The 72,089-nt window shown below is 38.2% G+C and overlaps 2 protein-coding genes across 2 annotated transcripts; one reads left to right on the top strand and one right to left on the bottom strand.

The window, feature by feature from the left end:
• Positions 1-44,324: 44,324 nt before the first annotated feature.
• Positions 44,325-61,765, top strand: LOC117335048 (putative amine oxidase [copper-containing]). Its single transcript, XM_033894964.1, has 2 exons — positions 44,325-45,903; positions 61,063-61,765. Exons 1-2 carry the CDS (start codon positions 44,374-44,376, stop codon positions 61,363-61,365), a joined length of 1,833 nt encoding a protein of 610 aa, XP_033750855.1. The 5' UTR covers positions 44,325-44,373; the 3' UTR covers positions 61,366-61,765.
• Positions 61,766-61,827: 62 nt separating this feature from the next.
• On the bottom strand, positions 61,828-70,132 carry LOC117335049. Its single transcript, XM_033894965.1, has 3 exons — positions 69,777-70,132; positions 66,677-66,978; positions 61,828-66,154 (listed from the first exon to the last, which is right to left on the bottom strand). Exon 3 carries the CDS (start codon positions 64,910-64,912, stop codon positions 63,686-63,688), a length of 1,227 nt encoding a protein of 408 aa, XP_033750856.1. The 5' UTR covers positions 64,913-66,154; positions 66,677-66,978; positions 69,777-70,132; the 3' UTR covers positions 61,828-63,685.
• Between the last annotated feature and the right edge of the window lie 1,957 nt (positions 70,133-72,089).

Raw genomic sequence — 72,089 nt, 5'->3', positions numbered from 1 at the left:
CAGACTTGGTTATAAAACAATACAACAGAGGAGGTACAGTGACTTGGTTATAAAACAATACAACAGAGAAGGTACATAGACTTGGTTATAAAACCATACAAGAGAGGAGGTACATAGACTTAGTTATAAAACAATACAACAGAGGAGGTACACAGACTTGGTTATAAAACAATACAACAGAGAAGGTACACAGACTTGGTTATAAAACAATACAACAGAGGAAGGTACATAGACTTGGTTATAAAACAATACAACAGAGGAGGTACATAGACTTGGTTATAAAACAATACAACAGAGGAGGTACACAGACTTGGTTATAAAACAATACAACAGAGAAGGTACAGTGACTTGGTTATAAAACAATACAACAGAGAAGGTACACAGACTTGGTTATAAAACAATACAACAGAGGAGGTACATAGACTTGGTTATAAAACAATACAACAGAGGAGGTACACAGACTTGGTTATAAAACAATACAACAGAGGAGGTACACAGACTTGGTTATAAAACAATACAACAGAGAAGGTACATAGACTTGGTTATAAAACAATACAACAGAGAAGGTACATAGACTTGGTTATAAAACAATACAACAGAGGAGGTACACAGACTTGGTTATAAAACAATACAACAGAGGAGGTACAGTGACTTGGTTATAAAACAATACAACAGAGGAGGTACATAGACTTGGTTATAAAACAATACAACAGAGGAGGTACAGTGACTTGGTTATAAAACAATACAACAGAGGAGGTACACAGACTTGGTTATAAAACAATACAACAGAGAAGGTACAGTGACTTGGTTATAAAACAATACAACAGAGAAGGTACACAGACTTGGTTATAAAACAATACAACAGAAGAGGTACATAGACTTGGTTATAAAACAATACAACAGAGGAGGTACACAGACTTGGTTATAAAACAATACAACAGAGGAGGTACACAGACTTGGTTATAAAACAATACAACAGAGAAGGTACACAGACTTGGTTATAAAACAATACAACAGGTACACAGACTTGGTTATAAAACAATACAACAGAGAGGTACACAGACTTGGTTATAAAACAATACAACAGAGAAGGTACACAGACTTGGTTATAAAACAATACAACAGAAGAGGTACACAGACTTGGTTATAAAACAATACAACAGAGAAGGTACACAGACTTGGTTATAAAACAATACAACAGAAGAGGTACACAGACTTGGTTATAAAACAATACAACAGAAGAGGTACACAGACTTGGTTATAAAACAATACAACAGAGAAGGTACACAGACTTGGTTATAAAACAATACAACAGAGGAGGTACAGGACTTGGTTTATAAAACAATACAACAGAGGAGGTACACAGACTTGGTTATAAAACAATACAACAGAGAAGGTACACAGACTTGGTTATAAAACAATACAACAGAGAAGGTACATAGACTTGGTTATAAAACCATACAAGAGAGGAGGTACATAGACTTGGTTATAAAACAATACAACAGAGGAGGTACACAGACTTGGTTATAAAACCATACAAGAGAGGAGGTACATAGACTTGGTTATAAACAATACAACAGAGGAAGGTACACAGACTTGGTTATAAAACAATACAAGAGAGGGGTACATAGACTTGGTTATAAAACAATACAACAGAGGAGGTACATAGACTTGGTTATAAAACAATACAACAGAGGAGGTACACAGACTTGGTTATAAAACAATACAACAGAGAAGGTACACAGACTTGGTTATAAAACAATACAACAGAGGAGGTACACAGACTTGGTTATAAAACCATACAAGAGAGGAGGTACACTAGACTTGGTTATAAAACAATACAACAGAGGAAGGTACCAGGACTTGGTTATAAAACAATACAACAGAGAAGGTACACAGACTTGGTTATAAAACAATACAACAGAGGAGGTACCGTGACTTGGTTATAAACAATACAACAGAGGAGGTACATAGACTTGGTTATAAAAACCATACAGAGAGGAGGTTACATAGACTTGGTTATAAAACATACAACAGAGGAGGTACACAGACTTTGGTTATAAACAATACAACAGAGAGGAGGTACATAGACTTGGTTATAAAACAATACAACAGAGGAGGTACAGTAGACTTGGTTATAAACAATACAATAGAGAAGGTACATAGACTTGGTTATAAAACAATACAACAGAGGAGGTACATGACTTAGGTTATAACACAATACAACAGAGGAGGTACACAGACTTGGTTATAAAACCATACAAGAGAGGAGGTACATAGACTTGGTTATAAAACAATACAACAGAGGAGGTACACAGACTTGGTTATAAAACAATACAACAGAGGAGGTACACAGACTTGGTTATAAAACAATACAACAGAGAAGGTACAGTGACTTGGTTATAAAACAATACAACAGAGAAGGTACACAGACTTGGTTATAAAACCATACAACAGAGGAGGTACATAGACTTGGTTATAAAACAATACAACAGAGGAGGTACACAGACTTGGTTATAAAACAATACAACAGAGGAGGTACACAGACTTGGTTATAAAACAATACAACAGAGAAGGTACAGTGACTTGGTTATAAAACAATACAACAGAGGAGGTACATAGACTTGGTTATAAAACAATACAACAGAGGAGGTACACTGACTTGGTTATAAAACAATACAACAGAGGAGGTACACAGACTTGGTTATAAAACAATACAACAGAGAAGGTACAGTGACTTGGTTATAAAACAATACAACAGAGAAGGTACAGTGACTTGGTTATAAAACAATACAACAGAGGAGGTACACAGACTTGGTTATAAAACAATACAACAGAGAAGGTACACAGACTTGGTTATAAAACAATACAACAGAGAAGGTACAGTGACTTGGTTATAAAACAATACAACAGAGGAGGTACAGTGACTTGGTTATAAAACAATACAACAGAGGAGGTACAGTGACTTGGTTATAAAACAATACAACAGAGAAGGTACACAGACTTGGTTATAAAACAATACAACAGAGGAGGTACAGTGACTTGGTTATAAAACAATACAACAGAGAAGGTACACATGACTTGGTTATAAAACAATACAACAGAGAAGGTACAGCAGACTTGGTTATAAAACAATACAACAGAGAAGGTACACAGACTTGGTTATAAAACAATACAACAGAGGAGGTACACAGACTTGGTTATAAAACAATACAACAGAGGAGGTACAGTGACTTGGTTATAAAACAATACAACAGAGGAGGTACATAGACTTGGTTATAAAACAATACAACAGAGGAGGTACAGTGACTTGGTTATAAAACAATACAACAGAGAAGGTACACAGACTTGGTTATAAAACAATACAACAGAGAAGGTACAGTGACTTGGTTATAAAACAATACAACAGAGAAGGTACATAGACTTGGTTATAAAACAATACAACAGAGGAGGTACATAGACTTGGTTATAAAACAATACAACAGAGGAGGTACACAGACTTGGTTATAAAACAATACAACAGAGGAGGTACAGTGACTTGGTTATAAAACAATACAACAGAGGAGGTACAGTGACTTGGTTATAAAACAATACAACAGAGAAGGTACAGTGACTTGGTTATAAAACAATACAACAGAGGAGGTACACAGACTTGGTTATAAAACAATACAACAGAGGAGGTACACAGACTTGGTTATAAAACAATACAACAGAGAAGGTACACAGACTTGGTTATAAAACAATACAACAGAGGAGGTACACAGACTTGGTTATAAAACAATACAACAGAGGAGGTACAGTGACTTGGTTATAAAACAATACAACAGAGGAGGTACACAGACTTGGTTATAAAACAATACAACAGAGGAGGTACAGTGACTTGGTTATAAAACAATACAACAGAGAAGGTACATAGACTTGGTTATAAAACAATACAACAGAGGAGGTACATAGACTTGGTTATAAAACAATACAACAGAGGAGGTACACAGACTTGGTTATAAAACAATACAAGAGAGGAGGTACATAGACTTGGTTATAAAACAATACAACAGAGGAGGTACATAGACTTGGTTATAAAACAATACAACAGAGGAGGTACACAGACTTGGTTATAAAACAATACAACAGAGGAGGTACAGTGACTTGGTATAAAACAATACAACAGAGAAGGTACATAGACTGGTTATAAAACACTAAACAGAGGAGGTACAGTGACTTGTATAAACAATACAACAGAGGAGGTACACAGACTTGGTTATAAACAATACAACAGAGAAGGTACATCGACTTGGTTATAAAACAATACAACAGAGAGGTACATAGACTTTGGTTATAAAACAATACAACAGAAGAGGTACACATGACTTGGTTATAAAACAATACAACAGAGAAGGTACACAGACTTGGTTATAAAACAATACAACAGAGAAGGTACAAGACTGGTTATAAAACAATACAACAGAAGGAGGTACACAGACTTGGTTATAAAACAATACAACAGAGGAAGGTACACAGACTTGGTTATAAAACAATACAACAGAGGAGGTACACAGACTTGGTTATAAAACAATACAACAGAGAGGTAACACGACTTGGTTATAAAACAATACAACAGAGAAGGGTACAGTGACTTGGTTATAAAACAATACAACAGAGAAGGTACACAGACTTGGTTATAAACCATACAAGAGAGGAGGTACATCAACTTGGTTATAAAACAATACAACAGAGGAGTACACAGACTTGGTTATAAAACAATACAACAGAGGAGGTACACAGACTTGGTTTATAAAACAATACAAAAGAGAGGTACACAGACTTGGTTATAAAACATACAAAGAGAAGGTACAGTGACTTGGTTATAACACAATTCAACAGAGAATGTACAACAGACTTGGTTATCAAACAATACAACAGAGGAGGTACAGTGACTTGGTTATAAACAATACAACAGAGAAGGGTACACATGACTTGGTTATAAAACAATACAACAGAGGAGGTAGCAGTGACTTGGTTAGAAAACAATACAACAGAGAAGGTACAATAGACTTGGTTATAAAACAATACAACAGAGAAGGTACACAGACTTGGTTATAAAACAATACAACAGAAGAGGTACACAGACTTGGTTATAAAACAATACAACAGAGAAGGTACACAGACTTGGTTATAAAACAATACAACAGAGGAGGTACAGTGACTTGGTTATAAAACAATACAACAGAGAAGGTACATAGACTTGGTTATAAAACAATACAACAGAGCAGGTACACATGACTTGGTTATAAAACAATACAACAGAGAGGTACACAGACTTGGTTATAAAACAATACAACAGAGAAGGTACATAGACAGACAGAGGAGGTACATAGACTTGGTTATAAAACAATACAACAGAGAAGGTACACAGACTTGGTTATAAAACAATACAACAGAGGAGGTACAGTGACTTGGTTATAAAACAATACAACAGAGAAGGTACACAGACTTGGTTATAAAACAATACAACAGAGGAGGTACACAGACTTGGTTATAAAACAATACAACAGAGAGGTACACAGACTTGGTTATAAAACAATACAACAGAGGAGGTACAGTGACTTGGTTATAAAACAATACAACAGAGAAGGTACATAGACTTGGTTATAAAACCATACAAGAGAGGAGGTACATAGACTTGGTTATAAAACAATACAACAGAGGAGGTACACAGACTTGGTTATAAAACAATACAAGAGAGGAGGTACATAGACCTGGTTATAAAACAATACAACAGAGGAGGTACAGTGACTTGGTTATAAAACAATACAACAGAGGAGGTACACAGACTTGGTTATAAAACAATACAACAGAGGATGTACACATGACTTGGTTATAAAACAATACAACAGAGGAGGTACAGTGACTTGGTTATAAAACAATACAACAGAGAAGGTAACAGGACTTGGTTATAAAACAATACAACAGAGAGGTACAGTGACTTGGTTATAAAACAATACAACAGAGAAGTACATAGACTTGGTTATAAAACAATACAACAGAGGAAGGTACACAGACTTGGTTATAAAACAATACAACAGAAGAGGTACACAGACTTGGTTATAAAACAATACAACAGAGCAGGTACAGTGACTTGGTTATAAAACAATACAACAGAGAAGGTACAGTGACTTGGTTATAAAACAATACAACAGAGAAGGTACACAGACTTGGTTATAAAACAATACAACAGAGGAGGTACAGTGACTTGGTTATAAAACAATACAACAGAGAAGGTACACAGACTTGGTTATAAAACAATACAACAGAGGAGGTACAGTGACTTGGTTATAAAACAATACAACAGAGAAGGTACACAGACTTGGTTATAAAACAATACAACAGAGGAGGTACAGTGACTTGGTTATAAAACAATACAACAGAGAAGGTACACAGACTTGGTTATAAAACAATACAACAGAGGAGGTACAGTGACTTGGTTATAAAACAATACAACAGAGGAGGTACACAGACTTGGTTATAAAACAATACAACAGAGGAGGTAGATAGACTTGGTTATAAAACAATACAACAGAGAAGGTACAGTGACTTGGTTATAAAACAATACAACAGAAGAGGTACACATGCTTGGTTATAAAACAATACAACAGAGAGGTACACAGACTTCGTTATAAAACAATACAACAGAGAGAGGTACACAGACTTGGTTATAAAACAATACAACAGAGGAGGTACACAGACTTGGTTATAAAACAATACAACAGAGGAGGTACACAGACTTGGTTATAAAACAATACAACAGAGAAGGTACAGTGACTTGGTTATAAAACAATACAACAGAAGGTACAGTGACTTGGTTATAAAACAATACAACAGAGGAGGTACATAGACTTGGTTATAAAACAATACAACAGAGGAAGGTACAGTAGACTTGGTTATAAAACAATACAACAGAGAGGTACAGTGACTTGGTTATAAAACAATACAACAGAGGAGGTACAGTGACTTGGTTATAAAACAATACAACAGAGAAGGTACAGTGACTTGGTTATAAAACAATACAACAGAGAAGGTACAGTGACTTGTTATAAAACAATACAACAGAGGAGGTACATACTTGGTTATAAACAATACAACAGAGAGGTACACTAGACTTGGTTATAAAACAATACAACAGAGGAGGTACAGTGACTTGGTTATAAAACAATACAACAGAGGAGGTACACAGACTTGGTTATAAAACAATACAACAGAGGAGGTACAGTGACTTGGTTATAAAACAATACAACAGAGAAGGTACCAGGACTTGGTTATAAAACAATACAACAGAGGAGGTACACAGGACTTGGTTATAAAACAATACAACAGAGAAGGTACACAGACTTGGTTATAAAACAATACAACAGAGAGAGGTACCAGGACTTGGTTATAAAACAATACAACAGAAGAGGTACACAGACTTGGTTATAAAACAATACAACAGAGAGGTACAAGTGACTTGGTTATAAACACAATACAACAGAGAAGGTACACAGACTTGGTTATAAAACAATACAACAGAGGAGGTACATAGGACTTGGTTATAAAACAATACAACAGAGAGAGGTACATAGACTTGGTTATAAAACAATACAACAGAGGAAGGTACAGTGACTTGGTTAAAACAATACAACAGAGAAGGTACACATACTTGGTTATAAAACAATACAACGAGAGAGGTACAGTGACTTGGTTATAAAACAATACAACAGAGAGGTATATGACTTGTTATAAAACAATACAACAGAGGAGGTACATGACTTGGTTATAAAACAATACAACAGAGGAGGTACACAGACTTGGTTATAAAACATACAAAGAGAGAGGTACATAGACTTCGTTATAAAACAATACAACAGAGGAGGTACAGTAGACTTGGTTATAAAACAATACAACAGAGGAGGTACCATGACTTGGTTATAAAACAATACAACAGAGAAGGTACACAGTGACTTGGTTATAAAACAATACAACAGAGAAGGTACACAGACTTGGTTATAAAACATACAACAGAGAAGGTACATAGACTTGGTTATAAACAATACAAGAGAGGAGGTACATTGACTTGGTTATACAACAATACAACAGAGAATGTACACAGACTTGGTTATAAACAATACAACAGAGGAAGGTACAGTGACTTGGTTAATAAAACAATACAACAGAGAAGGTACACAGACTTGGTTATAAACCATACAACAGAGGAGGTACACAGACTTGGTTATAAAACAATACAACAGAGAGGTACACAGACTTGGTTATAAAACAATACAACAGAAGAGGTACACAGACTTGGTTATAAAACAATACAACAGAGAAGGTACACAGACTTGGTTATAAAACAATACAACAGAGGAGGTACAGTGACTTGGTTATAAAACAATACAACAGAGAAGGTACACAGACTTGGTTATAAAACAATACAACAGAAGAGGTACACATGCTTGGTTATAAAACAATACAACAGAGAAGGTACACAGACTTGGTTATAAAACAATACAACAGAGAAGGTACATAGACTTGGTTATAAAACAATACAACAGAGAAGGTACACAGACTTGGTTATAAAACAATACAACAGAGGAGGTACATAGACTTGGTTATAAAACAATACAACAGAGAAGGTACACAGACTTGGTTATAAAACAATACAACAGAGGAGGTACAGTGACTTGGTTATAAAACAATACAACAGAGAAGGTACACAGACTTGGTTATAAAACAATACAACAGAGGAGGTACAGTGACTTGGTTATAAAACAATACAACAGAGAAGGTACATAGACTTGGTTATAAAACAATACAAGAGAGGAGGTACATAGACTTGGTTATAAAACAATACAACAGAGGAGGTACACAGACTTGGTTATAAAACAATACAAGAGAGGAGGTACATAGACTTGGTTATAAAACAATACAACAGAGGAGGTACACAGACTTGGTTATAAAACAATACAACAGAGGAGGTACACAGACTTGGTTATAAAACAATACAACAGAGAAGGTACAGTGACTTGGTTATAAAACAATACAACAGAGAAGGTACACGGACTTGGTTATAAAACCATATAACAGAGGAGGTACACAGACTTGGTTATAAAACAATACAACAGAGAGGTACAGTGACTTGGTTATAAAACAATACAACAGAGAGGTACACAGGACTTGGTTATAAAACAATACAACAGAGGAGGTACAGTGACTTGGTTATAAAACAATACAACAGAGAGGTACACAGACTTGGTTATAAAACAATACAACAGAGAAGGTACAGTGACTTGGTTATAAAACAATACAACAGAGAAGGTACACAGTGACTTGGTTATAAAACAATACAACAGAGGAGGTACACAGTGACTTGGTTATAAAACAATACAACAGAGAAGGTACACAGGACTTGGTTATAAAACAATACAACAGAGGAGGTACAGTAGACTTGGTTATAAAACAATACAAGAGAGGAGGTACATAGACTTGGTTATAAAAACAATACAACAGAGGAGGTACATAGACTTGGTTATAAAACAATACAACAGAGGAGGTACACAGACTTGGTTATAAAACAATACAACAGAGAGGTACAGTGACTTGGTTATAAAACAATACAACAGAGAAGGTACACAGACTTGGTTATAAAACAATACAACAGAGGAGGTACACAGACTTGGTTATAAAACAATACAACAGAGAGGTACACAGACTTGGTTATAAAACAATACAACAGAGAGGTACACAGGACTTGGTTATAAAACAATACAACAGAGAAGGTACACAGACTTGGTTATAAAACAATACAACAGAGGAGGTACAGTGACTTGGTTATAAAACAATACAACAGAGGAGGTACAGTGACTTGGTTATAAAACAATACAACAGAGGAGGTACATAGACTTGGTTATAAAACAATACAACAGAGGAGGTACACAGACTTGGTTATAAAACAATACAACAGAGAGGTACAGTGACTTGGTTATAAAACAATACAACAGAGAAGGTACAGTAGACTTGGTTATAAAACAATACACAGAGAGGGTACATAGACTTGGTTATAAAACAATACAACAGAGGAGGTACACAGACTTGGTTATAAAACAATACAACAGAGAGGTACACAGACTTGGTTATAAAACAATACAACAGAGAGGTACATAGACTTGGTTATAAAACAATACAACAGAGGAGGTACAGTGACTTGGTTATAAACCAATACAACAGAGAAGGTACACAGACTTGGTTATAAAACAATACAACAGAGAAGGTACAAGGACTTGGTTATAAAACAATACAACGAGAGAGGTACATAGACTTGGTTATAAAACAATACAACAGAGGAGGTACACAGACTTGGTTATAAAACAATACAACAGAGAGGTACACAGACTTGGTTATAAAACAATACAACAGAGAAGGTACAGTGACTTGGTTATAAAACAATACAACAGAGAAGGTACACAGACTTGGTTATAAAACAATACAACAGAGGAGGTACATAGACTTGGTTATAAAACAATACAACAGAGGAGGTACACAGACTTGGTTATAAAACAATACAACAGAGAGGTACACAGACTTGGTTATAAAACAATACAACAGAGAAGGTACAGTGACTTGGTTATAAAACAATACAACAGAAGGTACAGTGACTTGGTTATAAAACAATACAACAGAGAAGGTACATAGACTTGGTTATAAAACAATACAACAGAGGAGGTACACAGACTTGGTTATAAAACAATACAACAGAGAAGGTACAGTGACTTGGTTATAAAACAATACAACAGAGAAGGTACAGTGACTTGGTTATAAAACAATACAACAGAGGAGGTACAGTGACTTGGTTATAAAACAATACAACAGAGGAGGTACACAGACTTGGTTATAAAACAATACAACAGAGAGGGTACACAGACTTGGTTATAAAACAATACAACAGAGAAGGTACAGTGACTTGGTTATAAAACAATACAACAGAGGACGTACACTAGACTTGTGGTATAAAACAATACAACAGAGAGGTACACAGTGACTTGGTTATAAACAATACAACATGAGGTACACAGACTTGGTTATAAACAATACAACAGAGAAGGTACATAGACTTGGTTATAAAACAATACACAGAGGACGTACAGTGACTTGGTTATAAAACAATACAACAGAGGAGGTACACAGACTTGGTTATAAAACAATACAACAGAGGAGGTACAGTGACTTGGTTATAAAACAATACAACAGAGAAGGTACATAGACTTGGTTATAAAACAATACAACAGAGGAGGTACAGTGACTTGGTTATAAAACAATACAACAGAGAAGGTACACAGACTTGGTTATAAAACAATACAACAGAGGAAGGTACATAGACTTGGTTATAAAACAATACAACAGAGGAAGGTACAGTAGACTTGGTTATAAAAACAATACAACAGAGGAGGTACACAGACTTGGTTATAAAACAATACAACAGAGAAGGTACACAGACTTGGTTATAAAACAATACAAGAGAGGAGGTACATAGACTTGGTTATAAAACAATACAACAGAGAGGTACACAGACTTGGTTATAAAACAATACAACAGAGAAGGTACAGTGACTTGGTTATAAAACAATACAACAGAGAAGGTACAGTGACTTGGTTATAAAACAATACAACAGAGAAGGTACACAGACTTGGTTATAAAACAATACAACAGAGAAGGTACACAGACTTGGTTATAAAACAATACAACAGAGAAGGTACATAGACTTGGTTATAAAACAATACAACAGAGGAAGGTACACAGACTTGGTTATAAAACAATACAACAGAGGAGGTACACAGACTTGGTTATAAAACAATACAACAGAGAAGGTACAGTGACTTGGTTATAAAACAATACAACAGAGGAGGTACAGTGACTTGGTTATAAAACAATACAACAGAGGAGGTACACAGACTTGGTTATAAAACAATACAACAGAGGAGGTACACAGACTTGGTTATAAAACAATACAACAGAGAAGGTACAGTGACTTGGTTATAAAACAATACAACAGAGAAGGTACACAGACTTGGTTATAAAACAATACAACAGAGGAGGTACACAGACTTGGTTATAAACAATACAACAGAGGAGGTACACAGACTTGGTTATAAAACAATACAACAGAGGAGGTACATAGACTTGGTTATAAAACAATACAACAGAGGAGGTACAGTGACTTGGTTATAAAACAATACAACAGAGAAGGTACATAGACTTGGTTATAAAACAATACAACAGAGGAGGTACACAGACTTGGTTATAAAACAATACAACAGAGGAGGTACACAGACTTGGTTATAAAACAATACAACAGAGGAAGGTACATAGACTTGGTTATAAAACAATACAACAGAGGAGGTACCAGACTTGGTTATAAAACAATACAACAGAGAAGGTACAGTGACTTGGTTATAAAACAATACAACAGAGGAGGTACAGTGACTTGGTTATAAAACAATACAACAGAGGAGGTACAGTGACTTGGTTATAAAACAATACAACAGAGGAGGTACATAGACTTGGTTATAAAACAATACAACAGAGAAGGTACATGACTTGGTTATAAAACAATACAATACAACAGAGAAGGTACACAGGACTTGGTTATAAAACAATACAACAGAGAGGTACACAGACTTGGTTATAAAAACATACACAGAGAGAGGTACACAGACTTGGTTATAAAACAATACAACAGAGGAGGTACATAGACTTGGTTATAAAACAATACAACAGAGAGGTACATAGACTTGGTTATAAAACAATACAACAGAGGAGGTACACAGACTTGGTTATAAAACAATACAACAGAGAAGGTACAGTGACTTGGTTATAAAACAATACAACAGAGAAGGTACACAGACTTGGTTATAAAACAATACAACAGAGGAGGTACACAGACTTGGTTATAAAACAATACAACAGAGGAGGTACAGTGACTTGGTTATAAAACAATACAACAGAGAAGGTACATAGACTTGGTTATAAAACAATACAACAGAGGAGGTACAAGGACTTGGTTATAAAACAATACAACAGAGGAGGTACAGTAGACTTGGTTATAAAACAATACAACAGAGGAGGTACATAGACTTGGTTATAAAACAATACAACAGAGAAGGTACAGTGACTTGGTTATAAAACAATACAACAGAGAAGGTACACAGACTTGGTTATAAAACAATACAACAGAGAAGGTACACAGACTTGGTTATAAAACAATACAACAGAGGAGGTACAGTGACTTGGTTATAAAACAATACAACAGAGAAGGTACACAGACTTGGTTATAAAACAATACAACAGAGGAGGTACACAGACTTGGTTATAAAACAATACAACAGAGAAGGTACATAGACTTGGTTATAAAACAATACAACAGAGAAGGTACACAGACTTGGTTATAAAACAATACAACAGAGAAGGTACACAGACTTGGTTATAAAACAATACAACAGAGAAGGTACACAGACTTGGTTATAAAACAATACAACAGAGAAGGTACAGTGACTTGGTTATAAAACAATACAACAGAGAGGTACACAGACTTGGTTATAAAACAATACAACAGAGGAGGTACATAGACTTGGTTATAAAACAATACAACAGAGGAGGTACACAGACTTGGTTATAAAACAATACAACAGAGGAGGTACATAGACTTGGTTATAAAACAATACAACAGAGGAGGTACATAGACTTGGTTATAAAACAATACAACAGAGAAGGTACAGTGACTTGGTTATAAAACAATACAACAGAGAAGGTACACAGACTTGGTTATAAAACAATACAACAGAGAAGGTACAGTGACTTGGTTATAAAACAATACAACAGAGAAGGTACATAGACTTGGTTATAAAACAATACAACAGAGGAGGTACACAGACTTGGTTATAAAACAATACAACAGAGGAGGTACATAGACTTGGTTATAAAACAATACAACAGAGGAGGTACATAGACTTGGTTATAAAACAATACAACAGAGGAGGTACACAGACTTGGTTATAAAACAATACAACAGAGAAGGTACAGTGACTTGGTTATAAAACAATACAACAGAGAAGGTACACAGACTTGGTTATAAAACCATACAAGAGAGGAGGTACACAGACTTGGTTATAAAACAATACAACAGAGGAGATACACAGACTTGGTTATAAAACAATACAACAGAGAAGGTACAGTGACTTGGTTATAAAACAATACAACAGAGGAGGTACAGTGACTTGGTTATAAAACAATACAACAGAGGAGGTACATAGACTTGGTTATAAAACAATACAACAGAGGAGGTACACAGACTTGGTTATAAAACAATACAACAGAGAAGGTACAGTGACTTGGTTATAAAACAATACAACAGAGAAGGTACACAGACTTGGTTATAAAACAATACAACAGAGGAGGTACACAGACTTGGTTATAAAACAATACAACAGAGAAGGTACAGTGACTTGGTTATAAAACAATACAACAGAGAAGGTACACGGACTTGGTTATAAAACAATACAACAGAGAAGGTACAGTGACTTGGTTATAAAACAATACAACAGAGAAGGTACAGTGACTTGGTTATAAAACAATACAACAGAGAAGGTACATAGACTTGGTTATAAAACAATACAACAGAGGAGGTACACATACTTGGTTATAAAACAATACAACAGAGAAGGTACACAGACTTGGTTATAAAACAATACAACAGAGAAGGTACAGTGACTTGGTTATAAAACAATACAACAGAGGACGTACAGTGACTTGGTTATAAAACAATACAACAGAGAAGGTACACAGACTTGGTTATAAAACAATACAACAGAGGAGGTACACAGACTTGGTTATAAAACAATACAACAGAGAAGGTACAGTGACTTGGTTATAAAACAATACAACAGAGAAGGTACACAGACTTGGTTATAAAACAATACAACAGAAGAGGTACACAGACTTGGTTATAAAACAATACAACAGAGAAGGTACACAGACTTGGTTATAAAACAATACAACAGAGGAGGTACACAGACTTGGTTATAAAACAATACAACAGAAGAGGTACACAGACTTGGTTATAAAACAATACAACAGAGGAGGTACATAGACTTGGTTATAAAACAATACAACAGAGGAGGTATACAGACTTGGTTATAAAACAATACAACAGAAGAGGTACATAGACTTGGTTATAAAACAATACAACAGAGGAGGTACATAGACTTGGTTATAAAACAATACAACAGAGAAGGTACAGTGACTTGGTTATAAAACAATACAACAGAGAAGGTACACAGACTTGGTTATAAAACAATACAACAGAGAAGGTACAGTGACTTGGTTATAAAACAATACAACAGAGAAGGTACATAGACTTGGTTATAAAACAATACAACAGAGGAGGTACAGTGACTTGGTTATAAAACAATACAACAGAGAAGGTACATAGACTTGGTTATAAAACAATACAACAGAGGAGGTACACAGACTTGGTTATAAAACAATACAAGAGAGGAGGTACATAGACTTGGTTATAAAACAATACAACAGAGGAGGTACACAGACTTGGTTATAAAACAATACAACAGAGAAGGTACAGTGACTTGGTTATAAAACAATACAACAGAGAAGGTACAGTGACTTGGTTATAAAACAATACAACAGAGAAGGTACACAGACTTGGTTATAAAATAATACAACAGACGAGGTACAGTGACTTGGTTATAAAACCATTCAAGAGAGGAGGTACACAGACTTGGTTATAAAACAATACAACAGAGGAGGTACAGTGACTTTGAATATTAATAAAGAAATAGTATATTACTTCAACATAGGGACATACATTCTTGACTTGTTTAGGCCCTTGACATATATGTTAAAAGGGTTTGATAAGTGCGTAGCAATGGACACTCAAATTATTTAGGAGAGGTCGTTAGGATATTGATTACTGATTAATCAGGGAACCATCACGCCTTCCTGCCAATCATTTACCAACAAGCACCTCAATCCAACAGTCGCTTAACATCCATTCCACTGGACGTTACTGTTGCTTGATGACGCCCGAAGAGAAGTTTGATATATATGATGCACTTGATACCAATCAAATCATATCGACCACTATTCGAAAATACTCAAACCCAACTTTTAAGCTTGCTGGTGATGCAGATTTCTGGACGTGATTACAATGGTCACCACAAACATTCGGGCTTCATTACCATGGGATCTGAATCTGTACGATCTTTCTTACACAGCAGAGCGTTATCATTATGTGATTGATGAGTTTTTCAAATCGCAAGTGTTCCTGTTTAAGCATCTATTTCGGAGCCGATCTAGTGTAAAATAGATATGCTTTTAAAATGTTTGTTGAATTAGTGTGTTTGGGATACAGGTTACTGGCCGAACGGACGAGTTCGGTTACCGATCACGATAGCAACCTGAAGATGACTGTAAATATTTTTCATTACTAATAAAAAAAAAACAATAAAAAACTGAAAATGTCAAAATTATAAGGCAATAGATATACCAGGCTCTCATTTTGCGTGTGATTGGTTAGAACACCGCTCTGCTAATCGACGCATGATATAAATTAATCACACTGACTGGGCGTTCATGTTATGCTGTGTGGTTGTATAGATGCGGCAGATGGTCTATTCCTGAGAACTACACCACACCCGATAGAGACAACAGCCGGCATATTGACGTGAGTAGCGATCTACTATTAATCTATTAATGTTACGGGGACGGATATACCTAACACCGGTATTTCCCTTGCAATGTATGACAAATATATCGTTTCCATAATGATTATAATGATTTATATCAATTCTTTACAAGCAAGATAACTTAACACCGAATTCGCCTTTATTACTGATATACTAGTAATACTAGCACCATCACTAATATCTATGTCATGTTGACATAAGAAGTTTTTGGACATGATTGTTTTCATCATTACTGGTCATTCTTAAAAGTATACTGCATTGTTTAAGATACACCTGATAGTTAACTATAATGGGGAAAAAAACTAGTATGCATGCAATTGTTACAGGTATGTGAAATATATCAAATCCTTATGTTTTAAAAATGGAAAACAACATAATAAACTTATTGTGAATGTGGACTTTAAAGATACAACTCTCGCAAGATAAACTATTTCTATGACACGTGTTCCTATTTAACAAACATCATGTTGATAGCAGTTCCGTCGGCTATACATTTGACCTAGTATTCCTGGTCATCAGTTACCGACCCTCATATGTCAACCTATGGGGTAAACTGTAAAGCTAGGATGGCAATGTAGTCTGTACTGTTAGCTATTTATATTTTGCGCGGGATTTGGTCGTGTTGATACCAAAATTAAAATCCCTTACGACTATCAGTGCGAAAATAACAACTTCGCATGCATGTTGATTCCGCCATTCTCATAATCTGCGTTCTTAGAGATATTCGTAAGTTTTATATATTTGTATTTTAACCGTCATCACCATAATGTTTACTGTAGAAAATAATAACACTACACCATTCATGTAAAGCAATAATGCTGCTATTCTGTGGTAGGGAAAGTACTAAACTATTTACAGTAACACATCTTACAACATAAAACAAATTCCTTTTATTAGATAACAAATCGTGACATTTCATAATAATGATATTGCATTTCAAATGACTCTAGAAGTGGAAAGAAAGCGTTATTACTTCATTTTGATTATTAATGCTTTTAACAATGCGAAGTAACACCCATTAAATCCATATATATCACATAAAATACTAGCTAACAGTTATACAAAAAGATCAACATTAAATGTTTGCTTTCATCTACAATATTTCTTTCGTTTTAGTTTCCACACTACTGAACGGTTTAAAGTAATCTAGACATATGCAAATATAAGAATAGAAGTCAGTCTACCGAATGCAATTGATTTGCTTGTTGCCTCTTGCATACATTTTGAGAATTAAATTGTGTGTATCAAGGTCAACACATTTGATATCACAGCACAATAAAAAATAAAATGAAACACAATTTGACTGCCTCGACGATTTACACAGTTAGGTAGCAATCACAATTATCTACTGTCCATGTACATGATGTACACAGTTAGGTGGGTATCAAAATTATCTACTGTCCATGTACATGATGTACACAGTTAGGTAGCTATCAAAGTTATCTACTGTCCATGTACACGATGTACACAGTTAGGTGGGTATCAACATTATCTACTGTCCATGTACATGATGTACACAGTTAGGTAGCTATCTAAATTATCTACTGTCCATGTACATGATGTACACAGTTAGGTAGCTATCTAAATTATCTACTGTCCATGTACATGATGTACACAGTTAGGTGGCTATCAACATTATCTACTGTCCATGTACATGATGTACATAGTTAGGTAGCTATCTAAATTATCTACTGTCCATGTACATGATGTACACAGTTAGGTAGCTATCAAAATTACCTACTGTCCATGTACATGATGTACACAGTTAGGTGGCTATCAAAATTATCTACTGTCCATGTACATGATGTACACAGTTAGGTGGCTATCAAAATTATCTACTGTCCATGTACATGATGTACACAGTTAGGTTCTAGTCTATCCTGTTCCAGTCTCTCCTGTTCTAGTCTCTCCTGTTCTAGTCTCACCTGTTTAAGTCTCTCCTGTTCTAGTCTCTCCTGTTTTAGCCTCTTGTGTCAAATAGTGCTTGGATTTATGGGGAATCAGAGTAATCCCCATAAAACCGATTATTCCCCACAATGTTGGTCAAAAGTCTAATTATATTCCCAATAGGCATGTTATTGCTCTCTCTCTCTCTCTCTCTCTCTCTCTCTCTCTCTCTCTCTCTCTCTCTCTCTCTCTCTCTCTCATTTAATATCAAAACAATCCATTTAAATATGCTCTTTTAACATATTGACATTTTGATTTAACATACCAACATGCTAATTTAACATACAAACATACTAATTATACATGTTAATTTAACATGTTTACATCCTGATATTTTTGAAAAAAAAAAACTCGGTAGAAAATGCATAAAATGTGAACAAATTGTGTTGAAATAATGATATAAGAACGTGATTCGAGAATATTGTTCCCGTGACCACGACAAAAATATAAGGAGAGTTAAACATTATCGAGCATTACCGGACTACTTTCGTATTTGTTGTACTAAAATATAAAAAAAAAGATAACATTGATTTAATTCATAACTAACGTATTAAGTACAACGAATAATTATCTCGCGAAAATAGCGGTGTTTGCATGCAACTTGTTTGGCAAGATAGGCTTTTATTACATTATTACATTATCTTCACAACAATAATCTTTATAAATGCTTATATTTGTATTTTTCCTGTGCAATGTATCTTTTTTCTAATTGACTGGTCTGGTCTGGAAATTAATTACTTTCCCACAGGGCCATGTTACTATCGTGTCGTTTTGTAAGCACTTGATATGCCTGTTTACTTTATGACTAATAACCCGCCTGTTTACTTTATGACTAATAACCCGTCTGTTTACCCTATGACTAAAACCCCGCCTGTTTACTTTATGACTAATAACCCGCCTGTTTACCATATGACTAATAACCCGCCTGCTTACTTTATGACTAATAACCCGTCTGTTTACCATATGACTAATAACCCGTCTGTTTACTCTATGACAAATAACCCGTCTGTTTACTCTATGACTAATAACCCGTCTGTTTAATCTATGACTAATAACCCGTTTGTTTACTCTATGAATAATAACCCGTCTGTTTACTCTATGACTAATAAACCATCTGTTTTCCCTATGACTAATAACCCGCCTGTTTACCCTATGACTAATAACCCGCCTGTTTACTTTATGATTAATAACCCGTCTGTTTACTCTATGACTAATAACCCGTTTGTTTACTCTATGAATAATAACCCGTCTGTTTACTCTATGACTAACAACCCGTCTGTTTAATCTATGACGAATAACCCGTTTGTTTACTCTATGAATAATAACCCGTCTGTTTACTCTATGACTAATAAACCGTCTGTTTTCCCTATGACTAATAACCCGCCTGTTTACCCTATGACTAATAACCCGCCTGTTTACTTTATGATTAATAACCCGTCTGTTTACTCTATGACTAATAACCCGATTGTTTACTCTATGAATAATAACCCGTCTGTTTACTCTATGACTAACAACCCGTCTGTTTAATCTATGACGAATAACCCGTTTGTTTACTCTATGAATAATAACCCGTCTGTTTACTCTATGACTAATAAACCGTCTGTTTTCCCTATGACTAATAACCCGCCTGTTTACCCTATGACTAATAACCCGTCTGTTTATTCTATGACTAATAACCCGTCTGTTTACTCTATGAATAATGACCCGTCTGTTTTTTCTATGACTTATAACCCGTTTACCCTATGACTAATAACCCGTCTGTTTACCTTATAACTAATAACCCGTCTGTTTACCATATGACTAATGACCCGTCTGTTTATTCTATGACTAATAACCCGTCTGTTTACTCTATGACTAGTAACCCGTCTGTTTACCATATGACTAATAACCTGTCTGTTTACCCTATGACTAATAACCCGTCTGTTTGCTTTATGACTAATAACCCGTCTGTTTACTTTATGACTAATAACCCGTCTGTTTACTTTATGATTAATAACCAGTCTGTTTACTCTATGACTAATAAACCATCTGTTTATTCTATGACTGATAACCCGTCTGTTTACTCTATGAATAATGACCCGTCTGTTTTTTCTATGACTTATAACCCGTTTACCCTATGACTAATAACCCGTCTGTTTACCTTATAACTAATAACCCGTCTGTTTACCATATGACTAATGACCCGTCTGTTTATTCTATGACTAATAACCCGTCTGTTTACTCTATGACTAGTAACCCGTCTGTTTACCATATGACTAATAACCTGTCTGTTTACCCTATGACTAATAACCCGTCTGTTTGCTTTATGACTAATAACCCGTCTGTTTGCTTTATGACTAATAACCCGCCTGTTTACCCTATCACTCATAACCAATCGTTTACCCTTTAACTCATAGCCTGTCGTTTAGCCTATGAATCGAAACCCGTCTGTTTACCCAATGACACATAACCTGTCTGTTTACTGTATGAATCCTAACCTATCAGTTACCCTATGACTAATTATAATAGTTCGTCTGTTTACGCTATGAATCCTAACCCGTTTTTTAACTCTATGGAGTATAACCTGTCTGTTTACCCTATGAATCCTAACCCGTCTGTTTACCCAATGAATCCTAATCTGTCTGTTTACCCAATGACCCATAACCCGTCTGTTTACCCAATGACCCATAACCCGTCTGTTTACCCAATGACCCATAACCCGTATGTTTACCGTATGAATCACAACCCGTTTGTTAACTCTATGGAGTGTAATCTGCCTGTTTACCTAATGACCCATAACCCGTCTGTTTACCTTATGAATTATAACCAGTCTGTACCCTATGAATCATAGCCTGTCGTTAATTCTATGACTTTGCTGGTTTTACTGTTGATGAGTTATAGGGTAAACAGACATATCAAATGTTTTACAGGTTTATTACGAGTCACAGGGTAAACAGACATATCAAATGTTTTACAGGTTTATTACGAGTTATTGGGTAAACAGACATATCAAATGTTTTACAGGTTTATTACGAGTCACAGGGTAAACAGACATATCAATGTTTTACAGGTTTATTACGAGTCACAGGGTAAACAGACATATCAAATGTTTTACAGGTTTATTACGAGTCACAGGGTAAATAGACATCAATGTTTTACAGGTTTATTACGAGTCACAGGGTAAACAGACATATCAAATGTTTTACAGGTTTATTACGAGTCACAGGGTAAACAGACATCAATGTTTTACAGGTTTATTACGAGTCACAGGGTAAACAGACATATCAAATGTTTAACAGGTTTATTACGAGTCACAGGGTAAACAGACATATTCATGTTTTACAGGTTTATTACGAGTCACAGGGTAAACAGACATATCCATGTTTTACAGGTTTATTACGAGTTATTGAGTAAACAGACGTATCAATGCTTTACAGGTTTATTACGAGTCACAGGGTAAACAGACATATCAAATGTTTAACAGGTTTATTACGAGTCACAGGGTAAATAGACATATCAATGTTTTACAGGTTTATTACGAGTCACAGGGTAAACAGACATATCAAATGTTTAACAGTTTTATTACGAGTCACAGGGTAAACAGACATATCATATGATTCGGCTGTGATTGATTCAGTATATACTCCGACGGTTTAATTAGGAAGTGATTCGGCTGTGATTGATTCAGTATATACTCCGACGGTTTAATTAGGAAGTGATTCGGCTGTGATTGATTCAGTATATACTCCGACGGTTTAATTAGGAAGTGATTCGGCTGTGATTGATTCAGTATATACTCCGATGGTTTAATCAGGAAGTGATTCGGCTGTGATTGATTCAGTATATACTCCGACGGTTTAATCAGGAAGTGATTCGGCTGTGATTGATTCATTATATACTCCGAAGGTTTAATTAGGAAGTGATTCGGCTGTGATTGATTCAGTATATACTCCGACGGTTTAATCAGGAAGTGATTCGGCTGTGATTGATTCAGTATATGCTCCGACGGTTTAATTAGGAAGTGATTCGGCTGTGATTGATTCAGTATATACTCCGAAGGTTTAATTAGGAAGTGATTCGGCTGTGATTGATTCAGTATATACTCCGACGGTTTAATTAGGAAGTGATTCGGCTGTGATTGATTCAGTATATACTCCGACGGTTTAATTAGGAAGTGATTCGGCTGTGATTGATTCAGTATATACTCCGACGGTTTAATTAGGAAGTGATTCGGCTGTGATTGATTCAGTATATACTCCGACGGTTTAATTAGGAAGTGATTCGGCTGTGATTGATTCAGTATATACTCCGACGGTTTAATTAGGAAGTGATTCGGCTGTGATTGATTCAGTATATACTCCGACGGTTTAATTAGGAAGTGATTCGGCTGTGATTGATTCAGTATATACTCCGACGGTTTAATAAGGAAGTGATTCGGCTGTGATTGACTCAGTATATACTCCGACGGTTTAATTAGGACGTGATTCGGCTGTGATTGATTCAGTATATACTCCGAAGGTTTAATTAGGAAGTGATTCGGCTGTGATTGATTCAGTATATACTCCGACGGTTTAATTAGGAAGTGATTCGGCTGTGATTGATTCAGTATATACTCCGACGGTTTAATTAGGACGTGATTCGGCTGTGATTGATTCAGTATGTACTCCGACGGTTTAATTAGGAAGTGATTCGGCTGTGATTGATTCAGTATATACTCCGACGGTTTAATCAGGAAGTGATTCGGCTGTGATTGATTCAGTATATACTCCGACGGTTTAATCAGGAAGTGATTCGGCTGTGATTGATTCATTATATACTCCGAAGGTTTACTTAGGAAGTGATTCGGCTGTGATTGATTCAGTATATACTCCGACGGTTTAATCAGGAAGTGATTCGGCTGTGATTGATTCAGTATATGCTCCGACGGTTTAATTAGGAAGTGATTTGGCTGTGATTGATTCAGTATATACTCCGAAGGTTTAATTAGGAAGTGATTCGGCTGTGATTGATTCAGTATATACTCCGACGGTTTAATTAGGAAGTGATTCGGCTGTGATTGATTCAGTATATACTCCGACGGTTTAATTAGGAAGTGATTCGGCTGTGATTGATTCAGTATATACTCCGACGGTTTAATTAGGAAGTGATTCGGCTGTGATTGATTCAGTATATACTCCGACGGTTTAATTAGGAAGTGATTCGGCTGTGATTGATTCAGTATATACTCCGACGGTTTAATCAGGAAGTGATTCGGCTGTGATTGATTCAGTATATACTCCGACGGTTTAATCAGGAAGTGATTCGGCTGTGATTGATTCATTATATACTCCGAAGGTTTAATTAGGAAGTGATTCGGCTGTGATTGATTCAGTATATACTCCGACGGTTTAATCAGGAAGTGATTCGGCTGTGATTGATTCAGTATATGCTCCGACGGTTTAATTAGGAAGTGATTCGGCTGTGATTGATTCAGTATATACTCCGAAGGTTTAATTAGGAAGTGATTCGGCTGTGATTGATTCAGTATATACTCCGACGGTTTAATTAGGAAGTGATTCGGCTGTGATTGATTCAGTATATACTCCGACGGTTTAATTAGGAAGTGATTCGGCTGTGATTGATTCAGTATATACTCCGACGGTTTAATTAGGAAGTGATTCGGCTGTGATTGATTCAGTATATACTCCGACGGTTTAATTAGGAAGTGATTCGGCTGTGATTGATTCAGTATATACTCCGACGGTTTAATTAGGAAGTGATTCGGCTGTGATTGATTCAGTATATACTCCGACGGTTTAATAAGGAAGTGATTCGGCTGTGATTGACTCAGTATATACTCCGACGGTTTAATTAGGACGTGATTCGGCTGTGATTGATTCAGTATATACTCCGAAGGTTTAATTAGGAAGTGATTCGGCTGTGATTGATTCAGTATATACTCCGACGGTTTAATTAGGAAGTGATTCGGCTGTGATTGATTCAGTATATACTCCGACGGTTTAATTAGGACGTGATTCGGCTGTGATTGATTCAGTATATACTCCGACGGTTTAATTAGGAAGTGATTCGGCTGTGATTGATTCAGTATATACTCCGACGGTTTAATCAGGAAGTGATTCGGCTGTGATTGATTCAGTATATACTCCGACGGTTTAATCAGGAAGTGATTCGGCTGTGATTGATTCATTATATACTCCGAAGGTTTACTTAGGAAGTGATTCGGCTGTGATTGATTCAGTATATACTCCGACGGTTTAATCAGGAAGTGATTCGGCTGTGATTGATTCAGTATATGCTCCGACGGTTTAATTAGGAAGTGATTCGGCTGTGATTGATTCAGTATATACTCCGAAGGTTTAATTAGGAAGTGATTCGGCTGTGATTGATTCAGTATATACTCCGACGGTTTAATTAGGAAGTGATTCGGCTGTGATTGATTCAGTATATACTCCGACGGTTTAATTAGGACGTGATTCGGCTGTGATTGATTCAGTATATACTCCGACGGTTTAATTAGGAAGTGATTCGGCTGTGATTGATTCAGTATATACTCCGAAGGTTTAACTAGGAAGTGATTCGGCTGTGATTGATTCAGTATATACTCCGACGGTTTAATCAGGAAGTGATTCGGCTGTGATTGATTCAGTATATACTCCGACGGTTTAATTAGGAAGTGATTCGGCTGTGATTGATTCAGTATATACTCCGAAGGTTTAATTAGGAAGTGATTCGGCTGTGATTGATTCAGTATATACTCCGACGGTTTAATTAGGCAGTGATTCGGCTGTGATTGATTCAGTATATACTCCGACGGTTTAATTAGAAAGTGATTCGGCTGTGATTGATTCAGTATATACTCCGACGGTTTAATTAGGAAGTGATTCGGCTGTGATTGATTCAGTATATACTCCGACGGTTTAATTAGGAAGTGATTCTGCTGTGATTGATTCAGTATATACTCCGACGGTTTAATTAGGAAGTGATTCGGCTGTGATTGATTCAGTATATACTCCGACGGTTTAATAAGGAAGTGATTCGGCTGTGATTGATTCAGTATATACTCCGACGGTTTAATTAGGACGTGATTCGGCTGTGATTGATTCAGTATATACTCCGACGGTTTAATCAGGAAGTGATTCGGCTGTGATTGATTCAGTATATACTCCGACGGTTTAATTAGGAAGTGATTCGGCTGTGATTGATTCAGTATATACTCCGACGGTTTAATTAGGAAGTGATTCGGCTGTGATTGATTCAGTATATACTCCGACGGTTTAATTAGGAAGTGATTCGGCTGTGATTGATTCAGTATATACTCCGACGGTTTAATTAGGAAGTGATTCGGCTGTGATTGATTCAGTATATACTCCGACGGTTTAATTAGGAAGTGATTCGGCTGTGATTGATTCAGTATATACTCCGACGGTTTAATTAGGAAGTGATTCGGCTGTGATTGATTCAGTATATACTCCGACGGTTTAATTAGGACGTGATTCGGCTGTGATTGATTCAGTATATACTCCGACGGTTTAATTAGGAAGTGATTCGGCTGTGATTGATTCAGTATATACTCCGACGGTTTAATTAGGAAGTGATTCGGCTGTGATTGATTCAGTATATACTCCGACGGTTTAATTAGGAAGTGATTCGGCTGTGATTGATTCAGTATATACTCCGACGGTTTAATTAGGAAGTGATTCGGCTGTGATTGATTCAGTATATACTCCGAAGGTTTAATTAGGAAGTGATTCGGCTGTGATTGATTCAGTATATACTCCGACGGTTTAATTAGGAAGTGATTCGGCTGTGATTGATTCAGTATATACTCCGACGGTTTAATTAGGAAGTGATTCGGCTGTGATTGATTCAGTATATACTCCGACGGTTTAATTAGGAAGTGATTCGGCTGTGATTGATTCAGTATATACTCCGACGGTTTAATTAGGAAGTGATTCGGCTGTGATTGATTCAGTATATACTCCGACGGTTTAATTAGGAAGTGATTCGGCTGTGATTGATTCAGTATATACTCCGACGGTTTAATTAGGAAGTGATTCGGCTGTGATTGATTCAGTATATACTCCGACGGTTTAATTAGGAAGTGATTCGGCTGTGATTGATTCAGTATATACTCCGACGGTTTAATAAGGAAGTGATTCGGCTGTGATTGATTCAGTATATACTCCGACGGTTTAATTAGGAAGTGATTCGGCTGTGATTGATTCAGTATATACTCCGACGGTTTAATCAGGAAGTGATTCGGCTGTGATTGATTCAGTATATACTCCGACGGTTTAATCACGAAGTGATTCGGCTGTGATTGATTCAGTATATACTCCGAAGGTTTAATCAGGAAGTGATTCGGCTGTGATTGATTCAGTATATACTCCGACGGTTGAATTAGGAAGTGATTCGGCTGTGATTGATTCAGTATATACTCCGACGGTTTAATAAGGACGTGATTCGGCTGTGATTGATTCAGTATATACTCCGACGGTTTAATTAGGACGTGATTCGGCTGTGATTGATTCAGTATATACTCCGACGGTTTAATTAGGAAGTGACTCGGCTGTGATTGATTCAGTATATAGTCCGAAGGTTTAATTAGGAAGTGATTCGGCTGTGATTGATTCAGTATATACTCCGACGGTTTAATTAGGAAGTGATTCGGCTGTGATTGATTCAGTATATACTCCGACGGTTTAATTAGGAAGTGATTCGGCTGTGATTGATTCAGTATATACTCCGACGGTTAAGTAGGGAAGTGATTCGGCTGTGATTGATTCAGTATATACTCCGACGGTTTAATTAGGAAGTGATTCGGCTGTGATTGATTCAGTATATACTCCGACGGTTTAATTAGGAAGTGATTCGGCTGTGATTGATTCAGTATATACTCCGACGGTTAATTAGGAAGTGATTCGGCTGTGATTGATTCAGTATATACTCCGACGGTTTAATCAGGAAGTGATTCGGCTGTGATTGATTCAGTATATACTCCGACGGTTTAATCAGGAAGTGATTCGGCTGTGATTGATTCAGTATATACTCCGACGGTTTAATCAGGAAGTGATTCGGCTGTGATTGATTCAGTATATACTCCGACGGTTTAATTAGGAAGTGATTCGGCTGTGATTGATTCAGTATATACTCCGACGGTTTAATCAGGAAGTGATTCGGCTGTGATTGATTCAGTATATACTCCGACGGTTTAATTAGGAAGTGATCCGGCTGTGATTGATTCATTATATACTCCGACGGTTTAATTAGGAAGTGATTCGGCTGTGATTGATTCAGTATATACTCCGACGGTTTAATTAGGAAGTGATTCGGCTGTGATTGATTCAGTATATACTCTGACGGTTTAATTAGGAAGTGATTCTGCTGTGATTGATTCAGTATATACTCCGACGGTTTAATTAGGAAGTGATTCGGCTGTGATTGATTCAGTATATACTCCGACGGTTTAATCAGGAAGTGATTCGGCTGTGATTGATTCAGTATATACTCCGACGGTTTAATTAGGAAGTGATTCGGCTGTGATTGATTCAGTATATACTCCGAAGGTTTAATTAGGAAGTGATTCGGCTGTGATTGATTCAGTATATACTCCGACGGTTTAATTAGGCAGTGATTCGGCTGTGATTGATTCAGTATATACTCCGACGGTTTAATTAGGAAGTGATTCGGCTGTGATTGATTCAGTATATACTCCGACGGTTTAATTAGGAAGTGATTCGGCTGTGATTGATTCAGTATATACTCCGACGGTTTAATTAGGAAGTGATTCGGCTGTGATTGATTCAGTATATACTCCGACGGTTTAATAAGGAAGTGATTCGGCTGTGATTGATTCAGTATATACTCCGACGGTTTAATTAGGACGTGATTCGGCTGTGATTGATTCAGTATATACTCCGACGGTTTAATCAGGAAGTGATTCGGCTGTGATTGATTCAGTATATACTCCGACGGTTTAATCACGAAGTGATTCGGCTGTGATTGATTCAGTATATACTCCGAAGGTTTAATCAGGAAGTGATTCGGCTGTGATTGATTCAGTATATACTCCGACGGTTGAATTAGGAAGTGATTCGGCTGTGATTGATTCAGTAGATACTCCGACGGTTTAATAAGGACGTGATTCGGCTGTGATTGATTCAGTATATACTCCGACGGTTTAATTAGGACGTGATTCGGCTGTGATTGATTCAGTATATACTCCGACGGTTTAATTAGGAAGTGACTCGGCTGTGATTGATTCAGTATATAGTCCGAAGGTTTAATTAGGAAGTGATTCGGCTGTGATTGATTCAATATACTCCGACGGTTTAATTAGGAAGTGATTCGGCTGTGATTGATTCAGTATATACTCAGACGGATTAATTGGGAAGTGATTCGGCTGTGATTGATTCAGTATATACTCCGACGGTTAAATTGGGAAGTGATTCTGCTGTGATTGATTCAGTATATACTCCGACGGTTTAATTAGGAAGTGATTCGGCTGTGATTGATTCAGTATATAATCCGACGGTATAATTAGGAAGTGATTCGGCTGTGATTGATTCAGTATATACTCCGAGGGTTTAATCAGGAAGCGATTCGGCTGTTATTGATTCAGTATATACTCCGACGGTTTAATCAGGAAGTGATTCGGCTGTGATTGATTCAGTATATACTCCGACGGTTTAATCAGGAAGTGATTCGGCTGTGATTGATTCAGTATATACTCCGAAGGTTTAATTAGGAAGTGATTCGGCTGTGATTGATTCAGTATATACTCCGACGGTTTAATCAGGAAGTGATTCGGCTGTGATTGATTCAGTATATACTCCGACGGTTTAATTAGGAAGTGATCCGGCTGTGATTGATTCATTATATACTCCGACGGTTTAATTAGGAAGTGATTCGGCTGTGATTGATTCAGTATATACTCCGACGGTTTAATTAGGAAGTGATTCGGCTGTGATTGATTCAGTATATACTCTGACGGTTTAATTAGGAAGTGATTCTGCTGTGATTGATTCAGTATATACTCCGACGGTTTAATTAGGAAGTGATTCGGCTGTGATTGATTCAGTATATACTCCGACGGTTTAATTAGGAAGTGATTCGGCTGTGATTGATTCAGTATATACTCCGAAGGTTTAATTAGGAAGTGATTAGGCTCTGATTGATTCAGTATATACTCCGACGGTTTAATAAGGAAGTGATTCGGCTGTGATTGATTCAGTATATACTCCGACGGTTTAATTAGGACGTGATTCGGCTGTGATTGATTCAGTATATACTCAGAAGGTTTAATCAGGAAGTGATTCGGCTGTGATTGATTCAGTATATACTCCGAAGGTTTAATTAGGAAGTGATTCGGCTGTGATTGATTCAGTATATACTCCGACGGTTTAATCAGGAAGTGATTCGGCTGTGATTGATTCAGTATATACTCCGACGGTTTAATTAGGAAGTGATTCGGCTGTGATTGATTCAGTATATACTCCGACGGTTTAATTAGGACGTGATTCGGCTGTGATTGATTCAGTATATACTCCGACGGTTTAATCAGGAAGTGATTCGGCTGTGATTGATTCAGTATATACTCCGACGGTTTAATCACGAAGTGATTCGGCTATGATTGATTCAGTATATACTCCGAAGGTTTAATCAGGAAGTGATTCGGCTGTGATTGATTCAGTATATACTCCGACGGTTGAATTAGGAAGTGATTCGGCTGTGATTGATTCAGTAGATACTCCGACGGTTTAATAAGGACGTGATTCGGCTGTGATTGATTCAGTATATACTCCGACGGTTTAATTAGGACGTGATTCGGCTGTGATTGATTCAGTATATACTCCGACGGTTTAATTAGGAAGTGACTCGGCTGTGATTGATTCAGTATATAGTCCGAAGGTTTAATTAGGAAGTGATTCGGCTGTGATTGATTCAGTATATACTCCGAAGGTTTAATTAGGAAGTGATTCGGCTGTGATTGATTCAATATACTCCGACGGTTTAATTAGGAAGTGATTCGGCTGTGATTGATTCAGTATATACTCAGACGGATTAATCGGGAAGTGATTCGGCTGTGATTGATTCAGTATATACTCCGACGGTTAAATTGGGAAGTGATTCTGCTGTGATTGATTCAGTATATACTCCGACGGTTTAATTAGGAAGTGATTCGGCTGTGATTGATTCAGTATATAATCCGACGGTATAATTAGGAAGTGATTCGGCTGTGATTGATTCAGTAGATACTCCGAGGGTTTAATCAGGAAGCGATTCGGCTGTTATTGATTCAGTATATACTCCGACGGTTTAATCAGGAAGTGATTCGGCTGTGATTGATTCAGTATATACTCCGACGGTTTAATCAGGAAGTGATTCGGCTGTGATTGATTCAGTATATACTCCGAAGGTTTAATTAGGAAGTGATTCGGCTGTGATTGATTCAGTATATACTCCGACGGTTTAATCAGGAAGTGATTCGGCTGTGATTGATTCAGTATATACTCCGACGGTTTAATTAGGAAGTGATCCGGCTGTGATTGATTCATTATATACTCCGACGGTTTAATTAGGAAGTGATTCGGCTGTGATTGATTCAGTATATACTCCGACGGTTTAATTAGGAAGTGATTCGGCTGTGATTGATTCAGTATATACTCTGACGGTTTAATTAGGAAGTGATTCTGCTGTGATTGATTCAGTATATACTCCGACGGTTTAATTAGGAAGTGATTCGGCTGTGATTGATTCAGTATATACTCCGACGGTTTAATTAGGAAGTGATTCGGCTGTGATTGATTCAGTATATACTCCGAAGGTTTAATTAGGAAGTGATTCGGCTGTGATTGATTCAGTATATACTCCGACGGTTTAATAAGGAAGTGATTCGGCTGTGATTGATTCAGTATATACTCCGACGGTTTAATTAGGACGTGATTCGGCTGTGATTGATTCAGTATATACTCAGAAGGTTTAATCAGGAAGTGATTCGGCTGTGATTGATTCAGTATATACTCCGAAGGTTTAATTAGGAAGTGATTCGGCTGTGATTGATTCAGTATATACTCCGACGGTTTAATCAGGAAGTGATTCGGCTGTGATTGATTCAGTATATACTCCGACGGTTTAATTAGGAAGTGATTCGGCTGTGATTGATTCAGTATATACTCCGAAGGTTTAATTAGGAAGTGATTCGGCTGTGATTGATTCAGTATATACTCCGACGGTTTAATTAGGCAGTGATTCGGCTGTGATTGATTCAGTATATACTCCGACGGTTTAATTAGGAAGTGATTCGGCTGTGATTGATTCAGTATATACTCCGACGGTTTAATTAGGAAGTGATTCGGCTGTGATTGATTCAGTATATACTCCGACGGTTTAATTAGGATGTGATTCGGCTGTGATTGATTCAGCATATACTCCGACGGTTTAATTAGGAAGTGATTCGGCTGTGATTGATTCAGTATATACTCCGACGGTTTAATAAGGAAGTGATTCGGCTGTGATTGATTCAGTATATACTCCGACGGTTTAATTAGGACGTGATTCGGCTGTGATTGATTCAGTATATACTCCGACGGTTTAATCAGGAAGTGATTCGGCTGTGATTGATTCAGTATATACTCCGACGATTTAATCAGGAAGTGATTCGGCTGTGATTGATTCAGTATATACTCCGAAGGTTTAATTAGGAAGTGATTCGGCTGTGATTGATTCAGTATATACTCCGACGGTTGAATTAGGAAGTGATTCGGCTGTGATTGATTCAGTATATACTCCGAAGGTTTAATTAGGAAGTGATTCGGCTGTGATTGATTCAGTATATACTCCGACGGTTTAATTAGGAAGTGATTCGGCTGTGATTGATTCAGTATATACTCCGACGGTTTAATTAGGAAGTTATTCGGCTGTGATTGATTCAGTATATACTCCGACGGTTTAATTAGGAAGTGATTCGGCTGTGATTGATTCAGTATATACTCCGACGGTTTAATAAGGACGTGATTCGGCTGTGATTGATTCAGTATATACTCCGACGGTTTAATGAGGACGTGATTCGGCTGTGATTGATTCAGTATATACTCCGACGGTTTAATTAGGAAGTGATTCCGCTGTGATTGATTCAGTATATACTCCGAAGGTTTAATTAGGAAGTGATTCGGCTGTGATTGATTCAGTATATACTCCGAAGGTTTAATTAGGAAGTGATTCGGCTGTGATTGATTCAGTATATACTCCGAAGGTTTAATTAGGAAGTGATTCGGCTGTGATTGATTCAGTATATACTCGGACGGTTTAATAAGGAAGTGATTCGGCTGTGATTGATTCAGTATATACTCCGACGTTTTATTAGGACGTGATTCGGCTGTGATTGATTCAGTATATACTCCGATGGTTTTATTAGGAAGTGATTCGGCTGTGATTGATTCAGTATACACTCCAACGGTTTTATTAGGAAGTGATTCGGCTGTGATTGATTCAATATACTCCGACGGTTTAATTAGGAAGTGATTCGGCTGTGATTGATTCAGTATATACTCCGACGGTTTAATTAGGAAGTGATTCGGCTGTGATTGATTCAGTATATACTCCGACGGTTTAATTGGGAAGTTATTCGGCTGTGATTGATTCAGTATATACTCCGACGGTTTAATTAGGAAGTGATTCGGCTGTGATTGATTCAGTATATACTCCGACGGTTTAATAAGGACGTGATTCGGCTGTGATTGATTCAGTATATACTCCGACGGTTTAATTAGGACGTGATTCGGCTGTGATTGATTCAGTATATACTCCGAAGGTTTAATTAGGAAGTGATTCGGCTGTGATTGATTCAGTATATACTCCGACGGTTTAATTAGGCAGTGATTCGGCTGTGATTGATTCAGTATATACTCCGACAGTTTAATAAGGAAGTGATTCGGCTGTGATTGATTCAGTATATACTCCGACGGTTTTATTAGGACGTGATTCGGCTGTGATTGATTCAGTATATACTCCGACGGTTTTATTAGGAAGTGATTCGGCTGTGATTGATTCAATATACTCCGACGGTTTAATTAGGAAGTGATTCGGCTGTGATTGATTCAGTATATACTCCGACGGTTTAATTAGGAAGTGATTCGGCTGTGATTGATTCAGTATATACTCCGACGGTTTAATTGGGAAGTGATTCGGCTGTGATTGATTCAGTATATACTCCGACGGTTTAATTGGGAAGTGATTCGGCTGTGATTGATTCAGTATATACTCCGACGGTTTAATTAGGAAGCGATTCGGCTGTGATTGATTCAGTATATACTCCAACATTTTAATTAGGAAGTGATTCGGCTGTGATTGATTCAGTATATACTCCGACATGTTTTAATTAGGAATTGATTCGGCTGTGATTGATTCAGTATATACTCCGACGGTTTAATAAGGAAGTGATTCGGCTGTGATTGATTCAGTATATACTCCGACGGTTTAATTAGGAAGTGATTCGGCTGTGATTGATTCAGTATATACTCCGACGGTTTAATTAGGAAGCGATTCGGCTGTGATTGATTCAGTATATACTCCGACGGTTTAATAAGGAAGTGATTCGGCTGTGATTGATTTAGTATATACTCCGCGACGGTTTAATAAGGAAGTGATTCGGCTGTGATTGATTCAGTATATACTCCGACGGTTTAATTACGAAGTGATTCGGCTGTGATTGATTCAGTATATACTCCGACATTTTTTAATTTAGGAATTGATTCGGCTGTGATTGATTCAGTATATACTCCGACGGTTTAATCAGGAAGTGATTCGTCTGTGATTGATTCAGTATATACTCCGACGGTTTAATTAGGAAGTGATTCGGCTGTGATTGATTCAGTATATACTCCGACGGTTTAATTAGGAAGTGATTCGGCTGTGATTGATTCAGTATTACTCCGACGGTTTAATTAGGAAGTGATTCGGCTGTGATTTATTCAGTATATACTCCGACATTTTTTAATTTAGGAATTGATTCGGCTGTGATTGATTCAGTATATACTCCGACGGTTTAATAAGGAAGTTATTCGTCTGTGATTGATTCAGTATATACTCCGACGGTTTAATTAGGAAGTGATTCGGCTGTGATTGATTCAGTATATACTCCGACGGATTAATTAGGAAGTGATTCGGCTGTGATTGATTCGGTATATACTCCGACGGTTTAATTGGGAAGTGATTCGGCTGTGATTGATTCAGTATATACTCCAACATTTTAATTAGGAAGTGATTCGGCTGTGATTGATTCAGTATATACTCCGACGGTTTAATTAGGAAGTGATTCGGCTGTGATTGATTCGGTATATACTCCGACGGTTTAATTAGGAAGTGATTCGGCTGTGATTGATAAATAATCACTTGCATTTTAGGTGGGAGCTTATTCGGTTCTGTTATAGATTAAACCCTTTGTTGTTCTATGAAGGTGTGATTCATTTCCTGGATTTAAAATTATATACAGTAACTGTAATTATGGATGTCATTCAATTCTTATATATTCCAATGTACCCATAGTGTTACATCGATTGAATTTAGTTACATTTACCCTAAAGTATAAGTCGTGTTGAAATCTGACTTGTTTAATTTCTTATTTTTTCCGTTTGTACATTTTTTTTTAATTTACGAATCATGCCCTTAAACAAAGTCATTACTAATGCAATAACGTTTTACATGTATAGGCACCTACGGGACGACAGAAATGGAAACCGACATAATGATGACCAACATACAGATGACAAAGCCAAGAAAAATATGTGTGACAAGAAATGACAAAGAGGTGAGATCTGTCTTTTTACACCAATAATTGATTTTTCTATGATAACGAGATAGCAGTACTCGGAAGCATAATAATAATTTAGGAGGACGTTTTACGATAACACGATATCATTTGTAGGCCTCTTAAAAGTCTCTAATACATTGTCTTCATATCTGAAACTTTCATCGGGCATTGGCAACATCAAGACGCCACACCAACACGTTCAGCATAACAATGTATTAACCCTCAATAAGCCAATGTCATGTTTTCAAAACAATACGCTATTGTATTGTGAGGATTATTTAATAGGGACTAATAATAGCTTTACAACTTTTTGTTGAACAACATGTAAAAATCTTAATTAATTACACATATGAGTAAAATCTAGTATTATTTTTCATTGTGTATGCACCTGTATTATTCAATGAATTCAGGCCAAAAGGACCGCCTTTCCAATGTTTTCAGTTTCTATTTTGATATAGATAGTAAGGTTCAAACTAAATTATTTAAACCTAATAATTGAAACATCATAGGCTTTAGTCAACAAAAGGCATTGTCAATTTATGTATATGTGATTTATTAAACATATTCTATGCAGAACTATTTTCATGGAAGAATTATGGCATGTGTTGGATTAGGATGTGAATTTTATGTTAGGGATGCTCCTAAATAAAAAAATCTTTCAAGGGGGTGGCCCTAGTCAATTTTTTTTAGAAAAGAATAACTAACCAATCAGTAACTAATATGCAGTCATTTGTTACAGATGTTTTTAAAGTGTACACTTGAATATTTTTGTTATGACTGCTCATTGTTATATAAAGTTTTAAAATAAAATACTGTGTAATTATGTTGAAATATTGGATCTTTTTCGAAGCATATACGATATCATGCAATGCCTACATGTACTCGAATATCATTCGTCCCAGACATCGACCTATCTACCTGTGACGTCACATGTGTGTACTGCGTGCTATAAAATATATGAACAGACAAAAATGAGTTCAAATACCAACATTTAATACGGCGTGATTTCTCTCTTTTTTGACATTTAGCATTCAACCATGTTACATTAAGAGCTTGGTTGTTGGATCAATATTTTTGAGAGATAATGGATCATGATCGGAATATCACTGGACATTTGCAAGTATGTGAGGAACGATGGCGTTTTGAGAAACACTCCATTGCGGCCATCGTCCTCGTCACAAACCCCAGACCAAATACAATGTTGTTGGAAGCTTATGCGATAACTTCCTTGGTACACGTGTTTTTATGCTAACATTAATTGTATTTTAAATGCAGTGCACTGAAATTATCCTGAAAATGCTAATAACGCCACACAATCCAATATGCTACTGTATTGACTCACTTAGAAATGACAGGAAATAACTAAGCAATCCCCCAAATTGGTATACTTTTACGTTGTTGGAGTAATATGTGTCTCGGTAACCCAAACACCTACATTGATGCCGGTGGAAATATGTTGCATGGTTTCCTTTGATGATCCCCCAAACCAGGCATGTTAATCGATAGACAAGACAATTAATTAACCATACAAAAATATCGGCAACTTTGCTTATTGCATTTACTTACAAAATATCATCTTATTATTTACGTAAAAAGAAAGCATTACATTTTTATGTGAATGCTTCCAACATTATTGCTTGGTGGCCTATTATCGGGTATGGGGTATGCCTTCATATATATCATTATTAAATAATAAATTACCCTGACCTTTTATTGTATGAATATAAAGTTATGCCATATTCACATAAAATCAATAATTTTAAATTAATGTTGTTTCTAAAGGTATATTTTCATTAGAATGACTTATCAAATGTTGACCTCATTTCTGTAACAACAGACTGCCTATGTTTATACTGCTAGAAAGCTACATTCTCTTTTACTGATATAACATGGGTGAACATGTGATACATACAACCTATTTTTTAATTGATTTTAAATGGTGGACAGAAAATATAACATAAATCTATTCCATCCCTAAATTGACATGTTTTCTTTCCAAAAATATAAGTACTTGTTGATATATATATTCACAACCAGAAAAGAAATGTCATTTCCGAGCATGTTTTTATCAAAAGAGTTGATGACAAAACGGACAGCAATGTTCCTACATGTAGTTCAGATAGGTAATTGGTTATATTTCGTATATTAGTTATCTCTGCATTTTCACATATCAAAAATGTAATGCAATTCACCTCCAATATATAGCCAACATACATTTTTGTACGTATGTTTCATATCATATCTCCCCTTGAGATAGTTGTGCCATCTTTCTTGTTGTCTGCCCGTCCGTCCATCTGTCTGTCCGTCTGTCTGTAGACGCATTTTGTCCGGACAACTCCTCCTAAACCGATGGGCCAATTCCTGATGAAACTTCACACAAATATTAATGATCATGTGCATATGTGCATGCCACTTTCCTTTTCTCAAAATAATGGTTGCTATGGCAAATTGTCACTATAAACAGGTTTTTCCGATAAGAACAACAACTTTAAGTTTGTCCGGACAACTCCTCCTAAACTGAAGTGCCGATTTCAATGAAACTTCACACAAATATAGAGGTCGATGTGTAGATGTGCATCCTATTTTCTTTTCCTCAAAATTATGGTTGCTATGGCAACTGGTCACTATAAACAGGTTTTCCGATAACAACCATAACTTTAAGTTTGTCCGGACAACTCCTCCTAAACTGAATGGCCGATTTCAATGAAACTTAACACAAATATAGAGGACTATGTGTAGACGTGCATGCCACTTTCTTTTTCTCAAAATTATATTTGCTATGGCAACTGGTCACTATATTACTGGGTTATCTTAGTTAGCCTCTAATTAACAGTTCCAATTCACCATTGACTCGTGCAGATTGCGATGGTATTAGTCAGCCATTCTGGCGACAGTTCTAGTTCTCCTTACCGCACCCTAGCTAAACAATGAAACACTCGAAGATTTGGGAATGGTAAAGCAAGCGAGAGTTAGTATAGCTAAATTGTTAATTACACTAAATATTTTAATTTCATTCCACTGATGTTTGATTCAATCCTTTTCCACCAATAATGCGGTACAATAAAGCGAAACATTGTATCCTAAAATTTCAATTTTTACGATTTTCCTAATCAATTGAAGAAGTACTGAAGGTCTTCACTTACTAGAATTTGTGCAAGTATGTTGGTTGGTGTTAAGATAATCTGTCATTAGAAGATGACCGAACAGTATCACGGGATATTTTGGCGTCGCCAAAATTTGGCGTTTTTTGTTCAAAATAGGGAAGTTAAATTATTGGTGCGTCAAATTTTGGCCTTTACCATCATGTGTGTTAAATTTTGGCACTTACCTGTAGTTATGAAATTGATATGTTTATTCATTACGCTACGAAAGTTTACATATTTAGAAGCCATGTCGCGTGGACACGTGTACACAGGGATTAAAAGTGACAGGATTCGATCACCTACCTGAGATATAGCCTTTGTTGATTAGGTATTTTCTGAGAACATATCGGTATAAGCCGTTTTTATTTCGTCTCACATGGTTGCAGAGGAAAACATGCGCTTTGTAAGTTGCACAAGTTAATCGATCGATCGAGACGCGACTTTAATACAGCTAATACCACAATCAATATGAAAAGAACGTGAATGGAATTTATGACACATTTAGATGAAAGCATACCTGTATTGACGCGTTTTTATAAAAATAAAATATTCCAACACACATCAACACATATCACGGAAGCTAGTAATGGGTATGTAGTAAATGAACGGAAACACGGTTGCTATAATCCGGATATTGTTCCGACGATATTTTTCGTGAAATTTAGGTGTGTTTAATTTTGGCTGATTCTCACCAGGCGCCAAATAAACCAAAATATAATCACATCCAAAATATCCCAAAGTACGGTATGTAACACATTTACCAAAAACACCATTAAAAATATCATGATTTGATTGAAACATTAATTGTTTCGTTGAATCTAACCAAAATATATCATACAAACTCCCCGCCAGGATTGTATCCTGCTTCGATTCGAACTAAACAGCCAGTATTTACCAAGTATGGAGTTGGATGTGACATTGATATGAACTCTTAATTGATCAAAACGTAGAGCCTTACTCATTGAATGTATACTGATATTTTTTTATCGATTGAACTTACTTGTATACATGGTTTCTAATGGAGGCGTTATTTAAAACATAATAAGCTAATTGGTAATACATACAAAGGCAAGCATCACTCAAGGGCGAGAATACAAATTTGTATCCGTGATCAATGTTTTTGTTGAAAATCCCATTGAAATTCCCAGACTCTTGAATTACATTAGGCCTATGTAAATCTATCAAAATGTCCCATTCATTTCCTCTAAAGCCTTAATAATCTCACGTGTTTGTTATTTCTGACCAAGAACTCTGAGCTATTTAGATGTGTTTGCATACCTTGGCTGTCGTCTGGAGCACTTTATTTTTTGACATACGCGCAAATTGATGTTAATCTTGTAAAATAAATGGACATATGAAACCGGTCAACTTTAGTAATTTCATTGAGTCCATCTCTAGTAGAAATTGAAATGTTATCCATTGTATAATGTGCTTCATAGAATCCTACCTTGGATAACAGGTCAATTGCATTTTATTAACAAGTAAAATGCTCTTGATACTGATACTGATAAGAGTGACGCCATAAACACGTCAGATTAATTAACGCAAAGAAGGATAAAAAAAACAAATGGCCTTTCGAGAAATAATGCATCCATCTCTCGAAATAAACCCTAACCCAAACCTTGTTATGGGATAACCAGAAAACAAACTCGATTCAATTTAGAGTGGAATGCAGCGGAACTGCCCTTTCTAGATGTACTTGGACAAAAGTCGGGAAAATAAATCATAAATAATATATTCTACAAACCCACAGACACACACCAGTATTATGATTTTCGTCCTTGCCATCTCGCACATACAAATATAAACATACCTTTCTGTCTTGCCAGATGTATATGCACACTTGTTATTGAAAACAATAAACGTAAAGAAAGGTTAAATGAACTACGATTCTTTTTGGAAAAAACAATCGTATACTGCTGAATCATAACACGCAGTATTCAACGGGCAAAATCCATACCAACATCTGAAATTAAGGAAAGCCAAAGTCAACACGAGAAAAACCAAAATGTACTGCTCGTCGTTACAAATAATCCATGTAATAATGATAAGGAAAATGCAGCGAAAGACGCAATTCCGATTATACATAATAGTCCAAAGATGCGAATTTCAGTACACGCGTCCGAAATCCTTCAGACCAAGCGGCCACCGGCAAACCTGAAGAGGATACTTACAAAAGCTAAATTTGGTGACTGTGATCTGCGCAACTTGATAGCATTAAAATGGTGAGACACGAGATCAGGAGAAGGTAATTATATGCATCAGGGGGACTGCCTAACATCGAAATAAGGGAAGGCCGCAAGAACTTAATCCATGTTATAGTGTGTCCAACTTGTCAAGTTACGTTACGTTGGACAAACTGGGAATGGTGTTAGTGATACAGTTCGAGTGCATCAACAACAAATACTTTCACAAGAAGCACTCAGAATTCCATGGAGGGAACATTTAGACGTGTGTGGAAAAGGAACGTTCTCTTTATTCCAATTCTACAAGATGGCAAATACCATTTAAGAGGATATGATTGCTAAAGACTAAATTCTCATTAGCTGTATTATGCATTATTGACGCGGTACCTGATTGTTAGTTACGTTACCATCCCTCTGTATTACAATGTATTACGTAAAAATGTCGTGTAACTCACACAATTAATACAACAGCCTAGCCGCAAATACCCGAATCTAGGCAACAACAACGTTCATACAAATGTATATAAATATTAAGAAAATGGAACGAATGAAGCCAAGCGTTGCTCGGGGGAACGATACTGGATAACAAACCTACAAACCGATACCATCGAGGAAGGAACGAACGTTAATATGTTTTCTTCTCCACTTGACCCCATGCTGGTATCTGACAGATTATTCCATTAATTATTCAACTTGACGATTTATTTTTAAATACCTGAACTGTTGTTTTTGTTCAGCATTCCTCGTAGTTCTTACACTACAATGTATTGCACTTCGAAACTCAAATTAAGTCACCTCCCGTTTCTACGCTATATCCATATATATTCATGTTTTCGACGAATTAGCTGTTAACACTTCCGAATCTTCGAGCTTTTTCAAATGTTGTTGACGTTGTCGCATAACATTCCATCGTAGAACATGTTTTTTTTTTTTTTTTTTTTTTTCTGTTTATAACTCTTACAATATCTGATTGTAATTTATTTCTAGTACTGTTTAAATATCATGTTCTTGTATTTGTATTTTTTGTGTCTTGATAAAGGGATGGATCACCAGTTTTATTCGGAAATCCGTTCATATTACTTATTTGACCCATAACAATAAAGAAATCATTAATGCGATTGCAGTTGATTTTTGCTAATGTTATTGGTTGTATTACGTCATAATGTTGTTACCAAGACATTAAAAGTAATCGCCCGAAGGTAGCCGATACATGACTTCAAAAAGTTAGCGATTATCAAATGCAATTGCCATACTGAGTTATTTATGTTTACATATTCAAACGATACACAATGTGTTCACCAATTTATATTTTACTAGAAGTATCAGTATGTCAGAGTTCACTTCTATATATAAAATGGTAATATTAAAAACATATTCATCTGTTAAGCATGAATGATTTCATTATATATATTCAGACGCTTTACATTTTAGGCTTTTACGGTTGACTACTAGAAATAAAGTATGATGTCCTCAATAATTCATTAATTATACATTGTGTCGTCATATTAATAGGAAATAATATATTGAAAGAATCAACAGACAACAATGTTCTGGTTAAGCATTAGCGGTTTTAGTATTTACACATTCGGACGCTTAACTACAATTACATAGATACCATAATAATGCATGGTGATGTCATAGTTTAGTTTTGGTTTCAAAAAGGAAACAACTTGAATTTCTTCCACATACATCAAGATGTTCGCTTTGTTTGATTTTACTGTATTCTAGTACCAGTTTCTTGCTCTTATTTGGTTTCCGGTTTCTCCAATGTAGTACTCATTGAACACGTGATGATATATAGAACGTTCCTATCCCTAATCCTTTCAGTCTGGAGGAAATTCAGGGAAGAGCTGGTCTCGTCTCATTTGAAACAAACATATGCAATTATGAAACTAGAGATAAAATAGGATTTGTGTTAGTTACGCCAATTAATGAGTAACTAAGGCAAGGATATGGCAATGTGACAAGTATCACCACAGGAAAGACAAGCATATCTACATGGCAACAGTTGTTGTTTTTTGTTGTTGTTTTTTTGTATATTTTTTTGTATATTTTTTTGTAATATGGGTGTAATTCGATTTATATGCTAGTGGAAGTTAGGATACCGCCGGAATGCCGGGCATTTTGTTTACATTCTGTTATTTGCATACATGTTTTAGCATTATTATTATTGAATTGTTTTAATTGTTACTCCCATATCCAATGTGTAGTGAATTAACATTAACTTACATGTATTTATTTATTTGTCTCCGTTGGAATTATGATGATTTTAGATATTCGAGCAGTTATAAACAACTTTTCACCAGTTTTGAAATATCTCTATTTTCGAAAGATTATTATTCATCAAACGGTTAAAGGATTGTAATTCCGAAAGGTTAATTGAAATGATTTTAATTCGTTGAAAATAGCACTTGTGTGTAAGACTACAATATGTATCCTTTTGTAAGTTCTTATTGTATGATTGATACCTTTTATTTTATTATCGTCAAACAAATTAATCATGCATATAACATCAAACACCTAAATGAATTATACAGGGTAAACAAACAACATTACACCGGTTTATCATCCAGGGAGTCCACTTTATCAATCTCTGTCAAAACGATACTGTTCTTTCTGAATCAACCCGTTGTCCACAATACAATTACGTTAGGTATGCATAATGAATAGACAGTTAAGTATCCGTTGCACATTGATGGTAACAAAATATGTTACAATAGATCAATTCGTTAAGGTCAAAACAATGGTACATTCAAGGAACCAGTTTTTAATATTAAAATCGAAAACAGATAAAAGTAACTAAAACAAAAACCGAAATGAATTGACCCTAAACTAGCCTCGTCTAAAGCGATATCGCAGAAAATATATGAATTAAAGCTTATCCTGCTGTATTGCGATGAACATATTTTTTATTCATGTTTCAGATTCCAAAATCCGAAAAAGAACGAATGCGCGTGATAGCATTCCAAAGATTTTTTGGTGTGTCCGTTGTATTAAACATCGCCTTGCTGATCACGCTTGCTTATCTGATGATCGCCGTTCTGCGGGAAGAAACAAAAACTATGACAGATACATGTTCCAAATCAATTGATAATCTGACTTACACACAGACATTAGATGAACGTGAACTTCGGACTGTCTTTCGTGACCTTACATTGAGAGAAATTCATAACGTCATACGATATGTTTACTCTCATGTTGACACATATAATATTGGACCGTCTGAATATCCCAATGTGTCTTCATCCCTCATCTACTCAATAGAACTTCTAACTCCACCAAAGGATGATGTTATCAAGTACATTTATCAAGCTGGAAGTATGCCTTTTCGTGAGGCTCGAGTTGTAATATTCAACGGTCAAAGTCGAGCAGTGAATGAGTTTGTGATAGGCCCCTTAAACCAGAACTACTCTATTTCATCAATGAAAGGTCGCAAAGGTGCGAGGTCTCCGACTCGTTTCTTACCTTTCAGACTGAGACAGGTTACGTTTTCTGAACTGTGGGCAATTCATACCACAATTATGGAGTACGCCTCCCTTCATGACGTCATGAGGCAAAGTTTCGGTGCCACGTTATACAACTGTATCGATGGAAATAATACTAAACGATGCGCAAACATGTATAAACTCTTTGTTCCGGTAGTATATGCGAAACATAGGATGCTGTGGGTGCAATTTTATTACGAGATGGAATTCTATACAATACATCCTATTGACTTACAATTACTAATGGATGTAGACATTGACTCCACCAAATGGACAATAAAGAAGGTATGGTATGACCACAAACTGTACCATACATATGAGGATTTCATAAAAAGCTATAACAACGGAACAGCAACAAAAAGAAGACAGAGTTTTCCAGGTACTAGAAATAAGTTACAGAGACGGTATGGATCTGTACGTCCACAGCATACTTTCTCGAGTAAAGGTATGAAACGTCCACCCGTTCAGTTAGAATTTGATGGCCACCGATATACTGTCAAAGGCCAGACGGTTAGATATTCAAAGTGGAGTTTCCACTGGGTAAATTCTATAAAGAAAGGACCAACACTATTTGATATAAAGTTTGATGAGGAGCGTATTGTGTATGAACTTGGACTGCAAGACATCGTGGTCTTATACACGGGTGATAGTCCAGCGATGTCTCGCGCTGCTTTTGCAGACGGATTAACTGGTTTAGGTAGTAAATCAGCAGGCTTAGTTCCTGGTGTTGATTGTCCAGGTCATGCCACTTTCCTCAACGTCACCATAACGACAGAAGAATTTCAGGCTGGCGGTATTCTGCCGAATGCAATTTGTTTGTTTGAACACAATCTTGGTCGACCTTTACGAAGACATTACTCTACAATAGAGGCCGAAGGAGGAGTGTTTTATGGTGGATTAGTTGCCACTGTTCTCATCTTTCGTACTATCTACGTTATCAACAATTACGACTACATCCTGGACTACATGTTTTATGAGAACGGTGCCATCGAAATACAGATATATCCAACAGGCTATGTTCTTACTACTTTTCAGCATCCTTCTGAACGTCATTACGGATTCAAAGTTGGAGGTAAATCCACTGCTCCGATGCATCTGCATTTATTTCATTTTAAGCTCGATATTGATATCTTAGGAAGGGAAAATAGGTACGAAACCTTGGATATTGAGGTTGAACAGTTCGATTATCCGAATCTCAATGATCAAGGTATTGATGACAGTTACAGGTATAAACTAGCACGCCATCTTAAAAATACAGAACTAGAAGCGACTTACAAATTTAATTTCTCTTTACCAAAATACCACGTTGTGTATAATGAAAAAGCTAAAAATATTTACGCCGAACATAGAGGATATAGAATACAGGCAAATGGATTTGTTAATCAGTTACTACCTGAAGACATCGGATTCGAGAGTGCCATTCCATGGTCACGATACCAGATGACGGTAACCAAACAAAAGGATACAGAGGAGTCTAGTGGATCCGCCCATACAACATTTGATGCTGGTAAACCGGTCGTCGACTTCCAATCGTTTTTAGATGACGACGAAAACATCGTTGATGAGGTAAGTCACATTATATGTTCCTGGAATATGTGGACCTACCGGATCGTTTTTATTCACATTGCTTGTCTTTTTCAATTGGAATGCATTGAAGAACTTGTGTCTGGAAGAACGAAATAATCCAATAAACATACAAAATAGAACAACAATCATATAGTTAAAGACATTATCTGCGTTTGTGATAATTCTGACATCGTGAAAGATTGCGTTAGCTGTTTGGATTAGGGAAGTCCAACAGTTCATAATGACTGGTCTCTGATAGTAGGAAACAGAAAAAAAAATTATGCAAACTACAGTCTCGAAATATTCGACCTAAGATTGTCGAGAAAATAAGGAGGTTATGCAATAATCAAAAACAACTTTCTCAATTTTTTGGCAAAATATGGTAGGGACATAAGAATGTAAAAAAACGGTATTCAAATGTCCGACATTAGATTGTCGAGAAAGAAGCTTAGTAGTAATTTGTGTCGTTGGAAGAAAATACGGTCGTAGGAAAAACGAGCATTGCACGCCATTGAAGCAAAACATTGCGCAAAGTCTGGATAAATCTGGCTTAATATTGTAAGTAACTAAGTAGCTTAATTTTAGGAAAAAATGCATTGTCGAAATGATTGTTGGAAGAGACGGAGGTAACATCTCGTATGCAGAGTATTATTGAAGTCGAGCAGACCCTAGCTATACACTGGTATGTGTACCGAAGTCGCACCAGCAGAGCATCAGCCTCAATGATTCGATTTGACACCATTTATTGTCGGACTTCAGTTAATAACAAAATATCCTATTAGCATGAGCAACCTTTCAAGTTCAGTAGGGTTGTCGTGAGGTGACATTAATGCGCTACACACAATTAGTGATCGACGTAAGAATACCCCAGTGTTGACATCTTACCTGCATCAGGTTTTCACCGATATTGATAATCAAAGGACTAAATACAATACTAGCTATCAACGTAACAATAGTGTCAGCCAAATCAATTATTCATTTGGAACAATAAAGTAGTGTAAGAGAATATCGATCATTGTCGTACTAAAATATAAACAAATGCACTCGCTACTATAGCATTTCTTGTTTTAGTCTTTTATTTTCTAGTCTCTCCTGTTCTAGTATCTTGTTGTAGTCTCTCCTGTTTTAGTCTCTCCTGTTCTAGTCTAACCTGTTCTAGTCTCTCCTGTTCTAGTCTCTCCTGTTCTAGTCTCTCCTGTTCTGGTCTCTTCTGTTCTAGTCTCTCCTGTTCTAGTCTCTCCTGTTCTGGTATCTTGTTCTAGTCTCTCCTGTTCAAGTCTCCCCTGTTCTGGTCTCTTCTGTTCTAGTTTCTCCTGTTCTAGTCTCTCCTGTTCTGGTATCTTGTTCTAGTCTCTCCTGTTCAAGTCTCCCCTGTTCTGGTCTCTTCTGTTCTAGTCTCTCCTGTTCTAGTCCCTCCTGTTTTAGTCTCTCCTATTCTAGTCTCTCCTGTTCTAGTCTCTCCTGTTCTGGTATCTTGTTCTAGTCTCTCCTGTTCTGGTATCTTGTTCTAGTCTCTCCTGTTCTGGTCTCTCCTGTTCTGGTATCTTATTCTAGTCTCTCCTGTTCTAGTTTCTCCTGTTCTAGACTATCCTATTCTGGTCTCTTCTGTTCTAGTCTCTCCTGTTCTAGTCCTTCCTGTTTTAGTTTCTCCTGTTCTAGTCTCTCCTGTTCAAGTCCCTCCAGTTCTAGTCTCTCCTGTTCTAGTCTATCCTGTTCTGGTATCTTGTTCTAGTCTCTCCTGTTCTAGTCTCTCCTGTTCTGGTCTCTTCTGTTCTAGTCTCTTCTGTTCTAGTCTCTCCTGTTCTAGTCTCTCCTGTTCTAGACTCTCCTATTCTGGTCTCTTCTGTTCTAGTCTCTCCTGTTCTAGTCCCTCTTGTTCTAGTCCCTCCTGTTCTAGTCTCTCCTGTTCTAGTCTCTCCTGTTCTGGTCTCTCCTGTTCTAGTCTATCCTGTGCTGGTATCTTGTTCTAGTCTCTCCTGTTCTAGTCTCTCCTGTTCCAGTCTCTCCTGTTCTAGTCTCTCCTATTTTAGTCTCTCCTGTTCTAGTCTCCCCTGTTCAAATCTCTCCTGTTCCAGTCTCTCCTGTTCTAGACTCTCCTATTCTGGTCTCTTCTGTTCTAGTCTCTTCTGTTCTAGTCTCTCCTGTTTTAGTCTCTCCTGTTCAAAGTATCTCCTGTTCTAGTCTATCCTGTTCTGGTCTCTTCTGTTCTAGTTTCTCCTGTTATAGTCTCCCCTGTTCTAGTCTCTACTGCTCTAGACTCTCCTATTCTGGTCTCTTCTTTTCTAGTCTCTCCTGTTCTAGTCCCTCATGTTTTAGTCTCTCCTGTTGTAGTCTCTCCTGTTTTAGTCTCTCTTGTTCTAGTCTCTCCTATTTTAGTCTCTCCTGTTCTAGTCTTTCCTGTTCTAGTCTCTCATGTTCTGGTATCTTGTTCTATTCTATTCTGTTCCAGTATCTCCTGTTCTAGTCTCTCCTGTTCCAGTCTCTCCTGTTCTAGACTCTCCTGTTCTAGTCTTTCCTGTTCTAGTCTCACCTGTTTAAGTCTCTCCTGTTCTAGTTTCTCCTGTTCTAGTCTCTCCTGTTCTAGTCTCTCTTGTTTTAGTCTCTCCTGTTCTAGTCTCTCATGTTCTAGTCTGTCCTGTTCTAGTCTCTCCTGTTCTAGTCTCTCCTGTTCCAGTCTCTCCTGTTCTAGTTTCTGCTATTTTCGTCTTTCCTGTTCTAGTCTCTCCTGTTTAGTCTCTCCTGGTCTAGTCACTCATGTTCTAGTCTCTCCTGTTCTAGTCTCCCATGTTCTAGTCTGTCCTGTTCTAGACTCTCCTGTTCCAGTCTCTCCTGTTCTAGTCTCACCTGTTTAAGTCTCTCCTGTTCTAGTCTCTCCTGTTCTAGTCTCTCCTGTTTTAGTCTCTCCTGTTCTAGTTTCTCCTGTTCTAGTCTCTCCTGTTCTAGTCTCTCTTGTTTTAGTCTCTCCTGTTCTAGTCTCCCATGTTCTAGTCTGTCCTGTTCTAGTCTCTCCTGTTCTAGTCTCTCCTGTTCCAGTCTCTCCTGTTCTAGTTGCTGCTATTTTAGTCTTTCCTGTTCTAGTCTCTCCTGTTTAGTCTCTCCTGGTCTAGTCACTCATGTTCTAGTCTCTTCTGTTCAAGTCTATCCTGTTCTGGTATCTTGTTCTAGTCTCTCCTGTTCTAGACTCCACTGTTCTAGTCTCTCCTGTTTTAGTCTCTCCTGTTCTGGTGTCTTGTGTTCTGGTATCTTGTTCTAGTCTCTCCTGTTCTAGACAATCATTTCTAATCTCTCTTGTTTTAGTCTCTCCTGTTTTAGTATCTCCTGTTCTAGTCTCTCCTGTTCTGGTATTTTGTTCTAGTCACTCCTGTTCTAGTCACTCCTGTTCTAGTCTCATCTGTTCTGGTCTCATCTGTTCTGGTATCTTGTTCTAGTCTCTCCTGTTCTAGACTCTCCTGTTCTATTCTACCCTGTTTAAGTCTCTCCTGTTCTAGTCTTTCCTGTTCTAGTCTCTCATGTTCTGGTATCTTGTTCTAGTCTCTCCTGTTCTAGACTCTCCTGTTCTATTCTACCCTGTTTTAGTCTCTCCTGTTCTAGTCTTTCCTGTTCTAGTCTCTCATGTTCTGGTATCTTTTTCTAGTCTCTCCTGTTCTAGACTCTCATGTTCTAGTCTACCCTGTTTTAGTCTCTCCTGTTCTAGTCTTTCCTGTTCTAGTCTCTCATGTTCTGGTATCTTGTTCTAGTCTCTCCTGTTCTAGTCTCTCCTGTTCCAGTCTCTCCTGTTCTAGTTTCTCCAATTCTATTCTCTCCAATTCTAGTCTCTCCTGTTCTAGTCTCCTGTTTTAGTCTCTCCTGTTCTAGTCTCTCCTGTTCTGGTATATTGTTCTAATCTCTCCTGTTTTAGTTTTTCCTGTTCTAGTCTCTTATGTTCTGGTATATTGTTCTAGTCTCTCCTGTTCTAGACTCCACTGTTCCAGTCTCTCCTGTTCTAGTTTCTCCAATTCTAGTCTCTCCAATTCTAGTCTCTCTTGTTCTAGTCTCTCCTGTTTTAGTATCTCCTGTTCTAGTCTCTCCTGTTCTGGTATATTGTTCTAGTCACTCCTGTTCTAGTCTCTCCTGTTCTAGTCACTCCTGTTCTAGTCTCTCCTGTTCTAGTCTCTCCTGTTTTAGTATCTCCTGTTCTAGTCTCATCTGTTCTGGTATCTTGTTCTAGTCTCTCCTGTTCTGGTATATTGTTCTAGTCACTCCTGTTCTAGTCTCTCCTGTTCTAGTCTCTCCTGTTTTAGTATCTCCTGTTCTAGTCTCATCTGTTCTGGTATCTTGTTCTAGTCTCTCCTGTTCTAGACTCTCCTGTTCTATTCTACCCTGTTTTAGTCTCTTCTGTTCTAGTCTTTCCTGTTCTAGTCTCTCATGTTCTGGTATCTTTTTCTAGTCTCTCCTGTTCTAGACTCTCCTGTTCTAGTCTACCCTGTTTTAGTCTCTCCTGTTCTAGTCTCTCATGTTCTGGTATCTTGTTCTAGTCTCTCCTGTTCTAGTCTCTCCTGTTCCAGTCTCTCCTGTTCTAGTTTCTCCTATTCTAGTCTCTCCAATTCTAGTCTCTCCTGTTCTAGTCTCCTGTTTTAGTCTCTCCTGTTCTAGTCTCTCCTGTTCTGGTATATTGTTCTAATCTCTCCTGTTTTAGTTTCTCCTGTTCTAGTCTCTTATGTTCTGGTATATTGTTCTAGTCTCTCCTGTTCTAGTCTCTCCTGTTCTGGTCTCTTCTGTTCTAGTCTCTCCTGTTCTAGTCTCTCCTGTTCTTGTCTCTCCTGTTCTGGTCTCTTCTGTTCTAGCGTTTCCTGTTCTAGACTCTCCTGCTCTGGTCTCTCCTGTTCTGGTCTCTTCTGTTCTAGTCTCTTCGGTTCTAGTCTCTCCTGTTCTCTCTCCTGTTCTAGTCTCTCCTGTTCAAGTCTCTCCTGTTCTGGTCTCTTCTGTTCTCTTCTCTCCTGTTCTAGTCCCTCCTGTTCTAGTGTCTCCTCTTCTAGTCTCTCCTGTTCTAGTCTCTCCTGTTCTGGTATCTTGTTCTAGTCTCTCCTTTTCTAGTCTCTCCTGTTCTGGTCTCTTCTGTTCTAGTCTCTCCTGTTCTAGTCTTTCCTGTTCTAGTCTCACCTGTTTAAGTCTCTCCTGTTCTAGTCTCTCCTGTTCTAGTCTCTCCTGTTCTAGTCTCTCCTGTTTTAGTCTCTCCTGTTCTAGTCTCTCCTGTTCTAGTCTTTCTTGTTTTAGTCTCTCCTGTTCTAGTCTCCCATGTTCTAGTCTCTCCAGTTCTAGTCTCTCCTGTTCTAGTCTCTCCTGTTCCAGTCTCTCCTGTTCTAGTTTCTGCTATTTTAGTCTTTCCTGTTCTAGTGTCTCCTGTTTAGTCTCTCCTGGTCTAGTCACTCATGTTCTAGTCTCTTCTGTTCTGGTATCTTGTTCTAGTCTCTCCTGTTCTAGACTCCACTGTTCTAGTCTCTCCTGTTTTAGTCTCTCCTGTTCTGGTGTCTTGTGTTCTGGTATCTTGTTCTAGTCTCTCCTGTTCTAGACAATCATTTCTAATCTCTCCTGTTTTAGTCTCTCCTGTTTTAGTATCTCCTGTTCTAGTCTCATCTGTTCTGGTATCTTGTTCTAGTCTCTCCTGTTCTAGACTCTCCTGTTCTTTTCTACCCTGTTTAAGTCTCTCCTGTTCTAGGCTCTCCTGTTCTGGTATCTTGTTCTAGTCTCTGCTGTTCTAGTCTCTTCTGTTCTGGTATCTTTTTCTAGTCTCTCCTGTTCTGGTATCTTGTTCTAGTCTCTCCTGTTCTGGTCTCTCCTGTTCTAGTCTTTCCTGTTCTAGTCTCTCATGTTCTGGTATCTTGTTCTAGTCTCTCCTGTTCTAGTCTCTCCTGTTCCAGTCTCTCCTGTTCTAGTTTCTCCTATTCTAGTCTCTCCAGTTCTAGTCTCTCCTGTTCTAGTCTCCTGTTTTAGTCTCTCCTGTTCTAGTCCCTCCTGTTCTAGTGTCTCCTGTTCTAGTCTCTCCTGTTCTAGTCTCTCCTGTTCTGGTATCTTGTTCTAGTCTCTCCTGTTCTGGTCTCTCCTGTTCTGGTCCCTTCTGTTCTAGTCTCTCCTGTTCTGGTCTCTCCTGTTCTAGTCTTTCCTGTTCTAGTCTCTCATGTTCTGGTATCTTGTTCTAGTCTCTCCTGTTCTAGTCTCTCCTGTTCTAGTTTCTCCTATTCTAGTTTCTCCTATTCTAGTCTCTCCTGTTCTAGTCTCTCCTGTTCCAGTCTCTCCTGTTCTAGTCCCTCCTGTTCTAGTGTCTCCTGTTCTAGTCTCTCCTGTTCTAGTCTCTCCTGTTCTGGTATCTTGTTCTAGTCTCTCCTGTTCTGGTCTCTCCTGTTCTGGTCCCTTCTGTTCTAGTCTCTCCTGTTCTGGTCTCTCCTGTTCTAAGTCTTTCCTGTTCTAGTCTCTCATGTTCTGGTATCTTGTTCTAGTCTCTCCTGTTCTAGTCTCTCCTGTTCTAGTCTCCTGTTTTAGTCTCTCCTGTTCTAGTCCCTCCTGTTCTAGTGTCTCCTGTTCTAGTCTCTCCTGTTCTAGTCTCTCCTGTTCTGGTATCTTGTTCTAGTCTCTCCGGTTCTGGTCTCTCCTGTTCTGGTCCCTTCTGTTCTAGTCTCTCCTGTTCTGGTCTCTCCTGTTCTAGTCTTTCCTGTTCTAGTCTCTCATGTTCTGGTATCTTGTTCTAGTCTCTCCTGTTCTAGTCTCTCCTGTTCTAGTTTCTCCTATTCTAGTTTCTCCTATTCTAGTCTCTCCTGTTCTAGTCTCTCCTGTTCCAGTCTCTCCTGTTCTAGTCCCTCCTGTTCTAGTGTCTCCTGTTCTAGTCTCTCCTGTTCTAGTCTCTCCTGTTCTGGTATCTTGTTCTAGTCTCTCCTGTTCTAGTCTCTCCTGTTCTGGTCTCTTCTGTTCTAGTCTCTCCTGTTCTGGTATCTTGTTCTAGTCTCTCCTGTTCTGGTATCTTGTTCTAGTCTCTCCTGTTCTAGTCTCTCCTGTTCCATCTCTCCTGTTCAGTTCTCCTTCTCTTCCCTTCTAGTCTCTCTTCTCCTGTTCTGTCTCCGTTTTATCTCTCCTGTTCTAGTCTCTCCTGTTCTAGGTCCTGTTCTAGTCTCTCCTGTTCTAGTTCTCCTGTTATCCTTCCTATTCTGGTCTCTTCTGTTCTAGTCTCTCCTGTTCTAGTCCCCTTTTTAGTTCTCTCCTGTTCTAGTCCTCCTGTTCTAGGTCCTCCTGTTCTAAGTCTCTCCCTGTTCTAGTTTTTCTCCTGTTCTAGCTTCCTGTTCTAGTCCTCTGTTCTATCTCCTGTTTCTGGTTCTTCAGTCCCTCCTTTCTAGTTCTCTCTGTTCTAGTCTCTCCTGTTCTAGTCCCTCCCTCTCTAGTCTTCTAGTCTGTTCTCTGTTCAGTCTTCCCTGTTCTAGTCTCTCTGTTTTATTCTCCTTCCTGTTCTCAGTCTCCCTGTTCTGGTCTCTCCTGTTCTAGTCTCTCTGTTCTAGTCTCTCCTGTTTCTAGTCTCCTCTCTGTTCTAGTCTCTCCTGCTCTTAGCCTCTCTTTCTGGTATCTTTTGTTTCTTGTCTCCCTGTTCTAGTTCTCCTGTTCTATCTCTCCTGTTTAGTCTCTCCTGTTCTAGGTTCTTTCTGTCTCGCCTGTTCTAGTTCTCCTGTTCAGTCTCTCCTGTTCTAGTCTCCTCCCTGTTCTAGTCTCTCCTGTTCTAGTCTCTCCTGTTCTAGGTTCTCCTGTTCGTCTTCCTCATCTCCTTCTGTCCTCTGTCTAGTCTCTCCTGTTCTAGACTCTCCTCATGTTTAGTCTCTCCTGTTCTGTCTCTCCTGTTCTAGTCCCTCGCTGTTCTAGTCTCTCCTGTTCCATTCTCCTGTTCTTCTCTCCTGTTCTAGTCTCTCCTTTCTGTTCATTGTTTAGTCTCGCCTGTTCTAGTCTCTCTGTTCATCTCTCCTGTTCCAGTCTTCCTCCTGTTCTAGGCTCCTCCTTTTCTGGTCTCTTGTTTAGTCTCTCCCTGTTCTAGTCTCCCTGCATTAGTTCTCCTAGCTGTCTTCTTTTCTAGTTCTCTCCTGTTCTAGTCCCTCCTGTTTTAGATGTTCTCTTCCTGTTGTCAAATCTTTCTGTCTAGTCTCTCCTGTTCTAGTCTCTCTTCCTGTTTCTAGTCTCTCCTGTTCTGGTTTTCTTGTTCTAGTCTCTCTCCTGTTTCTAGTCTCTCCTGTTCTGGTCTCCTTCTGTTCTAGCTCCTTTTCTAGTCTCTCCTGTTCTGTTCCTGCTCAGCCTGCCTTTCTGGTTCTTTTGTTCTAGTCTCCCCTGTTCTAGTCTCACCTGCTCTAGTCTCTCCTATTCTGGTCACTTCTTCGTTCTAGTCTCTCCTGTTCTAGTCCCTCCAGTTTTAGTCTCTCCTGTTCAAAGTCTTTCCTGTTCTAGTCTCTCCTGTTCTAGTCTCTCCTGTTCTAGTCTCTCCTGTTCTGGTATCTTCTGTTCTAGTCTCTCCTCGGTATCTTGTTCTAGTCTCTCCTTGTTCCTCCTGTTTGTCCTCTTCTGTTCTAGTCTCTCCTGTTCTAGTCTCTCCTGTTCTAGTCTCTCTGTTCTAGTCTCTCCTGTTCTGGTATCTTGTTCTAGTCTCTCCTGTTCTAGTCTCTCCTGTTCTAGTCTCTCCTGTTCTAGTCTCTCCTGTTCTAGTCTCTCCTATTTTAGTCTCTCCTGTTCTAGTCCCTCCTGTTCTATGCCTCCTGTTCAGCTCTCCTGTTCTATCTCTCCTGTTCTGGTCTCTCTGTTCTAGTCTCTCATCTGTTCTAGTCCTCTCCTGTTCTAGTCTCTCCTGTTTCTAGTCTCTCCTGTTCTAGTCGCTCCTATGTTTAAGTCTCTCCTGTTCTAGTCTCTCCTGTTCTAGTCTCTCCTGTTCAGTCCTCCTGTTCTAGTCTATCTGTCTTTCTGTTCAGTCTTTCTGTCTAGTCTCTCTGTTCTAGTCTCTCCTGTTTCAATGTATTCTCTGTTCTAGTCTCTCCTGTTCTAGTCTCTCTGTTCTAGTATCTCTCCTGTTCTAGTCCCTCTCTGTTCTAGCTCTCCTATCTCTGTTTGTCTCCCTGTTCTAGTCTCTACTGTCTACTCTCCTGTTCTAGTTCCTTCTTGTTCTAGTCTCTCCTGTTCTAGTGTCTCCTGTTTCTAGTCTCTCCTGTTCTAGTCTCTCCTGTTCTAGTCTCTCCTGTTCTGGTATCCTGTTCTAGTCTCTCCTGTTCTAGTCTCTCCTGTTCCAGTCTCTCCTGTTCTAGTCTCTCCTGTTCCAGTCTCTCCTGTTCTAGTCTCTCCTGTTCTAGTCTCTCCTGTTCTAGTCTCCTTTCTAGTCTTCTCCTGTTCATGTCTCCCTGTTTAGTCCTTCTGTTTGTCTCTTCTGTTTCAGTCTCTCTCTGTTCTAGTCTCTCTCCTGTTTTAGTCTCTCCTGTTCAAGTCTTCCTGTTCTAGTCTTCCTGTTCTAGTCTCTCTCCTTTCTGTTCTCTGTTTCCATCTCTCCTGTTCTAGTCTCTTCTGTATTTTCTCGTCTATTCCTGTTCTAGTCTCTCCTGTTTTTCTCTCCTGGTCTCACTGCTCTAGACTCTCCTATTCTGGTCTCTTCTGTTCTAGTCTCTCCTGTTCTAGTCCCTCATGTTTTAGTCTCTCCTGTTCTAGTCTCTCCTGTTCTAGTCCCTCCTGTTTTAGTCTCTCCTGTTCAAAGTATCTCCTGTTCTAGTCTCTCCTGTTCTGGTCTCTCCTGTTCTAGTCCCTCCTGTTCTAGTCTCTCCTGTTCAAAGTCTCTCCTGTTCTAGTCTCTCCTGTTCTAGACTCTCCTGTTCTAGTCTCTCCTGTTCTAGTCTCCCCTTTATCTCTCTGTTCGTCTCTCCTGTTCTAGTTTCTCCTTTTTAGTCTTTCCTGTTCTAGTCTCTCCTGTTTAGTCTCTGTCTTCCTCTGTTCTAGTCTCTCCTGTTCCTAGTCCCGTTCTGTTCTTGTTCTAGTCTCTCCTGTTCTAGTCTCCCCCTGTTCTAGTCTCTCCTTTGTTTCAGTCTCTCTCCTGTTCTTAGTCTTGTTCTGCTATCTTGTTCAGTCTCTCCTGTTCTAGACCTCCTTTCTATCTTCTCCTGTTCTAGTCTCTCCTGTTTCTAGTTCTCCCTGTTTCTAGTCCCTCTCTCTGTTCTGTATTTGTTCTAGTCCTCCTGTTCTAGTCTCTCCATGTTTCTAGTCTTCCTGTTCTAGTCTCTCCTGTTCTATTCCTCGTTTCTAGTCTCCTGTTTTAGTCTCTCCTGTTCTAATGTCTCTCCTGTTCTAGTCTATCCTGTTGGTCTCTTCTGTTCTAGTCTCTCCTGTTCTAGTCTCTTCTGTTCTAGTCTCTCCTGTTCTAGTCTCTCCTGTTCTAGTCTCTCCTGTTCTAGTCTCTCCTGTTCTAGTCTCCTTGTTCTAGTCTCTCCTGTTCTAGTCTCTCCTGTTTCTATTCTCCTGTCTCCCTGTCTAGTCTTTCCTGTTCTAGTTTCTCTATTTAGTCTTTCCCTGTTCTACTCTCTTTCTATCCTCCTATTCTATTCTCCCTGTTCTTAGTCTCTCCTGTTCTAGTCTCTTCCTGTTCTAGTCTCTCCTTTCTGGTATCTGTTTTCTAGTCTCTCCTGTTCTAGACTCTCATGTTCTAGTCTCTCCTGGTTTTAGTCTTCTCTGTTCTCTTTCTGTCTGGTAGTCTCTTGTTTCTGGTATCTTGTTCTAGTCTCTGCCTGTTCTAGTCTTCCTGTTCTAGTCTCTCCTGTTTAGTCTCTCCTTTTCTAGTTCTCCTGTCTAGTCTCTCCTGTTCAGGTCTCCTGTTTTTAGTCCCTCCTGTTCTAGTCTCTCCTGTTCTAGTCTCTCCTGTTCTAAGTCTCTCCTGTCTAGTTTTTTCCTGTTCAGTCCTTATGTCTCTGGTTCCTGTTCTAGTCTCTCCTGTTCTAGTCTCACTGTTCAGTGCCTCCTGTTCAGTCTCTGTTCTAGTTTCTCCTTCTAGTCTCTCTCTTCTAGTCCCTCCTGTTCTAGTCTCCTGTTTAGTATCTCCTGTTCTAGTCTCTCCTTGTTCTAATTGTCTAGTCCTCCTGTTCTAGTCCTCTCCTGTTCTAGTCTCTCTGTTCTGGTATCTTGTTCTAGTCTCTCCTGTTCTAGACTCTCCTGTTTTCTATTCTCCCTGTTTTAGTCTCTCCTGTTTCTAGTCTTTCCTGTTCTAGTCTCTCATGTTCTGGTATCTTGTTTCTAGTCCTCTCCTGTTCTAGACTCTCCTGTTCTATTCTACCCTGTTTTAGAGTTAGTCTCTCCTGTTCTAGTCTTCCTGTCTAGTCTCTCATGTTCTGGTATCTTGTTTCTAGTCTCTCCTGTTCTAGTCTCTCTGTTCCAGTCTACTCCTGTTTTAGTCTCTCCTGTTCTAGTCTCTCCTTTCTAGTTCTCTGTTCTAGTTCCTGGTTTTATTCTTGTTCTAGTCTCTCTCCTGTTCTAGTATATCCTGTTCCATCTCTCCTGTTTAGTTTCTCCTATTCTAGTCTCTTTCTGGTATATTTTCTAGTCTCTCCTGTTCTAGTCTCTCCTGTTTTCTGTCTCTCTGTTCTAGTCTCTCCTGTTCTAGTCTCTCCTGTTCTAAGTCTCTCCTTTCTGTCTTTCTAGTTTCTTCTTCCCTGTTCTAGACTCTCCGCTTTTTCCTTTCTGGTATCTCTGTTCTGTCTCTCCTGTTCTAGTCTCCTCCATGTTCTATCTCTCCTGTTCTAGTCTCTCCTGTTCTTAGTCTGTTCTGTCCTCTTCTGTTCTCCAATCTCGTTCTAAGTCTCCTCCTGTTCTAGGTCTCCTTTCTAGTCTCTCCTGTTCTAGTCTCTCCTTTCTGGTATCTTGTTCTAGTCCTCCTTTTCTAGTCTCGTCCTGTTCTCTGTCTCTCTTTTCTGTATCTGTTCTAGTCTCTCCGTTCTAGTCTCTCCTGTTCTATCTCTCCTGTTGCTGTCTCCTGTTTCTATAGTCTTCTCCTGTTCTGTCTCTCTGTTCTGGTATCTTTTCTAGTCTCTCCTGTTCTAGTCTCTCCTGTTCTAGCTCTATTCTGTTTTGTCAGTCTCTCCTTTTCTAGTCTCCTGTTCTCGTCTCTCTGTTCTGTACTTGTTCTAGTCTCTCCTGTTCTAGTCTCTCCTGTCAGTCTCCTCTGTCTGGTTTCTCCTATTCTAGTCTCTCCTTCTAGTCTCTCCTGTTCTAGTCTCCTGTTCTAGTCCTCTCCTGTTCTAGTCTCTCCTGTTCTGGTAGCTATGTTCTATCTCTCCTGTTTCTAGTCTCTCCTGTTCTAGGTCTCTTCTGTTCTGTCTTCGTCTAGTCTCTCCTGTTCCTCGATCTCTCCTTGTTTCTGTTCTCTTGTTCTAGTCTCTCCTGTTCTAGTCTCTCCTGTTCTGATCTCTCCTGTTCTGGTCTCTCCTGTTCTAGTCGTCTCCCTGTTCTGTACTCTCTTCTCTGGTATCTCCTGTTCTAGTCTCTCTGTTTCTAGTCTCTTCTTGTTCTAGTCTCTCCTGTTTCTATCTTCTAGTTCCCTCGCCTCCTGTTCTAGTCTCTCCTGTTCTCGTCTCCTGTTCTAGTCCTCCTTTCAGTGTCTCCTCTGTTCCAGTCCCTCTGTTCTAGTCTCTCCTGTTCTATTCTCTCGTTCAGTCTCGCCTGTTCTAGTCTCTCCTGTTCGTATGTTCTCTCTTTCATTCAGTCGCTCCTGGTCAAGTCTCTCCTGTTTAGTCTCTGTTCAGTTCTTTCCGTCTCTCTCTGTCCTAGTCTCTCCTGTTCTGCTTCTCTCCTGTTTCTGTCTCCCTGTTCTAGTCCTCTCCTTGTGCTAGTCTCTCCTGTTCTGTCTCTCCTGTAGTCTCCTTGTTCTAGCCTCTCAGTCCTGTCTCTCCAGTCTGTTTCTCCTGTTTCTGGTCTCTTTTGTTCTATCTTCCTGTTCTAGTCCCTCCTGTTCTAGTCTCCTGTTCTAGTCTCTCCTGTTCTCTAGTCTCTCCTGTTCTGAGTCTCTTCCGTTCTCAGTCTCTCCTGTTCGAGTCTCTCCTGTTCTAGGTCTCTCTTCCTTTCTCAGTCTCTGCCTTCGTTCTAGTCCTCTCCTGTTCTGTTCTCGTTTCAGTCTCTCCTGTTCTAGTCTCTCTTGCTGTTCTGGTCAGTCTTCATGTTCTAGTCTTCCTGTTCTCTAGTCCTTCTAGTCCTGCATCGTCTGGTCTCTTCTGTTATCTTGTTCTAGTCTCTCCTGTTTATCTGTCTCTCCTGTTCAGTCTCTCCTGTTCTAGTCTCTCCTGTCTGGTCTTCTTCTGGTATCTTGTTTCTAGTCTCTCCTGTTTGTCTCTCCTGTTTCTGGTCTCTTGTTCTGAGTTATCGTATAGTCTCTCCTGTTCTGATCTCTCCTGTTCTGGTCCTTCTAGGTCTCTCCTGTTCTAGTCTCCCCTGTTCTGGTCTCTTCTGTTCTGGTATCTTGTTCTAGTCTCTCATGTTTTAGTCTCTTCTGTTCTAGTCTCTCCTGTTCCAGTCTATCCAGTTCCACTCCCTCCTGTTCTAGTCTCTCCTGTTCTAGTCTCACTTATTCTAGTCTCTCCTGTTCCAGTCTCTCCTGTTCCAGTCTCTCCTGTTCTAGTCCCTCCTGTTCTATTCTCTCCAGTTCCAGTCTCTCCTGTTCTAGTGTCTCCTGTTCTGGTATCTTGTTCTAGTCTTTCATGTTCTAGTCGGTCCTGTTCCAGTCTCTCCTGTTCTAGTCTCTCCTGTTCCAGTCTCACTTATTCCAGTCTCTCCTGTTCCAGTCTCTCCTGTTCTAGTCTCTCCAGTTCCAGTCTCTCCTGTTCTAGTCCCTCCTGTGCTAGTCTCTCCTGTTCTAGTCTCTCCTGTTCTAGTCTTTCCTGTTCTAGTCTCTCCAGTTCCAGTCTCTCCAGTTCTAGTGTTCGCTTCCCTTGTAGTTCAGGCTGTTCAGTTTCCTTCAGTCTGTCCTGTTCTAGAGTCTCGCATCCTGTTCTAGTCTCTCTTTCTGTCTCTGGGACTCTTTCTATCTCTCCTGTTTGTGTCTCTCCATGTCCAGATTCATCCTGTACTAGTTTGCTGTTTGTTAGATCCTTTCTGTCTGGTCATGTTCGTCTTCCATGTCACGTTGATCTCGTCATGTTCTGTCTTCTATCGAACTTAGTAAAATGCCTTCATGGTTTTGTCTCTCTGTTCCTGTCATCTCCTCTGGTTTAGTTTTATCGTTATGTATCTCCTGTTCTAGACTTCCTGTTCTAGTCTCTCGCATGTTGCTGTTCTTTGTTCTGGTATCTTGTCTGTCTCTCCTGGGTTCTAGTTCTCTCCGTTCAATCTCTCCTAGCCTCTGTCTTTTGTTCTCCCTGTTTTTCTCTTTGTTCTGGTCAGTCCTGTTCATATCTCATCTACCTGTTAGTCTCTCCTGTTCTGGTCTCTTCTGTTCTGGTATCTTGTTATAGTCTCTCCTGTTCTTGTCTCTCCTGTTCCAGTCTCTCCAGTTCTGGTCTCTCCTGTTCTATTCTCTCCTGTTCTAGACTCTCCTGTTCTAGTCTCTCCTGTTCTGGTCTCTTCTGTTCTGGTATCTTGTTCTAGTCTCTCCTGTTCTAGTCTCTCCTGTTCTAATCTCTCCTATTCTAGTCTCTCCTGTTTTAGTCTCTCCTGTTCTTGTTTCTTCTGTTCTGGTATCTTGTTCTAGTCTCTCCTGTTCTAGTTTCTCCTTTTCTAGTCTCCTGTTCTAGTCTCTCCTGTTCTGGACTCTTCTGTTCTGGTATCTTGTTCTAGTCTCTCCTGTTCTAGTCTCTCCTGTTCTAGTCTCTCCTGTTTTGGTCTCTCCTGTTCTGGTATCTTGTTCTTGTCTCTCCTTTTCTAGTCTCTCCTGTTTTCGTTCATTCTATTTTATAGAGATACCTAGTTTTGTTTAGTAAGAATGACGTTTTAGTTGATAATTCGAGGTATCTAGTAACGTTTAATAAGAATGACGGTTTAGTGTACATGTTTTGTTTCTTAATATCACGAAAACATTTTTAAAAACACATTTGATTGTTATTTACATTAAGATTTGTTTACAGTCATCCATTCTCTTATGTATAGCTGTATAAATGGTGATATCAAGCGTCATATGGGTAATGTTTTACGGCAGAGATGAATTTTTTTCAGGATCTTGTTTTCTGGTTGACACTGGGTACTCATCACATCCCGAAGGCTGAAGACATACCAAACACAGCCATGACAAGTAGTGCTTTATCCATACAGCTGACACCTTTCAACTTTTTCAACGAGGATCCGTCAATGGAATCTACTGAATCGGTCTACATCACGCCAAAATCTGTATTTGAGCCTAAAAATGGACTAAATATACAAGGAAATTTTGCTCATAAAGCTGGATCTTGTTTCCCAAAAATGTTTAATTTTGATCAACTGGAGAAGGATGGGAGTTCAATTTTCTTTCCCTATTCGTGACATAATATGTTATTTCCAAAGATGTATCGCAATTGTGTTTACTGTGCAGTAATTACAGAATATATAACAAAACACAATATATTAAATTCCCAGTTTATTAATTGTTGGCAATATGTGTGGTCACGACTGAAGTTATTAACTATCTTATTTAGTTCACAATGTAATTGTGTGTCGCCGCTTCTTGGCTGACACATCAATTTTAACATAATACTGAGCACCACGCTCTAAATAAACAACAACAACAACAAAATCAGTTTCCAAAGTCAAATCAAAAGTTCACAATGAAAGTCACGAAATAATTAAAGTGGAATATTATAAATGTTACCCTGGAAACAGCAGTACCATGCCTTAATACTTGAGAAAAATAATAACTGAAGGTTATGCTGCCGCGTAACGCCAACTGGCCGCAGCATGACTATTTTAGTCATGTCAGGCCACCGCCACCCTACTTAATAAGGGGGGGGGGGGGGGGGGGTGGACGCGGCATCACAAAGCTTTATACTACAGCTCGCGACCACACAAAACAACGTTAAAACCAACCAGAAGTGAAACATTGCTTCATGTTCATCAGACGGAAATACAGTCTGCCCACTAAATGCGATATATTCTAACCCCCCTTGAATGCCATTCAAGAAAATGTTACTCCCAACCAAAGACAAATGGACCCCGTCTATGAACAAAGGCCTGTGTCTTAATTTTATACCGGGATGCTTGATATATCCCCCGCCCATCCCAAGGACTGTTTTAGCACAAACACCATTTAGCTTCTTCCGGGCTTTATCCATGGCCTCATTGTTGTTAGAATATCTATATACTAGGCGAGGTAATATCTGTGACCAGATAATTTTGGTGTTTGGGAACATAGTCTGGACACGTCTCAACACTCTAACAGCAACACGACACAAATCACCAATTGATAACATGCCAACATCATTACCACCACAGTGAATCAGCATAAATTTTGGACTATTGTCAGACACTTTACACAAAGTGACCAACTTTGATTCAAGCTTCGTTAAAGTAAGTCCACTATATCCCTGCCACCAAATGATCATGCCAAAGCGTTCCTCAAGTGTAAGTCCAGGTCCCCCTGGTCTTCTCAGTGATTCCAAATGGGCTTTCTTAATTAGTGATGACTCTACACACCACACTGAAAGCTTAAAAAAACTGGTGTAAGTACACAGTAATGCCATTTATGGGGGTGATGAGCCTCACACAAATTGTGAACGACATAATTTTGATTTGATCGAAATGATTTTCACAAAAATCAATAAAAACTTGATAATCCATGAACCTAGAACACTATATCTGCATTGATTCATCAATATGATTGAGGCTTTGGAACTCTTATGTACGTTTTAAAAACATTTGAACTCCATCTCCCTGCTGCTTGAATAACTGAATCAGTATACCCTGCAACTTTCAACGCGGAGGCCCTACCAACCCTAAAGCTATGGGATCGGTAACACCCTGACTCAACACCTAACAATTTTAATGACTTCTGTAACACTGCTGAAAATTGGTAACGAGTGAGTGGTGCGCCCCCAAAATGACACAATAGCGGGCCTTCCTGGACTGGCCTTACTACCAAACTAATGTTGTCCCTTTCCCCAGTTGATCAGTTTTGGAAAAGCGAAGAAAAATAGACATGCTTTTCCCATCACTTACTGTGATATCCTCCCGTTGTACAATTAGATGAGGTAGGCGCTCTTTTGCAACAGTTATCTCCCCTACCCGCAATAAACCAAAATATGCTATAACATAAGCAAGCTTGAAAAGTTTGACTTCATATGAATCTAAATAAATATTCGGAAGCACTCTGACTATGCGCAACAATAACTCTGAGGTAATAGGGAGACGAGTGTCTGCTCTATGTTTTAACCTCTTCATTCCCTCTAACATCTTTGACGCAAGGAAACATTGTGTAGTATCCTCCTGGCCCTTAATTTTGCAATGGTAAGCAACTGCAGACACATAGGCTCTTGCTGTAGCGGGAGACTTACCATTAAGTGGTAAGTAGGCAATAAAGTGTGTTATTTGTACTACACTAGATGGCCATATTATTTCTAAGCCATTTGCTTTCCGAAATGATTCAAAGCATTTCAACCCTTTATTGTATGTAGAGTGTGTATTACTAGCAAGACATGCCGTTAAAAGTCTGTGACATTCACTTTTGAGATCAACTGCAGAAATCCCTCTGGCAAGGCCTCTGGTGCTTCCTGAGCCCCGGGTTGCAGCTCCCTGAACTTGGTCCACTCTTTACGAGATATAACATTAGCTAACTCATTTGACAAACCATCAATATGCTGTGCTCTAAAATTTATGTTATATGCATAACTAGTTTCACAAAAACCCTGACCAAAAACATCAACCTGTGTGATTTTGATGACTGAGTGTTTAAAACTGAAACCAATGCAATGTTGTCCATCCTAAACCGAACATGTTTGTTCTGTAATGCTAGTCCCCATAACATCAATGACAATATCACTGATATAAATTCCAGAAATGTTTTGTCCCTAAGAACTGAAAGGCCTTCCCACTTAATGGGCCATGGAAAGAACACCCATTTCCCTGCAAAGAAAGCCCCGCACCCCAATTTAGCAGAGCCGGCACTGTCAGTATACAACTGTAATGTGTTACTATCTAACCAAGTTGACTCTTGAAAGTATGCCTGACCATCGAATGTCTCCAAAAACTCTAACCACATATCCATATCCTCCCGCATGCCTGAATGTACCCTAATGAAATGATGGGGCTGAGATACCTTTGCCAATTCATCATAAAATCTGCGTAAAAAAGCCGGCCCTGGTTTTAACGCTCTACAATAAAAACACAAACTACCCACCAATGACTCGAGTTCCTTCTTAGTAATTTTCTTACACTTTGAATACTTTAGGAGCAAACCATGGAGTTCCTCAGCTTTATGTTGTGGTATACGAACAACTCTGTTCACAGTAACTATCTGTAGACCAAGAAAAACTAACACAGTCACAGGACCCACTGTTTTCTCATGTGCTATTGGGATACCAAAGTCCTCACAAATCCCGGAAAAACAAAGCATCAATGCCTCACAATTGCCAGACTCTCTTTTACCAGCAAACAAAAAATCATCTAGATAATGATCTAATGAATTTATTCCTGATCTGTAAATCACCAACCAATGTAAAAAAGTGGAAAAGTTCTCAAAATACCTACATGAGATGGAGCAGCCCATTGGCAAACACTTATCGATAAAGTACTGATTGTCTACTTTTAAGCCAAGCAGATCAAAATCACCTGGAAAAACAGGAAGTAATCTAAATGCCGACTTTATATCCATCTTTGCCAGCAATGCTTCCTTACCAAGGGAACTTACCATCTCAATAACGTTATCAAAGGGTGAGTATTTAACAGATGAGAGGGCTTCAGGAATATAACTATTTACCCCTTTTCCCGCTGGGTAAGACAGATGAGTAATTAGCCTCCATTTCCCATCAGATTTGGGGACAACGCCCACTGGTGATAACCTAAGATTAGGAATTGGTCTTATTGTAAAGGGTCCTACCATCCTTCCTGCCTCTATCTCTTTGTTAACTTTCTCCCTTAACTCTACAGGGTGCTCATCTGCAGATTTTAGATTTTTACAGTCGTTGGCTGTCGAGGGCCTGTGTATTGTAATTTAAAACCTATCTCAAAGCCTTCAAGCAACTATCTGGCAATAGATGTGAGAGGATATTTTGATAAGCATAACCTCAGCTTGTGAACTTTAACAGGGGTTCTACCTAGGACCCATAAATCGTCCTCTTCCCCTTCCCCGAAATGGTTGTTGAAATCCCTGCCCCTTGGGCTTACCAGCTCCCTGTTGACCAAAACCTTGGTTGCCGCCCAACTGTGAATTAGCCTGGTAGGCATAGCCATGGGATGTCATACCTTGTAACATGTTACCCTGTGGAGTGTTACCCTGCTGGGTATAATTAACATATTGCTGACTGCCACCAGGACGAGTGTATGAAAAACGTGGGTGAGAAAATCTATGAGGGACGTTGTACTGCCCTGGACCCCATTGAAACGACAAACTATCATTGCATGACTGCCCCCACATTTTGTGCAAGAATGTACATACCGACAAGGAGACTTGAAACATGACCCCTTGAAATTGAAATAAAAAACATCTGTCATTTCTCGACTGGACATTGTGGACAACAGGAGTTTGACTATATGTACCCGACATGCAAAGTAACTACAGCTCCATATCAACACAAGCCCACGAGCTATCAGGGTCCTGAGCTTTCCTTAAACGAAATTGCTCATCTAATTTCTTCCACCCCCTGACCTAGCTGCCCCCAAACGGACTGTTGATATGTATTTTAATAAATCTGGATACTTGGCTCGGTGGGCCGACCCATAAATTGAAGCAAATATTAGCATAGCATTCGTCCAGGCCTCAATGGTTGAAATTTTCTCATTTCCTTTAACTTTGGTTATGAGCTCTCCCTTTGAATTTTTCATATTTTTTTGCTCCTGGTGCTCTGCAGGATTCTGTACGAGCAGTAACCCCAAATCGACATATTGCCCAGTTACAATTATTTTGTCTATTTGACTGAGACACATTGTCTCCCAAACTAGAATTAATGCTTGGCAAGGGCATTGGGGGTATACTATCCACCTCCTCAATTCTTGCTGTCCTTCTGTTCCGTCACTGCCACCAACTACCTCCTCATTGGGTCCCTCTGCATTGACTTGCTCAACATGCTTCCGTTTCTTTGAGGCCTTTGGCATCCTGCCTTTTGGACTGGATAAACTCTGTTCCCTTACAATGAAAAAAAAATTGCAATATATATATATATTTTTTTTTTATATATGAACTATTTTTTTCCAAGTCCAGGGCACAGCACCACACAGCAAAATTATCAATATAAATTGATATTAAAATTATCAAACACATGATAAAATTTAAAATGCCAAAACCAAAACATGTATATATGTATTGTTGTATTTATTTATGATACCCGACATTAAACTAAAGAATTAGAATCTAGTTTACTTTTTTTTTGTATTATTATTATTTCTATATGCATATGTATATGTATATGTATAATGTCTGTTACATCCTCAGTATGGTTTAACAATATAAACAAACTTGTAAGTGTTAGACTGGAGCATTGCCAGGTCGATCGTCCAATAACGCAACGACCAGGTTACCTTGCCCTACCCGATACAACCGTATATATACCGATCGGCTATTTTAACTTGATTATTCCAATAATGTTAACGGGCCATGTACCTACAACACGAACAGTGTCCGTACTTCATTTTTTTAATGCGCACGTACCTTGCACATAACTTCATATATGTAGTATGTTTTATTTCACTCCATATGTAATGAATATGTTGCTCGGTCGCCATAGTTGATGTAGTCGATGTCGCCGTTGCGTAGAAGGGTTTTCAGTTGGGTCAAACGGTTGTTTAATTGTCGGTATCTGCGTCTCTTGGGCATATGCAGTCCTCCGCCAGCAAAACTGAAAAATATATATCCTGGTTCTCCCAAAAACTTATGTAAACAATATAGGGAGAGTGTTGTTTTAACAGTTAGGTTAACTTCTACCTGTACAGGTAAATCAACGTTCCGGTTACCTGTACCACAGGTGCTTGCATAGAAAATATCACTTTTGATTTTTTTTTTTTATATGACAGCGGTATGTGTAATGTGTAAGAGGGAAGGTTGGCAACTACGCCACGAGCGAAACGGCACCCCATCTCACTTCAATCGACTAAAAAACACATTTATTCAAACTGACACGGCGCACACTATATGCGACCGTCATCAGAAAACATTCATCTTTAACCTACCGTGCCACTCAATACGAATTGTTACATCCAAAACACAATAATCCGTGAAAACATCGCCGAATTCCTCGCTCAGAACGCCATTTCTCAAACGGCTCCCTGAGCCTGTCCAGATTCTTCATTTACATACGGGGTTCAAAGGTCATGCGATTATATAAGCGACCGTCACCAGGTGAACTTTTTGGGGTCATCTCGGCATATTTTATTTTACAGGTGCATGCACAGGACGTCGTTTGCGATATCACGGACTAATAAGATAGCATGTTTTAATGCCATGCAGTGATGAGATCGTCCTTTCCTTTTCTTCAACTGCATCATTTCGGTAGTTGTTGAACTTCGTTTTCAATCAAAAAGATTGCATATAACGGTGCTCAATAACTTGTTCAAGACAGGGCCGGGACATTATACGTATACCATGAACAAGCAATATCAGTTGCAATTTTTCGAAGTTAAAATTTTGATGGGGTAATAGCTGATAGTTGTTTGATATTTTGATTTATTATTGTACTTGCCATCTATTTAGGGCTATGCCAATCTTCAATTTTTAAAAAATGGACCCCTACATGACTAGTTAAAAATGTATATACCACACACAATACCGATAAGAATAAGAGGTTGTTCTGGGTATTCTGGCGTTAGCCCTAAAATACTATAAAAGTCTGGCGTTGACACAAAATAACCACTACTTCCCCCTCAAGTATTCCCTTTTCTTTCTCATTTTAATTCAGTTTCATAATTCTGTAAGTACTTCAGCCAGCTTGATTATTATTAGAGTAGCGTTTGCTGCTTACACACTCAATTAATCAGGTAATTCATCAATAAGTTAAATTTTATATATGCGAGCGATGTAAAGTGGAATAAATGGATAATGAGTATTACAAAGAATACATTTTACAATGCGTTAAACTCTTTGACATTGTCACTGGCGGATTTAAAGCCCCCTCCCCCCTAAAGTTGTCAAAGTAAGGGTATCTTAAAAAACGAATTCCCGTATCAATCAGCGAAATAAAAATATAAAATCATTAAAAAACATATCTCATATACTTGTTTTTATAAAACACACCAGGTATGAATCTATCGTGAAATACACTAGAATGCAGGATTTTGCATTTACCTGCTATTTTTTTTCAGGGGGAGTACCCGCGGACAGCCCCCCCCCCCCCCCCCCCCCCCCCCCCCCCCCCGCCTCCTCCCTTTAATTTCGCACGCCCCCTATTTTAAAATCCTGTGTCCGCCCCTGATTGTAGACATTAAGGGGCAAACTGATATCGAGTGTATTAAAACCGAAATCAAGTAAGAAAGTAATACTGTTTCGAAAATTAGAATAAAAAGGGGTTCAAAACAAAATGACCGAAGGAACTCAATATTTCGATAATCATACAGTGATAGATGTACTCATAAAATTTTGATTGAACTCGAAGAACTTCTAGCAAACATTAAATCTAACATTGTGGGAAATGTAAATAAATTGATGATGCATCATAGATCACAACGTACAAATCGTTTGGCAGGTCTGAAGTATGATTTTCGTATTTGACGACGACACGATATTTGTAAAATGTGCAGAAATAAATGAACTGGTCTGAAGTAAGTAATGTTGGTACACATGTATACGTTCCAGTAACCTGATGACCGTCTTATTCGTGATTCACTTTTCTTTTTGTTCGTCCAGATTTCAGTAAACTGACAAAAGTTAATCAATAAATAAGCATTTTGTTCTACCTTTGTGACAATTATTTCATTATTTAGAAAACGATACGATAGTGACGTTCTGTGTGAATCAATTTATGCCCCCTCCCCCCTTTCCACTTATCGAAAATCTTATTCTCGAAAGATTGCAAAATTTGCTATAATCATTTAATCATTTCATTTTTCCGAAATTTTGTTCCGAAATTTTGGCCCCCAGACCCCTCGCCAAAAAAAATTCGGCTCCCGCCTATGGTGCACGCATTACCACATTACCACTAAATTACTGGACTCCCCCCCCCCCCCCCCCCCCCCCCCCCCCCCCCCTTTCCAATTCCTGGTTCCGCGCCTGCTGTATACTGTCATATACGGTGCATGGTAATCTAACGTTGATTATAAATCATCGTTCATCGACGAAACTCTTCAATTAGTCGTAAATTAGACGAAACTCTTCAGCGAGCCGAAACATTTTCCGGACAAAATGCATGCGGAGATGACCCCCAAAATTACACCTGACGACTGACGATCATATAATCGCATGACCTTTGAACCCCGTATGTAAATGAAGAATCTGGACAGGCTCAGGGAGCCGTTTGAGAAATGGCGTTCTGAGCGAGGAATTCGGCGATGTTTTCACGGATTATTGTGTTTTGGATGTAACAATTCGTATTGAGTGGCACGGTAGGTTAAAGATGAATGTTTTCTGATGACGGTCGCATATAGTGTGCGCCGTGTCAGTTTGAATAAATGTGTTTTTTAGTCGATTGAAGTGAGATGGGGTGCCGTTTCGCTCGTGGCGTAGTTGCCAACCTTCCCTCTTACACATTACACATACCGCTGTCATATAAAAAAAAAAAAAAAAAATCAAAAGTGATACTTTCTATGCAAGCACCTGTGACCTGTACCGGTAAATTAAGGTGTCTATTACTGAATGTATCAGTTGACAAATAAATAAAAATAATAGATTTATCCATATATTCACAGATGGTTTGAATTTAAAAATAAAACGTGGAATTTAATAAGAAATTAATAAATAAAAATGTATGTATATAATTTATGATAAATTTATAGAAGTGATTATAATTGACTTCTTTTAGATTTATCCATATACACTGTATTCACAGATGGTTTGAATTTAAACATAAATGTGCAATTTAATAAGATGATAAATTAGTTAAAGTTATTTATATTTCAACATATTTGATATAACTTACTTATTTTTATATGTATCCCCCATATTACAAATTATCAACTTCAGGAGAGGTGACGCTTCCAAAGAGATGTTGTCTGTATCATAGAGAATTTTCCGATATTTTGTCTTTGTTCCTTTATTCTATTCAATCTGTGTTTACCTGTACCTATATCTGTTTCAATGCATTGTATGGAACATAATTAATCTTGTCCCCAAGCTTATGTTTAATTCTTTGTGATGACCAACAATTAGGAATGACACTCGAACTCTCCACTGATCAATGTTATCTAAATACCTTCCCGAGGCGATTACACCATCTATTGTTATCTCAGTAAAAGTTCACTTGCATGTCCAGTTTTATTTACCTGTGATAACGCCTCTTCGTGTCAGTCATCTTAATTATATACTCGTATACGTGTCAATTTAGACAATGGTCAATTCTATTTTATATGGTTACACCGGAGACCCGGGCGGCAGTTGGATTCCCAACCAGCAAATGGACAACACGTACACTACGGATTACCAAGTGTGATCAGAACTTATATTGGACTTGCTTAATTTAAAAAGTTGGATCGCCAGCTATATACATTGTATACCGGTCAACGGTAGTGTCAAATGTATACCGGTCAACGATAGTGTTAAATATATACCGGTCAACGATACTGTTAAATGTATACCGGTCAACGATGGTGTTAAATATATACCGGTCATCGGTGGTGTTAAATGTATACCGGTCAACGGTAGTGTCAAATGTATACCGGTCAACGGTAGTGTTAAATGTATACCGGTCAACGATAGTGTTAAATGTATACCGGTCATCGGTGGTGTTAAATGTATACCAGGCAACGGTAGTGTTAAATGTATACCCGTCAGCGCTAGTGTTAAATGTATACCCGTCAGCGCTAGTGTTAAACGTATACTCGTTAGCGCTAGTGTTAAATGTATACCGGTCTCTGGTATGTATCTGTTTTCCCGAGTAAATACATGTAGCACATGAAACGGGTACTTTATATATGATACGAGGATAAAGAGTAGTGTGTTGAGATTTAGAAGATCACAAATACACACTGTTACTGAAAATAGAATGACGTAGGATTCTGATGTAAAAAGGCGGGAATTCCCCAGGCGGGGGTTCCCCAGTGCAGTGTAAAATGTCTGGCTTACTGTCTTTCGATTATACGTACCCGTGTGACCTAAGCGGAAACTGTTGCATCACGGACACGACAGGAAAAAGAACTTAATGTACCATATATGTAGAAACACGATTAATTATGTCTTTTGGATAGAGATGTTTGTGGTAAATATGTAAAAAAAAAAAAATTAAATTAAAAAAAAATTGTGGAGAAATGTGAAATATCTCTGATATTGCAACATTTCAAGAAATACTGGCAGTGACAGTGAAAATACAAGCAGCTCACCGAGCGCTACAAGTTCAATCAGACAAGCGGAACAGACTTGATAACGTCACTCCTGACGTACGTCCGTAATAGACTCTCCTGAATGTGAGGTCGCGGTACATAGTACCCATGTTCAAAACCTTATTGTGGCCGTTCTGTGATAGCTATTGAAAAACTAATGATACCATTTTCTTCGGAATTATATGTACTTGTGATGTGTGAAGTTTCAGTATGTTGGCATTATGCGTTAATTCTCAAGACCGAGTTGTGCAGAAACCAGCAGTCAAAGTGTCGATTTTGGCGTGTTTGTACCCAAAATATCTCCATAACTAAAACTTTCCCAGATATAGCGGAAATGCCAGGACATAGATCACACCGAGTTTTGCAAGTGTGGAAATTTTTATCAAAATGTAATGAGCCGTTTTTCAGTAAGTTCCGGCAAAGTAGTTTGAATTAGCCGCATGTACATTACATTACGTTCCGCCCCTCAATACACCACATTCCACACATACTTGTGACGTTACCCGTGACGTAACATCCGGAATCCTCCTCTGGATTCCATGAGACTTCGCCAAAATACTACCCATTTTTAAAACCCTATTGTGGCCGTTCTATGACAGATA

Source organism: Pecten maximus, chromosome 9, assembly GCF_902652985.1.
Source record: "Pecten maximus chromosome 9, xPecMax1.1, whole genome shotgun sequence".
Lineage (NCBI taxonomy): Eukaryota > Metazoa > Mollusca > Bivalvia > Pectinida > Pectinidae > Pecten > Pecten maximus.
This window is presented reverse-complemented; position numbering and strand designations above follow the sequence as displayed.

Excerpts from the sequence above, each read along its gene's own strand:
- LOC117335049 (XM_033894965.1), bottom strand. The coding sequence starts at position 64,912 with ATGGTAGGACCCTTTACAATAAGACCAATTCCTAATCTTAGGTTATCA.
- LOC117335048 (XM_033894964.1), top strand. The coding sequence starts at position 44,374 with ATGGAGTACGCCTCCCTTCATGACGTCATGAGGCAAAGTTTCGGTGCC. Across the intron at positions 45,904-61,062 it reads ACGAAAACATCGTTGATGAG|GATCTTGTTTTCTGGTTGAC; the intron begins GTAAGTCACATT and ends AATTTTTTTCAG.